The 72,089-nt window shown below is 50.1% G+C and overlaps 1 protein-coding gene across 2 annotated transcripts; it reads left to right on the forward strand.

Annotated features, from left to right (window-relative positions):
• Positions 1 to 17,537: 17,537 nt before the first annotated feature.
• Positions 17,538 to 50,493, forward strand: CCDC14 (coiled-coil domain containing 14). 2 transcript variants are annotated; one of them, XM_068246272.1, is made up of 13 exons: positions 17,538 to 17,647; positions 20,266 to 20,321; positions 21,398 to 21,473; positions 21,657 to 21,729; positions 24,061 to 24,180; positions 31,067 to 31,213; positions 31,813 to 31,895; positions 41,389 to 41,854; positions 43,562 to 43,703; positions 44,067 to 44,140; positions 45,957 to 46,172; positions 46,544 to 46,676; positions 49,536 to 50,493. In XM_068246272.1, the coding sequence occupies exons 1-13, from the start codon at positions 17,624 to 17,626 to the stop codon at positions 50,404 to 50,406; spliced, it is 2,481 nt and encodes an 826-aa protein (XP_068102373.1). In that variant the 5' UTR covers positions 17,538 to 17,623; the 3' UTR covers positions 50,407 to 50,493. The 2 variants fall into 2 exon arrangements, with proteins under 2 accessions (XP_068102373.1, XP_068102374.1); XM_068246273.1 differs by lacking the exon at positions 31,067 to 31,213.
• Positions 50,494 to 72,089: the final 21,596 nt, after the last annotated feature.

The raw sequence follows: 72,089 nt of genomic DNA on the forward strand, positions 1-72,089 counted from the left end.
GTGCAAAACCTGTCGGTTCTGTCAGATTTCTACTGTTTACTGGAAGTGACAGCAACATAGGAGAGAAGTGATTTATGGCTCATTTTACTCTGGAAGAAATCTACTTCTTATTTGTATGTGTTTACACATATTTTAAATTTTAAAATTTTCACGATAGTGGTCCTTTAACCCCCGTCCTTCATGCTGCTCTTCTCTCCCCCACACTGCCCTTCATCTGTGCCTCTCCTTTCCCCTTCAGCCCACCCCTCACCCTCTTCTATTAACCCTCTACCCCTTCCATACCATTCAATCTGCCCTCACTTTGCCTTTCACATGTGCCTCTTCCTCGACCTTCACCCCCCACCCCCCTTACTCTGACCTTCACCCCCTACCTCTCATCATCATCACACCTGACCTTCAGCCTGGCATCACCCCCTGCCCCGCCCCTCATCATGCCTTCCAGCCCCCCTCACCCCTGCCCAGCCCCCTCACTCCCCGCCCTTCATCATGCCTTTCAGCCTGCCCTCACCCCCTGCCCCACCCCCTCACTCCCGCCCCTCATCATGCCTTCCAGCCTCCCCTCACCCCTGCCCCGCCCCCTCACTCCCCGCCCCTCACTCCCTTTCAGCCTGGCCTCACCCCTGCCCCACCCCCTCACTCCCCGCCCCGCATCATGCCTTCCAGCCTCCCCCTGCCCCACCCCCTCACTCCCCGCCCCTCATCATGCCTTCCAGCCTCCCCTCACCCCCTGCCCCGCCCCCTCACTCCCCGCCCCTCACTCCCTTTCATCCTGGCCTCACCCCCTGCCCAGCCCCCTCACTCCCCGCTCCTCATCATGCCTTTCAGCCTTCCCTCACCCCCTCACTCCCCGCCCCTCATTATGCCTTTCAGCCTGCCCTCACCCCCTGCCCCGCCCCCTCACTCTCGCCCCTCATCATGCCTTCCAGCCTCCCCTCACCCCCTGCCCCGCCCCCTTACTCCCTGCCCCTCATCATGCCTTTCAGCCTGCCCTCACCCCCTGCCCCTCCCCCTCACTCCCGCCCCTCATCATGCCTTCCAGCCTCCCCTCACCCCCTGCCCCTCCCCCTCACTCCCCGCCCCTCATCATGCCTTTCAGCCTGCCCTCAACTCCTCAATGAAACCCAATCAGAATTCATCCAGAGCTCATCCCTGACTGTCAGGACCATGGTCATGACATCACAGTGTGGGAGGGGTTTCTCCCCAATATCAGCCATACAGTGCCCCCTGATTATCTATTAGAGAAAAGGTAAATATTTCTCATGGGAAAGGAGGTCTCAGCTACCGATTATAATGGCGTTCAACCTTTGGTTAAAGTTCCTCTTTTATGATAGTTGTCCTTTAAAGGGAAGGTCCAAGCAAAAAAAAAAATGAGTTTCACTTACCTGGGGCTTCTACCAGCCCCATGCAGCCATCCTGTGCCCTCGTAGTCACTCACTGCTGCTCCAGTCCCCCGCCACCAGCTAGTTCTGCTTCTACCAGCCCCATGCAGCCATCCTGTGCCCTCGTAGTCACTCACTGCTGCTCCAGTCCCCCGCTGGCAGCTAGTTCTGCTTCTACCAGCCCCCTGCAGCCATCCTGTGCCCTCGTAGTCACTCACTGCTGCTCCAGTCCCCCGCTGGCAGCTAGTTCTGCTTCTACCAGCCCCATGCAGCCATCCTGTGCCCTCGTAGTCGCTCACTGCTGCTCCAGTCCCCCGCCACCAGCTAGTTCTGCTTCTACCAGCCCCCTGCAGCCATCCTGTGCCCTCGTAGTCACTCACTGCTGCTCCAGTCCCCCGCTGGCAGCTAGTTCTGCTTCTACCAGCCCCATGCAGCCATCCTGTGCCCTCGTAGTCACTCACTGCTGCTCCGGTCCCCCCGCCAGCAGCTAGTTCTGCTTCTACCAGCCCCATGCAGCCATCCTGTGCCCTCGTAGTCACTGCTGCTCCAGTCCCCCGCCACCAGCTAGTTCTGCTTCTACCAGCCCCATGCAGCCATCCTGTGCCCTCGTAGTCACTCACTGCTGCTCCAGTCCCCCTCTGCCAGCTAGTTCTGCTTCTACCAGCCCCATGCAACCATCCTGTGCCCTCGTAGTTACTCACTGCTGCTCCAGTCCCCCGCCACCAGCTAGTTCTGCTTCTACCAGCCCCATGCAGCCATCCTGTGCCCTCGCAGTCACTCACTGCTGCTCCAGTCCCCCGCTGGCAGCTTTCTGACCTCGGAGGTCAGGGCCACATTGCATACATTTTTACGCATTCCAGCTAGTGCAGGAACAAAAATTTACGCGTTGCACCACTAACACGTAAAAATGTATGTGCTAATGTTCCTGCACTAGCGGGAATGTGTAAAAATGTACGCAATTCGGCCCTGACCTCCGAGGTCAGAAAGCTGCCAGCGGGGGACTGGAGCAGCAGTGAGTGACTACGAGGGCACAGGATGGCTGCATGGGGCTTGTAGAAGCAGAACTAGCTGGCGGCGGGGGACTGGAGCAGCAGTGAGTGACTACGAGGGCACAGGATGGCTGCATGGGGCTTGTAGAAGCAGAACTAGCTGGCGGCGGGGGACTGGAGCAGCAGTGAGTGACTACGAGGGCACAGGATGGCTGCATGGGGCTGGTAGAAGCAGAACTAGCTGGTGGCGGGGGACTGGAGCAGCAGTGAGTGACTACGAGGGCACAGGATGGCTGCAGGGGGCTGGTAGAAGCAGAACTAGCTGGTGGCGGGGGACTGGAGCAGCAGTGAGTGACTACGAGGGCACAGGATGGCTGCCTGGGGCTGGTAGAAGCAGGACTAGCTGCTGGCGGGGGGACCGGAGCAGCAGTGAGTGACTACGAGGGCACAGGATGGCTGCAGGGGGCTGGTAGAAGCAGAACTAGCTGGTGGCGGGGGACTGGAGCAGCAGTGAGTGACTACGAGGGCACAGGATGGCTGCATGGGGCTGGTAGAAGCAGAACTAGCTGCTGGCGGGGGGACCGGAGCAGCAGTGAGTGACTACGAGGGCACAGGATGGCTGCATGGGGCTGGTAGAAGCAGGACTAGCTGGTGGCGGGGGACTGGAGCAGCAGTGAGTGACTACGAGGGCACAGGATGGCTGCAGGGGGCTGGTAGAAGCAGAACTAGCTGGTGGCGGGGGACAGGAGCAGCAGTGAGTGACTACGAGGGCACAGGATGGCTGCATGGGGCTGGTAGAAGCAGAACTAGCTGGCAGTGGGGGACTGGAGCAGCAGTGAGTGGCTGCAAGGGCACAGGACGGCTGCATGGGGCTGGTAGAAGCAGAACTAGCTGGCAGTGGGGGACTGGAGCAGCAGTGAGTGACTGCGAGGGCACAGGATGGCTGCAGGGGGCTGGTAGAAGCAGAACTAGCTGGTGGCGGGGGACTGGAGCAGCAGTGAGTGACTGCGAGGGCACAGGATGGCTGCAGGGGGCTGGTAGAAGCCCCAGGTAAGTGAAACTCATTTTTTTTTTTTGCTTGGACCTTCCCTTTAACCAATGAACAGTTCCCCAGTGATTTCTGATCAGGGAGGAACTGATTGCCTGCTGGATCGGAACCCGTGTCCAGCCAGCTTCGGGGCACATAGTACAGTCGTGACGCTGAGATGAAGCTGAGGACCGGGACGAGGCGGATGACCTCATAAGTGGCAGCGTTACTCACAATAGCTGCACTTTACTCTGGGAATAAATGACTCCATTTCTCCTGCACTCTATAGAGAGAGCGGCACTCGCCTGCAGCGAGCTGCTCACGTCTTCTGCCGCATGGGGGCCATTACACCGCGAACGCCTGACTATAAAAGGATAATTACTTACAGTATGATTAACTTCTGTGAAAAGAGACTCAGTCACCCTTCAAACGAGAAGCGATTGTGTCACCTTCCCGGAGAGAGAAGCGATTGCGCTCTTCCAGATCGTATTGTGACTGCGGCGCTGCGCTGAGCGATAAACATCTCGCAGCGCTGTGAGAAAGAGAGGGTGGAAAACAGGCGAGGAAACGGCGTCATAGTCGCCATATAAAGCTACATATTCACCTCAATGAGCCAGGAAGATGGATCCAGCGACATCCCCCAACAGCCAGCTCTCCCCGATCCGTCACCCTGCGGCGACGCTACGAGAGATTACACCACGGGTGCGAACAGGAGGTCAAGCGATCGCATTACTCTGCGTGGAGTTGTCAGGGATCTTAAAGATCTGTCTTCTTGATTTTTCCGACCACCGGCAATTTTTTGAGCAATCGTTTCCGCGATCTTGTTACGTGGGTACAGACGTGTGATCACAAGAACGTCGTTTAGCATTTCCCGTGCCCGTTGGGTGATGCTAAACGACATTCGTGTGGTCACATGTCTGTACCCAGGTCACAAGATCGCAAAAACGATTGCTTGTAGAAGATTCCCCCCTAAACGTTTGTTTATAATGCGGAGTAATACTTTACGCGAGCAAACTGCGCTGCGCGTCAGATCGCGTGATAACTGCTGTGATAGCAGTATACGTAGATAGTAGTATACGATAAAATATATAAAGGCAGTGTGTTTTAGGATACCTAGTAGGAGTGCAATTTGGTCTTAGGACAAAGGGAAGTGGCCTAAGGTAGCGCATATGCTTGTCGGAACAAATGTGTTTTTAGAGAGCGTTTAAAGGTAACCAAGGTTGGCGAGTGACGGTTGTGTTGTGGGAGGGCATTCCAGAGGAGGGGTGAAGCGCGTGCAAAATCTTGTAAACGTGAATGTGAGGAGGTGATTCTAGAGGAGGACAACAGAAGATCATGTGCAGATCTGAGATTGCGATTGGATTTGTATCTGGAGATTAGTGATGATATGTACCGGGGAGAGAGATTGTGGAGAGCTTTGTAGGTTAGGGTTAGGAGTTTGAACTGAATCCTCTGGTTAATTGGCAGCCAGTGAAGAGCCTGACAGAGAGGAGCAGCAGAGGAAGATCGAGAAGAAAGATGAATGAGATGAGCAGCTGAGTTCAGTACCGACAGGAGCGGGGCCAGTTTGTTAGAAGGTAGTCCACAAAGTAGTACGTTGCAGTAGTCCAGACAAGATATTATAAGAGCATGTATTAACATTTTGGTTGTGTCCTGAGTGAGTAAAGGTCGGATGCGTTGCGATATGTTTTTGAGTTGGAGATGGCAGGAGCTGGTTATGGAGTGAACATGAGGAATAAAAGAGAGAGGAGAGTCAAATATTACCCCCTAGCACTGTTCTTTGGGAACTGAAGTTATGGGAGTGGTACTCACCTACTGTGAACAGTATTATCACAAAGTTACTATTTCTGCGGGAAAAAAAAACATTTATACATTAAAGGTGCACAATTTTCCACAGCTATCAGAATTTACACGTCAGAATCCCATGAAATACGCGCGACACCCCAGATTCCACCAGCGCAGGCTCTGCAGTGATAACTGGTTCCCCGGGTCTCTGCGAATGCCGCGGCCGGAGATTGATGAGACGACAGCTGGCTGCAGAAGATGCTGAGAGGCCGAGCGGATAGTTCCATATTCTGCATCTGCTGCTGGTGATTCATCATGTCTGTATCAGTGATATATAGTTAGGCCTAGTTTACACTCAGGCCTCGCTCACATCATTTAGGGCAGATGGCCCTGCGATCGGAACGCAACACATACGATCTGCGCTGCTGATCCCGGTGAATGGTCAGTGGAGGTCGGCCTGACGTCATCGCCGGGGACCGGGACGGAGATGCGGCGAACGGCTGACTGCAGAGCTGCGGTGAGGGACATGCTGGGAGCTTGGGGCTGGAGGAAGCCCCCGGTAAGTAGTGCTTATTTTGTTAATTTTAGCCATTTAGTATCGAGCCAGCGTTTCGATGCCGGCGCATCACCGCTCGATTCCCGCTCATCCCCGTGGGCGCTTCTTATCAGCACTTCGTTTTTTTCTATTGTCCGCCCGCTGGGATCGAGCGCGGTATCAATCCACCGCGGTGATCGGACAGGTTGGATCTTATCAATCGAGCCATCAGCGGCTCGATTGATAAGCACTATCTAACCATGTATGCCTAGCAAGGGCCCTGAGCTGTAGGTTTTTCATACAAACATATAAAGATAAAACATCTCCTCCATACAGGCAACAGCAATATCAGCAGACCTCAAAGCATCTGCTTTGCCTCCTAACGATCATGGTTCAGCAGCGCCATCTTGTGGCGATATTCAAGAACTGTGATAACATTTTCTGAAGATTTACTGTACAGTATTTGTACTAACACATCACCACCACTATGATTACAATAATTATTATGATTGTCTTTTTATTTATATAGCATCAACTATTTTTAATTTGTCCTGGGGGTACCAGCCTCAGCCTGGTTGTTAGCGCTTTGTGGGGTTATGCTGGTAGGTAATGGTGGACAAACAGTGAGCCCTTGTGCAGAATAAACAATCAGAATAATCTGAATAATAATAATCTGAACATTTGTATAGCGCTTTTCTCCTGTCGGACTCAAAGCGCTCAAGAGCTGCAGCCACTGCGACTCGCTCAGGAGGCCACCCTGCAGTGTTAGGGAGTCTTGCCTAGAACTCCTTACTGAATAAGTAATGACCCCAGCCAGGATTCAAACCCTGGTCTCCCATGTCAAAGGCAGAGCCCTTAACCAGTACACTATCCAGCCACTACAGAGGGGGCCCCACGCAAGTGGGTGTGGTCATAACAGATCAAGGGTGGATCCAAAAATTGTCACGAACATAAAAGTACATAGCTAAATGAGAGACATCCACATGGGGGAAATGACATGGAGGGAGGGACATCTACATAAAGGAGAGTGACACAGGAAGAGAGAGGCAGCTTCTGAACGGGCTGGATTGATGAGTATGTGAACCTAGAGGATAATCTGTCCCTGACTGTGGTGCCCTAAGCCATGGCCTAGGTGGCCTTGGCCTAAATCCGGCCCTGGCTGGATTGATGCGTATGTGAACCTAGAGTATAATCTGGCCCTGACTGTGGTGCAGCTCAGATAAGGATAAGGACTTAGGCTCTGTTCATATCTAAAATCGAAATCGCTGACGGCAGCAATTTTCGGGGTTTTTTTTAGCGCTTTTTTCCCCTCCCGGTTCTCCACTGTGTGCTGCGATTTTGGGCAAAGCGCTTTTGCCGAGTGATTCCGTTTTGTCACTTCCTGACGTCAGTCAGGAAGTGACCTCTTTGACCCGGAAAACAATAAATACAATGTTAAATATCTGTCACAATTAGCGCTAAGCAATCCAACTCCTAAGCTGCACGTTATATGAGGGAATCCCTCCACCCTCAAACAAAAGAATTATAAATCATAAAACAATAATAACATGCGCTAACCAAGAACAAAAAGCGTTTCACTATTTATTCAAAATTGTTAAAATCTAATAACACAATGCACCAGAGTGCCAATTATTGTGCAAATGGATCACCCTTTCATACACCCACACACACAAGAGAAGGGCCCTTCTATCTATTCCCCTAATAAAATCAAATCCGCTTCTGACAAAATGTTCCTTCCTAAAGGGTTAATGCTCCGTGTAGTTCCTCCATTACGGCATATGGGATTAAAACTTCTTAAAGTTCCTTTTGAAAAAAGCGCTGTGGTACACACTTCCAAGTTCAGGTGTGAATTTCAACCCATTTAGTTTATATTAGACAATTAATGTCCGCATAAACTCACATGACCAGTATTGTGGATGGCCTGCAATAGCTTCTCACAGAGATATGATCTTGTGTATAGACAGGGCCGGGCCGAGGCATAGGCTGGAGAGGCTCCAGCCTCAGGGCACAGTGTAGGAGGGGGCGCACAATTCACTCAGCTGTCATTCCTAATTGTGTTTGAAGCAGAAAGAAATAAGAAAAGGGGATACATGGCAGTGACTGCAAGCCAGATAACTAGATATTAAGGTGTTGGGGAGGTTGTGGGCCCTGTGGCACCTCTTAGTCTAATAGCAATCAGTGTGTGACGGCTGGGGTGGGAGGGAAGGGGAGGGGCCTCTTAGTGTAATAGCAATCAGTGTGTGATGGCTGGGGTGGGAGGGATGGGGAGGGGCCTCTTAGTATAATAGCAATCAGTGTGTGACAGCTGGGGTGGGAGGGATAAGGGAGGGGCCTCTTAGTCTAATAGCAATCAGTGTGTGACAGCTGGGGTGGGAGGGATGGGGAGGGGCCTCTTAGTCTAATAGCAAACAGTGTGTGATGGCTGGGGTGGCAGGGATGGAGGGGCGCACTTTGGTGTCTCAGCCTCGGGTGCTGGAGGACCTTGTCCCGCCTCTGTGTATAGATGTCTCCGCTGGGACTTTCCTTACTCATACAAGCACCTTCTGCTCGCTGCCTTCCTCAGCGTCTCTCGGCGTCCTCTTGCGGCATACGTGGGTTCCGTCTGTCAGGCTCAGAACCCCGCTCACCGCTCGCCGCAAAGGTCCAGAGAGGCTTATGAGGTGACGTCACCCAACTTGATACGCAAGCCGGATCAGCTGAGCGGAAGTGCGGTGAGCGGGGTTCTGAGCCTGACAGACGGAACCCACGTATGCCGCAAGTGATTTTGTGGGCTTTTAGCGCTCTTCCTATACCCTCCACTGTAGCAAAATCGCCCCAAAAATGGTACAGACACCGCTTTGTGGAGCGCACAGCGGACGAAACGCGCTGATATCAACCTTCTCATAGAGATTCATTGCACAAGCGCTTTGTGAGTGATTTTGAAAATCGCCTGCGATTGAAAAAAGGCTGAAAACTCCCTAGATGTGAATGAGCCCTCAATGGGGGCCCAAGGCAAGGTGGTAACTTCATTCTTCCATGATACTCTCTATGGTAAGCTGAGGTGAGAGTGGAGTCAAAAAAGATGGCAGCTTGGCCTCTTGACACCCATTACGTCCCAGGCACCTGCCTAAGTTGCCTTGTGGATGATCCTGCTCTGGTGCAGCTGCATGGGCCCCAGAGGACGTGGGACCCCTGTGCGACTGCACAGCCTGCATGGGCCTATGTCCATAGCTCCCAACTGTCCCTCTTTTGGAGCCCTGTCCCTCTTTCCTCCTCATTTGTCCCTCTTTCAGGTGTTCTGATGTACAGATCTATCTAAATATATCTATTTTCTCACAAAAAAAATATGTTTAACTGAAACTTTCTTCCTATACTATTTTTTATTAATGTTATTATTATTATTAATATTATTATATTTCTTAATTTCAAATGTTAATATGAAGGTATAGAAAGGACCAGTGTGGTTTGAATTATAAAACAACATATTTTTCTTATGAAATCTTTATAGTATGCGTGACTAGGGTTGTGTGGGGGCGTGGTTAGAGGTGAATTAGGGGTGTGGTGTAAGTGTCCCTATTTGTGATCTCAAAAAGTTGGGAGGAGTGCTATGTCCGCCTCTGAGTGGAGCAATGAGAGGCCTGATGTCAGGATAGCCGGGTGATTGCAGTAAGTGGGGGGTGCAGAGTTGGGGTCACACTCAGTTTATGGTAAGTTGGCAGCCTGGCATTTATGATATAATGGGCAGTGGGCAGAACAGATAGGAGGGATCCTGCCAAGCAGTGGCGTAGCTAAGGAGCTGTGGGCCCCGATGCAAGTCTTACAATGGGTCCCCCCAAGCACTCTATACATAACAATTGATACGGCGCACCAAAACCTGCCAATGGCAACTACAGTGTCAGAGGTGCAAGAAGGGGATGGGGAACAGCTTGTTAATGATTACAACTATTCAAAGCTATCTATAGAAGTGATTATTATGAGCACAGGACCAATAGAGAGCTAATACTGTAGTTGAGGGAGGGCCCTTCGGGGCCCCTCTGGCCCAAGGGCCCCGATGCGGTCGCTACCGCTGCACCCCCTATTGCTACGCCCCTGCTGCCAAGATGCTCTGTGATCTGATTTACACCTCTCCATCTCTGCAGTCCCACTAGGCACAGACAGGACATTGTAGGACAGCGGGCAGACATAACAGACTGGACAGAAACAGACATCTATGGGAAGCAGAGAGGCTCATGTCGCAGTCTGTGGGTTGCGGTGTATAGGCCACTTTGTAACGTGGCTTACCGCACTGCAATGCACCACCTGTGCGACGTTCTCAGTGCGGCAGGAGCGTTGTGGTGTAACGGAGTGCGGTATGGTAACGCAGTGCATTACTGGAAAACACGCACGACAGCAGTAGAAGTGAAGCATACTTTTCATTGACTGTATGCTTCACTGTATCCAAGTTGCCGCTGTGCCGACCTGTGGCGTTCCTGCTGTTACATGGTCATGACAGGATGTGGGCGAGGCTTACTGTAATGTAACAGTGTAACTGGAAGGTGGTGGGCCCGAGTGCGCTCACAAAAATAATTAGGCAAACTGACCCTACCTATACTGGGGGAATCTGGCTAATTATACTGGGGGAATCTGGCTAATTATACTGGGGGAATCTGGCTACCTATACTGGGGGAATCTGGCTACCTATACTGGGGGAATCTGGCTAATTATACTGGGGGAATCTGGCTACCTATACTGGGGGAATCTGGCTAATTATACTGGGGGAATCTGGCTACCTCTACTGGGGGAATCTGGCTACCTATACTGGGGGAATCTGGCTACCTATACTGGGGGAATCTGGCTAATTATACTGGGGGAATCTGGCTACCTATACTGGGGGAATCTGGCTACTTATACTGGAGGGAATCTGGCTACCTATACTGGGTAAATCTGGCTACCTATACTGGGGGAATCTGGCTACCTATACTGAGGGAATCTGGCTACCTATATTGGGGGAATCTGGCTACCTATACTGGGGGAATCTAGCTACCTATACTGGGGGAATTTGGCTACCTATACTCGGGGAATCTGGCTACCTATACTGGGAGAATCTGGCTACCTATACTGGGGGAATCTGGCTACCTATACTGGGGGAATCTAGCTACCTATACTGGGGGAATCTGGCAACCTATACTGGGGGAATCTGGCTACCTATACTGGGGGAATCTGGCTACCTATACTGGGGGAATCTGGCTACCTATACTGGGGGAATCTGGCTGCCTATACTGGGGGAATCTGGCTGCCTATACTGGGGGAATCTAACTACCGATACTGGGGGAATCTGGCTACTTATACTGGGGTAATCTGGCTACCTGTACTGGGGGAATCTAGCTACCTGTACTGGGGGAATCTGGCTACCTGTACTGGGGGAATCTAGCTACCTATACTGGGGGAATCTGGCTACCTATACTGGGGAATTTGGCTACCTATACTGGGGGAATTTGGCTACCTATACTGGGAGAATTTGGCTACCTATAGTGGGGGAATCTGGCTACCTATACTGGGGAATTTGGCTACCTATACTGGGGGAATCTGGCTACCTATACTGGGGGAATCTAGCTACCTATACTGGGGGAATCTGGCTACCTATACTGGGGGAATCTAGCTACCTATACTGGGGGAATCTGGCTACCTATACTGGGGAATTTGGCTCCCTATACTGGGGGAATTTGGCTACCTATACTGGGGGAATCTGGCTACCTATACTGGGGAATGTGGCTACCTATACTAGGGGAATTTGGCTACCTATACTGGGGGAATCGGGCTACCTATACTGGGGAATTTGGCTACCTATACTGGGGGAATCTGGCTACCTATACTGGGGAATTTGGCTACCTATACTGGGGGAATCTGGCTACCTATACTGGGGAATTTGGCTACCTATACTGGGGAATTTGGCTACCTATAGTGGGGGAATCTGGCTACCTATACTGGGGGAATCTGGCTACCTATACTGGGGGAATCTAGCTACCTATACTGGGGGAATCTGGCAACCTATACTGGGGGAATCTGGCTACCTATACTGGGGGAATCTGGCTACCTATACTGGGGGAATCTGGCTGCCTATACTGGGGGAATCTGGCTGCCTATACTGGGGGAATCTAACTACCGATACTGGGGGAATCTGGCTACTTATACTGGGGGAATCTGGCTACCTGTACTGGGGGAATCTAGCTACCTGTACTGGGGGAATCTGGCTACCTGTACTGGGGGAATCTAGCTACCTATACTGGGGGAATCTGGCTACCTATACTGGGGAATTTGGCTACCTATACTGGGGGAATTTGGCTACCTATACTGGGAGAATTTGGCTACCTATACTGGGGGAATCTGGCTACCTATACTGGGGAATTTGGCTACCTATACTGGGGGAATCTGGCTACCTATACTGGGGGAATCTAGCTACCTATACTGGGGGAATCTGGCTACCTATACTGGGGGAATCTAGCTACCTATACTGGGGGAATCTGGCTACCTATACTGGGGAATTTGGCTACCTATACTGGGAGAATTTGGCTACCTATACTGGGGGAATCTGGCTACCTATACTGGGGAATGTGGCTACCTATACTAGGGGAATTTGGCTACCTATACTGGGGGAATCTGGCTACCTATACTGGGGAATTTGGCTACCTATACTGGGGGAATCTGGCTACCTATACTGGGGAATTTGGCTACCTATACTGGGGAATTTGGCTACCTATACTGGTGAATTTGGCTACCTATAGTTGGGGAATCTGGCTACCTATACTGGGGGAATCTGGCTACCTATACTGGGGAATTTGGCTACCTATACTGGGGGAATCTGGCTACCTATACTGGGGGAATCTGGCTACCTATACTAGGGGAATTTGGCTACCTATACTGGGGAATTTGGCTACCTATACTGGGGAATTTGGCTACCTATAGTGGGGGAATCTGGCTACCTATACTGGGGGAATCTGGCTACCTATACTGGGGAATTTGGCTACCTATACTGGGGAAGTCTGGGACTTCCTCCAGGCTTATCCTTCCGTCTCTGTCCATCCTCCTCCTTATTTGTCTGCAATTGGCCCTGGAAAATCCTCCCGTTAGCTCAGTCCGGCTGTGAGCTCTCCCCGTTGCTGCGCCTGTGCAGTAGTACTGTGCAGAACGGTGCCGGGAGCGTGCAGCCAGTCGCGCATGTGCAGTTGGCCCCGGACTGGAGGACTTTCCAGGACGAATTGCGGACGAACGAAGGGCGAGGCGGATGAGGTTGGAGGAAGCCCCAAATTGTATATTTTTATCCCATCTCAGGTTTAAAGAGACACCGTAACCAAAAACTGAGGATAACTGATAGTAACAGAGGCGCCAATTTAGAATAAAATAATTTAAAATCTGTTTAAAAGGAGGGGGGTTGGTGGTTACCACCCTCAGAAATATAATGACCAGCCAATAAGTGGTTGTACATAAATAATAAAATTTATTATAAGTTCTCCAGGCATGCTTCATCCCTGAGCTTCATCCCAATCAGTAGCTAATACCCCCTTTCCCATGATAAATATTTTCCTTATCTCAAACGGATCATCAGGGGGCGCTGTATGGCTAATATTGGGGTGAAACCCCTCCCACAGTGTGATGTCAGGACCATGGTGCTGACATCACACTGTGGGAGCCTTATTGCATTGTGGGAAATAACAGCTGTTTCCAACTATCAAAAAAAGAGCATCTCTTTCCACTGGCATCACCTGCCAGCAGTAAAAATGTCACCATGTAATGTCAGAATGTAAATCAGGGAGAGGAAAGATATTACAATGGGAAACACTGACTAAATCATTTATACATAATTATTGTAAAAATGAAGCACTTTTTTTATTACATTATTTTCACTGGAGTTCCTCTTTAAGCCCCAGGTAAGTATGGTACCTGACTGCGACTGTTTTTATCTCATTCTCAGGTACACTTTAAAGAAAACCTGTAACAACTAGAGTTGGGCCGAACCTCTGATTTTAGGTTCGCGAACCGGGTTTGCGAACTTCCGCGGAAGGTTCGGTTCGCGTTAAAGTTCGCGAACCGCAATAGACTTCAATGGGGATGCGAACTTTGAAAAAAAAAAATATGCTGGCCACAAAAGTGATGGAAAAGATGTTTCAAGGGGTCTAACACCTGGAGGGGGGCATGGCGGAGTGGGATACATGCCAAAAGTCCCCGGGAAAAATCTGGATTTGACACAAAGCAGCGTTTTAAGGGCAGAAATCACATTTAATGCTAAATGACAGGCCTAAAGTGCTTTAAAACATCTTGCATGTGTATACATCAATCAGGTAGTGTAATTAAGGTACTGCTTCACACTGACACACCAAACTCACCGTGTAACGCACCGCAAACAGCTGTTTGTGTAGTGACGGCCGTGCTGGACTGGTGCGCACCATGGCGAGAGTGCAGGTTTTGGTGGCTTTACAGCCCATATGGTCACCTGGCTGATGTAGCTGAATGACTACAGTGGCGGGTTCACTGAACAGAACAGGTATACAGTGGCGGGTTCACTGAACAGAACAGGTATACAGTGGCAGGTTCACTGAACAGAACAGGTATACAGTGGCGGGTTCACTGAACACAACAGGTATGCAGTGGCGGGTTAACTGAACAGGTATACAATGGCGGGTTCACTGAACAGAACAGGTATGCAGTGGCGGGTTCACTGAACAGAACAAGGTATGCAGTGGTGGGTTCACAGAACAGGTATGCAGTGGCAGGTTCACTGAACAGGAATACAGTGGCGGGTTCACTGAACAGAACAGGTATGCAGTGGCGGGTTCACTGAACAGAACAGGTATACAGTGGCGGGTTCACAGAACAGGTATACAGTGGCGGGTTCACAGGACAGGTATGCAGTGGCAGGTTCACTGAACAGGAATACAGTGGCGGGTTCACTGAACAGAACAGGTATGCAGTGGCGGGTTCACTGAACAGTACAGGTATGCAGTGGCAGGTTCACTGAACAGGTATGCAGTGGCAGGTTCACTGAACAGGTATGCAGTGGTGGGTTCACTGAACAGGTATGCAGTGGTGAGTTCACTGAACAGGTATGCAGTGGTGGGTTCACAGAACAGGTATGCAGTGGCGGGTTCACAGAACAGGTATGCAGTGGTGGGTTCACTGAACAGGTATGCAGTGGTGGGTTCACAGAACAGGTATGCAGTGGTGGGTTCACAGAACAGGTATGCAGTGGTGGGTTCACAGAACAGGTATGCAGTGGCAGGTTCACTGAACAGGTATGCAGTGGTGGGTTCACTGAACAGGTATGCAGTGGTGGGTTCACAGTACAGGTATGCAGTGGTGGGTTCACAGTACAGGTATGCAGTGGTGGGTTCACAGAACAGGTATGCAGTGGCAGGTTCACTGAACAGGTATGCAGGTATCCAGTGGGCTCACTGAACAGAACAGGTATGGTGGGCTCACTGAACAGAACAGGTATGCAGCCAGGAACAAGCTAAGCCTAACTAATCTTTCCCTATGAGAGACAGTCTGCAGCAGCTCGCCCTACTCTCACTAACGCAGGCACATGAGTGAGCGTAATGGCCGCCGCTGCCTGCCTTTTATTAGGGGGGGAGTGGCTCCAGGGGCTAGTGTAGCCTAATTGGCTACACTGGGCCTGCTGACTGTGATGTAGAGGGTCAAAGTTGACCCTCATGGTGCATTATGGGGCGACTGAACTTCCGCAAAAGTTCGCCTGCGGGACGCGAACGCGAAGCACTGAAATTCGCATGGAACCGTTCGCAGGCGAACCGTTCGGCCCAACTCTAGTAACAACAAAAAAGTTCCCCTGGGGGTTACTTACCTCTGGAGGTGGAAGCCTCAGGGTCCCAATGAGGCTTCCCCCTCCCCTGTAGCTGCAGGCGGTCCAGCGCTGGCTCCCCCAAAGTCTCCGGCAATCCAGGCTCGACAAGCCTGACAAGGCTTGCTATATTGACCTTTCCTGGCTCCAGCGGGGGCGCAGTATCGGCTCTCTGCTCGGAGATAGGCGGAAATAGCCGATCTCCATCGGGTCCGCTCTACTACGCAGGCACAGGAGACTTGCAGGAGACTTGCGCCTGCGCAGTAGAGCGGCCCGACAGCGATCGGCTATTTCCGCCTATCTCCGAGCAGAGAGCCGATACTGCGCCTGCGCTGGAGGTAAATATTTACATCCCTGCCGTTCCGGGAGGATTTTCGCCGCCGCCGTGGGACACAGGAGGACGGGAAGCCTCAAGGATCCTGAGGCTTCTCCCACCCGAGGTGAGTACCCCCCAGGGGAGGTATTTCTGGTTACAGGTTTTCTTTATGCTTTGTTCAGATCTAAAAAAATTTGAGCGTTTTTTCCCCCCTCCCGGCCCTTCACTGCGTGCTACGATTTTGTGCAAAGCTCTTTTGTAAGCGCTTTTCCGTTTTGTCACTTACTGACGTCAGTCAGGAAGTGAACACTTTGACCTGGAAAATAATAAATACAATGTATTTATTCTTAAAAACGCAAACGCAATCGCAGCATAAAACGATTTTCTGAGCGTTTAGCTCTCTTCCTATACCTTCCATTAGGGCTCACTCACACTGCAGGCGTTTTCGGCTTTATTTCGCCCGTGTGCGCTTTTTAAAAACACTCCCCGAGCTCGTGGACAATGAATGTCTATGAGAAGGCTCATATCAGCGTGGGTCGTGCGCTGTGCAGCTAGCAAAGAGGTGCGTGGACCATTTTTGGGGTGATTGCGCCTCAATGGAAGGTATAGAAAAAACGCAAAACGCTCACAAAATTCCTTTGTGCAGTGATTGTGTTGACGTTTTTAAGAATGCATAAATTGTATTTATTGTTTTCCAGGTCAAAGAGTTCAGGGAGTGAATTACAAAACCGCTTGGGGAAAAGCGCTAAAAAAAGTGCTTAGCACAAAAACGAATCGCCCACCCAAGCGCCAGGAATTCGGAAAAAAAAGACACTTCAAAAACCGCCCAACACTAACGGTCACGAGAACGGAACGCAATGTGAACAAGGCCTTAGTGCAAAATTGAACCATAAATGGTGCAGGCACCGCATTGCTGAACGCACAACGCATGAACCGCGCTGATATGAACCCTCTCATTGGGCCCATTCACACTAGAAGCGCTTTTCTGAGTGCTTTGCGACTGATTAGCTGTTTATAAAATCGCTCCCATTCACTTTCAATAAAATCATGGTAAAGGTTGCGGAAAAATCACTGCGATTTTCGTGTACGCTTTTAAGGAAAGTGAATGGGAGCGATTAAGAAAAAGTCATATCAATCGCAAAACGCTCAGAAAAGCGCTTGTAGTGTGAATGGGCGCTATAGAGAATCATTGCACAAGCGCTTTGTGGGCGATTTTGTAAATCGCCTGCGCTTGAAAAAAGGCTGAAAACGCCCCCAGTGTGAATGAGCCCTAAAAATTCCCCAATCCAATTCCGCAGCCGACAGGAAACAGTCCCGATCTGATCGGCTCAGCGCAAATTCCGGTCCACAGTCACCGCAGAACGGCCGCAGCCGGCCAGGGGGCGGGGTCACCGAGCCAAGTGCTAGGCAGGGGGCGGGGTCACCAAGCCAAGTGCCATGCAGAGGGCGGGGTCATCGAGCGAAGCGAGAGGCTGGAGGCGGGGTCACCGAGCGCAGCGACAAGCAGAGGGCGGGGTCACTACAGCACAGTTCCAGGCAGGGGCGGGTCACCAGGCGAAGTATGAGGCAGGGGGCGGGGCATGCAGCTGAGCTGCAGGAAAGGGGCGGGATCAGACAGGTCTGACACATTTCTGGCGCTGTGGGTGTGGCGAGAGTTCAGGAGCAGCCAGTAAGGAGGAGGGGCGGAGTCAGTCAACGTTTGCAGTTTCCGGCGGTTGGTGGTTGCCATGGAGACAATTCCGGGCGGCAGATAGAAGTGTTTGACTGACCGGGTGTGAGCGGTGATGGCCGGAGCGCGGGGCGCCCAGGTGACCGGGGAGGGAAGGGGCTCTGGGGCTGATGTCTGGGCACTGGGGCTGATGTCTGGGCACTGGGGCTGATGTCTGGGCACTGGGGCTGATGTCTGGGCACTGGGGCTGATGTCTGGGCACTGGGGCAGCTGTCTGGGCACTGGGGCAGCTGTCTGGGCACTGGGGCTGATGTCTGGGCACTGGGGCAGCTGTCTGGGCACTGGGGCAGCTGTCTGGGCACTGGGGCAGCTGTCTGGGCACTGGGGCTGATGTCTGGGCACTGGGGCTGATGTCTGGGCACTGGGGCAGCTGTCTGGGCACTGGGGCTGATGTCTGGGCACTGGGGCAGCTGTCTGGGCACTGGGGCTGATGTCTGGGCACTGGGGCTGATGTCTGGGCACTGGGGCTGATGTCTGGGAACTGGGGCAGCTGTCTGGGCACTGGGGCTGATGTCTGGGCACTGGGGCAGCTGTCTGGGCTCTGGGGCAGCTGTCTGGGCACTGGGGCTGATGTCTGGGCACTGGGGCAGCTGTCTGGGCACTGGGGCTGATGTCTGGGCACTGGGGCTGATGTCTGGGCACTGGGGCTGATGTCTGGGCACTGGGGCTGATGTCTGGGCACTGGGGCAGCTGTCTGGGCACTGGGGCTGATGTCTGGGCACTGGGGCAGCTGTCTGGGCACTGGGGCAGCTGTCTGGGCACTGGGGCTGATGTCTGGGCTCTGGGGCAGCTGTCTGGGCACTGGGGCTGATGTCTGGGCACTGGGGCAGCTGTCTGGGCACTGGGGCAGCTGTCTGGGCACTGGGGCTGATGTCTGGGCACTGGGGCAGCTGTCTGGGCACTGGGGCTGATGTCTGGGCACTGGGGCAGCTGTCTGGGCACTGGGGCTGATGTCTGGGCACTGGGGCTGATGTCTGGGCACTGGGGCTGATGTCTGGGAACTGGGGCAGCTGTCTGGGCACTGGGGCAGCTGTCTGGGCACTGGGGCAGCTGTCTGGGCTCTGGGGCAGCTGTCTGGGCACTGGGGCTGATGTCTGGGCACTGGGGCAGCTGTCTGGGCACTGGGGCAGCTGTCTGGGCACTGGGGCAGCTGTCTGGGCACTGGGGCAGCTGTCTGGGCACTGGGGCAGCTGTCTGGGCACTGGGGCAGCTGTCTGGGCACTGGGGCTGATGTCTGGGCACTGGGGCTGATGTCTGGGCACTGGGGCAGCTGTCTGGGCACTGGGGCAGCTGTCTGGGCACTGGGGCAGCTGTCTGGGCACTGGGGCAGCTGTCTGGGCACTGGGGCTGATGTCTGGGCACTGGGGCAGCTGTCTGGGCACTGGGGCAACTGTCTGGGCACTGGGGCTGATGTCTGGGCACTGGGGCAGCTGTCTGGGCACTGGGGCAGCTGTCTGGGCACTGGGGCAGCAGTCTGGGCACTGGGGCTGATGTCTGGGCTCTGGGGCAGCTGTCTGGGCACTGGGGCAGCTGTCTGGGCACTGGGGCAGCTGTCTGGGCACTGGGGCAGCTGTCTGGGCACTGGGGCAGCTGTCTGGGCACTGGGGCAGCTGTCTGGGCACTGGGGCTGATGTCTGGGCACTGGGGCTGATGTCTGGGCACTGGGGCTGATGTCTGGGCACTGGGGCAGCTGTCTGGGCACTGGGGCAGCTGTCTGGGCTCTGGGGCAGCTGTCTGGGCACTGGGGCAACTGTCTGGGCACTGGGGCAACTGTCTGGGCACTGGGGCAGCTGTCTGGGCACTGGGGCAGCTGTCTGGGCTCTGGGGCAGCTGTCTGGGCTCTGGGGCAGCTGTCTGGGCTCTGGGGCAGCTGTCTGGGCTCTGGGGCTGATGTCTGGGCACTGGGGCGGCTGTCTGGGCACTGGGGCGGCTGTCTGGGCACTGGGGCGGCTGTCTGGGCACTGGGGCGGCTGTCTGGGCACTGGGGCGGCTGTCTGGGCTCTGGGGCGGCTGTCTGGGCTCTGGGGCGGCTGTCTGGGCACTGGGGCAGCTGTCTGGGCTCTGGGGCAGCTGTCTGGGCTCTGGGGCAGCTGTCTGGGCTCTGGGGCTGATGTCTGGGCACTGGGGCGGCTGTCTGGGCACTGGGGCGGCTGTCTGGGCACTGGGGCGGCTGTCTGGGCTCTGGGGCGGCTGTCTGGGCTCTGGGGCGGCTGTCTGGGCTCTGGGGCGGCTGTCTGGGCACTGGGGCGGCTGTCTGGGCACTGGGGCTGCTGTCTGGGCTCTTGGGCGGCTGTCTGGGCTCTTGGGCGGCTGTCTGGGCTCTGGGGCGGCTGTCTGGGCTCTGGGGCGGCTGTCTGGGCTCTGGGGCGGCTGTCTGGGCTCTGGGGCGGCTGTCTGGGCTCTGGGGCGGCTGTCTGGGCTCTGGGGCGGCTGTCTTGGCTCTGGGGCAGTTGTTGGGGCAGGCACTGGAAGTGGTGATTAAGACAGAGGACATAGGATGTAATGGACGTGTTTAAATCCAGACTGAAAACCCACCTGTTCAGTTTGGCATTTGCAGAAATATAACTTTTGTTGTGTGAATACTTCATCCTACTAATTACTGAATCTGAGAGAGCCTAAGCGCTTTGAGTCCTATGGGAGAAAAGCGCTATAGAAATGTTATTGTATTGTATTAATTATCTGTATGATTTCTCCTAGGTTTTTTCTTCCGGCAGAATCCCACCTAATGTCAGACCGCGGAGCTGTAAGAAGAGGTATATATCTGTTACACCCACACGGCACACTCTCCCATCACCCCTTCTCTAGCACCCTCCATCACCCCTTCTCTAGCACCCTCCCTCCTCCCCTACATTTTCCCATCACCCCCTCTCCAGCACACTCCCTCCCTCCTGTGTGATGGGAAAGTTGGTTGATTTTTTTTTTTCCCCCCTACCATGCACATGGATCAGCCTCGGAGGAAGCACCGCAGTGCGAAACGGTCCTTAGGCTATCGTTTTTGCCCTGCACCCACCACCGCCACCCTCTGATATGATAGGACATCCATCTCATGTCGAAATTTTGACTGTAATCGTAGCACAAGTTGTTTGCTCATGACTTATGCACCAGCCTTTTGAACAAAGAATTCACATCACACTTGAATTTCAAATAAATACGAATCAACTGCAGTGCCTGATGGAACTTGTTTCTTTTTTCTAATGATACATGGTGGTGGGTGGTGAAGGCTCATCTTTCCATTGGTACAACTCCTGGCCTCCTCTGGGTGTCACCAGCTCATGTCGTTACATACGATAAAGTCACGTAGTACAGGACACAGGAGGAGACCGGGAGCTGCGCCAGCGGATAGGTGAGCCATCAATACTCACCATGGGCACAGAGGATGAGGCTTACACCTGGGTGGGCGGCAGCACTAGGTTGACTTCTGGTCTGTCTGAAGTGTGTGGGCAGACAACAGATCACAATCAGATCTGATCAGAGAGGGGTCTATCTGATGGTCGATCTAGTGGCAGATGGACAAGTGTATGGGCACCTGAACTCCTCAGTTATTCCCCCAGGCTGCCCTCTTCCCAGGCAGACTGTTCTCTATGCAGAGCACCCCCTGCTACCCCCCCCCCCCCTCCTCCGTCATCCTGCTTCTCTCTCCTCGGGCTGCCCCTCTTCCCAGGCAGACTGTTCTCTATGCAGTGCACCCCCTGCTACCCCCCCCCCCCCCCCCCTGCCTCCTCCGCTGATAGTCATCCTGCTTCTCTCTCCTCAGTGCTGCTCTGTATGCAGAGCACCCCCTGCTACCCCCACTCCTCCGAAGATAGTCATCCTGCTTCTCTCTCCTCAGGGCTGCTGTGAGGAAGCTCTCCGCCCCATCTGTGGATTCCGGATACTCTCTCTGCTCCACTGACTCTGAGGACCAGGTAATGAGTGTGATGTCGGACGTTCTGCAGACACCGGAGCATTGTATGCCTGTTGTTAGTGCACAGTTATTGCTGTTGTACTGCTGGAATGGTGATTTATGCTGCTGAGATGTGAATTCTTGTATTGTCAGGTATTCGCTGTGCGTTTCTGCTTCACCTGGGTCATTATTGCTTCTCTTTCAGGTTTTGGTCATCAATAAAGGTCTGGATCGCTGCGCAGCCCTGTTACAGGATATCCTGCAGTGTGATGGGAGAGGTACGCAGGAATTCTTATTGCTAATAATTTATATAGTGCCAGCTGCAGGATCTCCGCATTCTACATTCCACTCTGAGACCTGAACTCTGCACAGGACAGAAGGAAAACATAGAAATGCCCCCTGTATGTATTTACAGAGTTTAGCCTGTCTAATTCCCCCTCATCTGTGACTAATCACAAGCTGTAATTTGATCCCATAACAGTGCCAGCTGACTGCCGTGGCAGAGAGCTCATATGTAAACACAGGATGTTAACCCTATATCTGCTTCTGTGAAAGCAGGACATAGACACACTGGAGATGTATTGCAGGATTTGTATCAGCTGTAACAAAGCAATGTTTTCCTTTAAAGTGGACCTGAACTCAGAACGTCCTCTGTGCTCTAAAAGATAAGCAACAGCATAATAAACATTAAACAGAAAACAATTATTTGTTACAGCTGATACAAATCTTGCAGTAAATCTCCAGGGTCTACTTCCTGCTTTCATGGAAGCAGACATATTCTTAACACCCTGTGTTTACAAATTAGCTGTTCTGCAGAGGCAGTCAGCTGACACAGGGGAGAGATCAAACTACAGTTGTGCTTAGTCACAGATGAGGGGGGATCAGACAGGCTAAACTCTCTAAATACATACAGGGTGCATTTCTCTGTGTTTTCCTTCTGTCCTGTGCAAGAGTTCAGCTCCACTTTAAAGGTTATTATGCGGTTTCTTATCTTTCTAGAGCTGAGAGGAAGTTCTGAGTTCAGGTCCGCTTGAAAATGAGTTCTCTCACTCATAAATCGAATTTAAACCGAAATCGTGGTCACCAAGATCAAAATTTTAGAATCGTCAAAGCAACAATTTCTGTGATTGTTATTTTCACATGGAGGAAGTTTGAAGAAGTGGCTTCAAAAGTACCCAAGTCTGGGCAAGTGCGGCCCACATCGGCAGTGTTGGACATACCTTCCGACTTGAATCCAACGTGGTCTGTCCTCTCTTGCCATCTGCGGGCTCTTGTGCACGGCATACTTCCTGGTTCCTGTATGTCACATGTAATGCAGGAAGTATGCCGTGCATGCAGGAGGCAAGGTGGATAGACGGGCATCACTGGACTCGTGCTGGAAGGTGTGTCCAGCACTGCCGCAGCTTGGAGGATAGAGTGGGCACACAGACGCAGGGCGGGCGCACAGAGGAGACACAGAGAGAGACACGGGGCGGGTACAGAGTGACAAAAGGGACACAAAGGAGACAAGAGAGAGAGACCCAGGGGGGACACAGACAAAGGGTGCACAAAGAGAGACAGGGACAGAGGCGCACACAGAGGAGGGGAACAATGCTTGGTTTGAAAGAAATCGTAAATTGAATCGAAATTGTGACTTTGGACAAAAATCGCTCAATTCAATTTTTTCCTAAAATTGTTCAGGCCTACTTTACAGCTGTATTTGTTCTAACTCGGCCCCCAGCCCCGCGTTTTCTGGCAGATAGCCCCGTCCCCTTGCAGACAAGCGCTGTGACATGGGTCTGCAAGGTGGCGTGGCTACAAGACAGACGCCGCTGCATACAGGTCTGGGAAAGTGGGCTAGAGCAAATATTACTGACTAGTCATTTGGCCGCCCATTAAATAACGGGTGCTAGGGCTATGACGTCAGGATGCACGGCCACGCGCACCAACAGCTGCCCGCTCCCTCTGTCCTCTTCCTCCTCCTGTCGGCTGCACGTGCAGTAGCCCAGAACCACGGACACACAGCCATAAGGAGGATGACGCAGGGAAAGTTAGGGATTATTGTATAGGATATAAAATCGTTTTTATGAGTACACCATACATGCAATCTTGAATAAAGACTTAAAGTCTCTTGAAGTTAGACGTAGTTTTGGGTAGTGAAGTTTCCAAATTAACAGTACAGTATTTTCCTCAGATCCGATCGTTGATCAGGTTTTTACAATGGAATTGTACAGTAAACCACGCAGTATGTGGAGGATATCTATGTGAAACAATTCTATGGTTGATTGGAATACAGGATTTTGTCGATCGGATTGTTGGATTTTACTATTGTATCTGAAGAGCTAAAATGCCCTGATCTTCCTGTTTATGGGAACAATCGATAATTACCCTCCGAACACTTTCGTTCCTGGAAATCTGATGGAATCTGAGGAGTATATGGTGTACATAGCGGAGGGTTAGTGTGAGTGAGAGGTTAGTCGAGTGGCTGTAACATTACTATGATTCCACTATCGCTATTACCGGTGCCTCTTTTGTGCATACACCTGTCGCACTGCATGTTTATTCCTGACATTGAAGTAACAAGTTCATGTTGTGTATTCATCCTGTTATCTGTGATGTCTTCAATGCAGACAACGCTGTAAAAACGCACAAAGCCCCCTTCCCGCGAGCTCCCGTCCGAACAGCGGAAAAGGGAAAGAAAGGCGGGACAAGAAAGCCGCCCGCAACGTCACATCCGGCCAAGGAGAAAGGTGGGTGCTGCCGTACAATGGGGGAGATGTGCACAGAGTAGAGATCAATATTATTGCTGCTTCTTCTGTATTCTGGGCATAGTTTATCAGAAAGTGTCCCTGTGAGAAAAAGTGATTCATGTTGGATACTTGCCTTGAAGGACCTCGGTCGCTAAAATGTTAACATTTACAATACATTTAAACACATACAAATAAGAAGTACGTTTCTTCCAGAGTAAAATGAGCCATAAATTACTTTTCTCCTATGTTGCTGTCACTTACAGTAGGTAGTAGAAATCTGACATTACCGACAGTTTTTGGACTAGTCCATCTTCTCATGGGGGGTTTTCGGGTTTTTCTTTATTTTTTAAAAGCACTTCGTGAATGGCAGTTGCTCCGTCCATCTGCCAAAGTGTATGGTGAGCAGGGAGGCTGGCCAGCATCTTTGTATAAATCTTTTTCAGGGAGTGTCTTTTTTTTTTTTTACAATTTTCATTTAGAATTATACAAGACAGTACAAATAGTAACAACATAAACAATATACCATCAATTCCCCCCTCCCCCCCCCTCCCCCTTATTTGGTTCCGGTTGAGGATATGTATATTGTCCACAGTGCATAGACATAGGTGCAAAATTAGCCGATACAGTTAGAGTTGTCATTTTTACATTACATTCTTACAATAAGTATTACTTATCAATCTTAAATTTAGACAGCCATTTGGCCCATATCTTGTAAAATGTATTTTGTGAGCCTCTGTTAACATATACCCCTTTTATAAATAGGTAAATCACAATTGATGGATTGGGTTAATGCTTCTACAGTAGGGGATCAGTGGATTTCCAATTAAGGGCAATTTGCCTTCTGGCATATAAGAGCATTCTAGCCAGTAACCGTGTTTTTTTTTTCAGAGAGAGTTTTAATACCAAAAATGTTAAGTAGCATGCTTTTAGGTGTACAAGGAATGGAAGGGCTCACTATTTCAAACAGTAAGGCATGAACATTTTCCCAGTAATGTTTGATCTTAGGGCATGACCAAAAAATGTGTAGAAATTGAGCATTGGAGTCTTTGCATCTCCAGCAACTGTGTTGATTATCAGAGCTAATTTTGGATAGTTTATATGGGGTGAGATATACTTGGAGTCCCACGGGAGAAAAGCGCTTTACAAATGTTATTTGTTGTTGTTGTTGTTGTTGTTGTTGGTATAAGTACTTAAAGAGGAGCTGTTAGGTATAAGGTCTCAGAGAAAATAAACACATATATCAGTAGCTAAAGATTGGCTGTACTTACATTACATATGCATTTCACTGTCCACGTTTGGATTTCACAGAATTTGTATATAGTATATGCAGAGATAGATGCTCCTGACAGCTCATGGCAGGCTCCATGTTTTTCTGTCAAATGTGTCGTCATGTCCTGCCTGCTTCCTGATCACAGAAAAGCTCCTACTTGAACAACACAGTGTGCAGTGAATATTAATGAGCCATGTGGCTAGGAACAATAGCTGACTCCTGCAGTGTACTCTGCCCGGAGATTTATCAGTGCTAAGCGCTGGACTGATTAGAAGCTCCTTTACCGTCTCATTAGCAGCCGAGGGGAGGGCCCCAGAATGCTTTGCAGTTTAGTATGCGGCTTGCTTCCTTATGGGTCTATAACAGACTTGCTGATAAGCACACATCAAAGGTAACTGAGATTTTTATCTTCACTAATGGCTTTTGGGCTTCCTTCTAAACTGTTTAACACAGGAGAATAGAGGTTTAAATTAGCTTCTGCAGCCTGACAGTTACTCTTTAAGTGCTGATAGCTGATGTCGGGCTGCTATTGGGGTGGAGAGAAACATAGATATTGAGTCATTCCATTCAATGTCAGTGAGGTCTGGTAGCTCTCTCTTCCACAGCATGTAGGGTTTGACTTTGCAAGGGTTATTGGTATTAATAAGTGTTATAAATAAGAGAGATGAGACCTGTCTGATTAGTGTGTGTGATAAAATATCTTTGATAGGGTGGGGGTGCATAATCAGTTTTGGCGAGGTGAATTGAGTGGAATGCATGCCGGATTTGGAGGTATCGGAAATGCATTGAATTGGGAAGGGAAAATTGTTTGAGAACATTGAATTGTTTAATCTCATTACCTTCCACTATATCCCTAAGCTTAGTTATACCTTTATTAGCCCAGATTGTCGGATCAGGAACAGTCAGAAACTCAGTGAGTTTGGCGTTGTTCCATAATGGAGTGACTGGTGACCATTGGCCTTTGTTGGAGGTGAATTGTCCAGCCTCTTCCCATATTTGAGCCGTGGTGACCATGGGTAAGGTGAGATTTGTGCAGGCTTTGGGTCCCCTAAAGGGTAAGCTAGCTAGGGCTAGTGGTGAACCCACAATCGTTGCCTCTAATGCGGAGGCCGGATTGTAGGAGGATTATTCAAACCACCAATAAATGGTGGGGGAGTACAGCAGCCCAATCTATATAAAATAGAATTAAATTAAAATAAAGTTGTGCCTTCCTTTTAGTGAGTATTATTTCATACTATAATTTAGTCTCAGCGACAAGAAATTCTCTCTGTATAAACGCAGAAGAAAGAATAAGCAGATGTGATGGCAGAGGATTGACAAATAAAGGAATGAAACCTGATGCGTTGACGCCATCTAGTGGGTATGAGAGAGGATGACAGTATTTATGCTGTTTTATATAGAGAGAATTATTACAACAGTAATACATTTTTTTTTTTCCCCAGATAGGGATGTAGGGCAGTAAAAAAGAAAATATTTTTTTTTCTCTTTCCCTTCTTTTCTCCTTTCCTTTGAGTGATAAAGGTTGAGTCGTGAAATGGAGATCTAATTTGCTACCAGTCATAGGGTGTTAGCATAAGTGGCTGAGTATGCGGCAAGGTTGCTTTACAGTAGCTGCTTCTCAAGAAAGACGGCTACAGTAGGAATGTGCATAGTATAATTACCCCGCAATTCATCCCGCCCTGTCATGGTATATTGAATAATTACATAGTTTGATGTGCTATACCATGAGAACATTTTTAATATCATTTCGATAACATGGATGTAATCAACTGGATTAGGATATGGACGGGTAGATGGCGGGTCGGATCGAGGGAGCCGAACCAGTGACGGGGGCTGCGCGTGAACCGGGGTATGAACTGGCATACAATACCAGCTTAGTGACTGGGAACCGCGCACAGCCCGGGGTGTAAGTCGGAGTCCCTCGATCCCACCCCCCAATACATCCATGCACCCTCAGTTTACCTCACCTAAGTAGCATCTAACGCATCTCTTGTCATAGTAGCATGAAGTCAGACAGTGCCATAGCTTGCATCATTTACATTGTAACGGCTGCATTTCAGCATTGGGAGTCGCGTCTTTGGAGTTTAGCTGGGAATAACCTGGCATACTGGATGCCACGTTCTCTGAGTTTCTTTGGCTTTAATAAAAGATTTCCTCGTCTTTTGGGTAGCGGCGGTGAAGTCCGGGAATAAAATAATGCGGGTGTTCTCCAGCTTAAGATCTCCCACTTGTCGGGCTGCAGACAGAATCGCATCCCTGTCCTTGTAGTGTAGAACTTTTAGATAAGAGCATGCGGTGGCTTCCCAGGGGGACCTATTTTACTAGGCTTCCGATGCGCTCTTTGAATTGTGAAGAATGGAGAGAAGGTGTCTGCAGGGAGCAGTTGTTTTTACAGGGTCTCCACATAGGTAGGTACGTCTCTCCCTTCAGTCACCTCTGGTAGCCCCAGGAGCCTGATGTTATTTCTGCGATTTTCTGTTTTTTCCGCGTCCTCAGCTCTGTGTTCTAGTGATTTAAGCCGGGTTTGCATATCAGGGATGTTCTCTCAGCCGATCCTCTGCATCAGAAGTGCGCCGTTCTACCTCTGTGATACGATCTCTGATTTTAGACATGTCCTGTCTCAGTAGCCCCATTCCCGCTTCCACATGTTCCATTTTCAGGGTTAGTGTGGCTTGGCAGTTCTTTATGGCTTCCATCAAGGCCTCAACATACGGCGGGGGGGTTTCCAGTTCCCCCGTGTCGTCAGGAGGGGATATCACTCGGTCCTGTTTATTTTTACCTTTGGAAGTATTAGGGGTCTCTGGAGGACCTTCTGGTCCACGAGTTTTCTCCCCTCGATCTTTTTCTTTGTTGCCTTTTAGATCGCTGAGCCATCGGTATACTGTATGGGTGGAAGCGCGGGAAGGAAAGGAGATTCCTGGATGGCCCAGGGCTCTGGTCCCAGTCAGAAGCGCCGGAGTCAATTACTCCACAGCTGTCGCTTGGGGGGGATCGGTCCAGTCAGCCAGCGCTGCTCTAAGGTTATTGGAAGCAGGTACAGCAAGATTAAAGAGGAACTCCAGTGAAAATAATGTAATTAAAAAAGTGCTTCATTTTTACAATAATTATGTATAAATGATTTAGTCAGTGTTTGCTCATTGTAAAATCTTTCCTCTCCCCGATTTACATTCTGACATGTATTACATGGTGACATTGTTACTGTGGGCAGGTTATGTAGCTGCTCCTAGCTATTCTGGCCTTGCAGACAGCTGTAAACAGCCATTTCCTGTCTGTGAACATTGTTACATTGTGGCAGTTTGCCCAGAGTACCGCGGTACTCAGAGCTTCTTGTGGGAGGGGTTTCAGCACAAAATCAGTCATACAGCGCCCCCTGATGGTCTGTTTGTGAAATGCAATAGATTTGTCATGTAAAAGGGGTATCAGCTACTGATTGGGATTAAGTTAAATTCTTGGTCGGAGTTTCTCTTTAAGATGCAGATTTGTGGATACTATCCAGCAACTTTATAGTAATAAAGTATAGGGGCAGCGGAGCTCTTACACCACGTGTCCTCTCAGCTCTGCATCCAGGCCACACCCCCCTCAGGGGGACGGGAGGACGACGAGGCCAGGGCATGTGCGGTGCGCGGACTGTGCACGCGCGGTTACATGTGACGGTGGTCACGGGAGGGAGGGGGGTGTGAGTGAGGCGTAGAGCCTGTTATGTTAACGTGCTTAGGTCTGCTAGTTATGTATAAATGATTTAGTCAGTGTTTGCCCATTGTAAAACCTTTCCTCTCCCCGATTTACATTCTGACATTTATCACGTGGTGACATTTTTACTGCTGGCAGGTGATGTCACTGGAAGGAGATGCTGCTTGCTTTTTTGGCAGTTGGACACAGCTGTTATTTCCCACAATGTGATGTCAGAACCATGGTCCTGACATCGCACTGTGGGAGGGATTTCACCACAATATCAGCCATGCAGGGCCCCTGATCCGTTTGTGAAAAGGAAAAGATTTGGTGGCTGGATAGTGTGCTGGTTAAGGGCTCTGACGTGTAACCGCGCTGTCCTCCATACACGAGGGGCTTTGTGTTGCGCAGGCCATACTTGTGCTTGCGCACTTGTGGACGAGAGCAGGGCGTGAGGAGGAGGGTCCTGGCGAGTATTACTGAGGTGGATGAGAATCTGAGAAGTTCTGGATCATGCAGAATAAGTATCTCATTTTAATGTTTTTGTCTCTTCTCCACAGGCTCTCCTAAGGACGGGCACACGCTTGCTTAAATAGTGTCGTTCTTTTCTTCTAACCTGTATGCATTGCAGGAAAGACATTGCCTGCATTTGGCTTTTCACGTGGAGCGAGCAATTAATATATTGTAGCACTATGCAAGCGCAATCACACCTAAATCACATATTTTTCTGAAAGTGAAGATGCTAACACAGTGAAATACAATTTTGGCAAAACATTTTGTGTTGCCTCCCCTTAGCTGTAGTGTGTGCCCAGCCCAAAGGTAATTTACAGACAAACTTGTTTTTGTGAAGCTGCATACACACATGCAATTACCGTCAGCTGATAACGTACTTCGGGCAATGACCGATATTGCTCGGGCATCATGGGTTGTTAAGAATTTTGTCCAGGCGGATCTCTAACGACCCCCGATGCCTGAGCATTACCGATCACAATGCTATCTCCAACCCCCCCCCCCCCACCGATTGAAGCCGCTCCATTGTTCAGCAGTTGTCACCCCTCCGCCCCCTACGTAGCAACAGAACACATCGCTAGCCTCAAGGCTAGAGAGGTGTCTGTACAGCATTATTCCTCAAATCGTTGCCAGAGGGATTGTATCCCAATCCCCGATAGGTGACAGTTCTCTCGTGTGTGTGCGTACTGAGCTTTAGAACTGGACAGAATGAGAAAGCCGGTGTATCCTGTGTCACTATTGGGGAAATCTTCCATGAAATGTTTCCGAATCTCTGGCGTCTATGGCTATCAAACAAATTACCTCATGTGAGATAATTTACCTCATGAGGTAATGACATTTAGCAATTCTGCTAGGTTTTAGTCATATTTTACCTCCTGAGGTAAATATGAGGTAATTTACCGAAAATGGCTATTCTCCTGGAAATTAGGGGGCATGTTAGCACATAATTTACCGATCAGTTTAAGACCTGCCTGTACCTGGCGGTAAAGTTTGTTGTTGTTTTTTTTTGTTGTTTTTTTATAAGGGATGCATATAAAATATACTTTTCTTAAGATTGCCACATAATCAAATACACCCCCCCCCCCCTCATAAAAAAAACACATCTTCCAAAGACTATCCTAACTGATGGAAGACTATTAAAGATGATTACTATATTTTATTTACTGCATGCTTACCGCTGAAATACCTCATGTGTTACCTCACTTTATGCATTTACCTCATCTCTTACCTCATGTTCGGAAATGGAGAAAAATCTTTCAGAATTGCTAAAATAAGACTTAAACACCTCATGAGGTATTTTACCTACAAATAAATATTTACCTCACATAGCTACCAGAATTGAGGCCAATATGGTTTCATGACGAGTTGGGGAAGAGCAGACAGCCTGCCGGCTTGTTACACGCTCAGTAATGAAACGTTCGTCTTTTTCTCTTGCAGGGTTTGTGAGGAAGCCGGTGATCTCCAGAGGCAGCAGCGCGGCGGTACAGAAAGCCCACGTGGCTGTCCCCTCCGATGTGCAGACTCAGGTGCAGCTTGTGAGCAGAGTTCCTCCACAGGTGCCCTGCCAGGCCACCCCTGCCTCGGGTATGTAGCACTGCTCCTCTGTTCTGTTGTAGTGATCCCACCCACTGCAGGCGGCCGGCTGGGACTCAGTATAGCAATGAGGCATTCGGTATATCCATACAGTCCCACTCGAGTTAGGCTCACATTGGCATAAAAAGCGTTCTGTTTAGTGGAGCGCTGTCCACTCTCACTAGGCTGGTCGCTGCGTATGTTTCACAGATTCTTACTCTCCTGCCGCCATCACATTTGGGTCCTCTGTCGTACAGATTTGTGTGAACACATCCAATAGAAACCCATACAAAACTGATTCCAACTGTGTTTCCCAACTTCCTGTAGACTTCTTTGCCGAGGGACTGAGCAGGTTTCCTCCTGGCGGTGCGGAAGCCTTGCCATTGGGCACATTGTATTGGGGTGTGGCTAATGACCGCGAGGAGGCTTGTGCTGCGTATAGTCGTATGTCTCAGCGCCTGACGCTGGGCAATGCGATCTCTAGAGATAGGCTGATACAGTTTATAGTATTTTCCCTACAAAAAGTCTCTCTTATGTGCTTCCTATCAGCTCACTGTAAATGTGTGTACTATACTAACCTGAGTCTTATTTTTTGCTGTATTTCTCTACAGGCTCAGAATCTGCCGTGCTGTTCAACTGCCGCTTACCTACATCAACCCCGACTCTGTCCCCTCATCACCCGGCAACAACCCAGGTGACAATTCCTTATACACACACCACTGTCCCCTCATCACCCGGCAACAACCCAGGTGACCATTCCTTATACACACCACTGTCCCCTCATCACCCGGCAACAACCCAGGTGACCATTCCTTATCCACACCACTGTCCCCTCATCACCCGGCAACAACCCAGGTGACCATTCCTTATCCACACCACTGTCCCCTCATCACCCGGCAACAACCCAGGTGACCATTCCTTATACACACCACTGTCCCCTCATCACCCCGCAACAACCCAGGTGACCATTTCTTATCCACACCACTGTCCCCTCATCACCCGGCAACAACCCAGGTGACAATTCCTTATACACACACCACTGTCCTCTCATCACCCGGCAACAACCCAGGTGACCATTCCTTATCCACACCACTTTCCCATCATCACCCGGCAACAATCCAGGTGACCATTCCTTATCCACACCACTGTCCTCTCATCACCCGGCAACAACTCAGATGACAATTCCTTATCCACACCACTGTCCTCTCATCACCCGGCAACAACCCAGGTGACCATTTCTTATCCACACCACTGTCCCCCTCATCACCCGGCAACAACCCAGGTGACAATTCCTTATCCACACCACTGTCCCCTCATCACCCGGCAACAACCCAGGTGACCATTCCTTATACACACCACTGTCCCCTCATCACCCGGCAACAACCCAGGTGACCATTCCTTATCCACACCACTGTCCCCTCATCACCCGGCAACAACCCAGGTGACCATTCCTTATACATACCACTGTCCCCTCATCACCCGGCAACAACCCAGGTGACCATTCCTTATCCACACCACTGTCCCCTCATCACCCGGCAACAACCCAGGTGACCATTCCTTATACACACCACTGTCCCCTCATCACCCGGCAACAACCCAGGTGACCATTCCTTATCCACACCACTGTCCCCTCATCACCCGGCAACAACCCAGGTGACCATTCCTTATACACACCACTGTCCCCTCATTACCCGGCAACAACCCAGGGGACCATTCCTTATACCCACCACTGTCCCCTCATCACCCGGCAACAACCCAGGGGACCATTCCTTATCCACACCACTGTCCCTTCATCACCCGGCAACAACCCAGGGGACCATTCCTTATCCACACCACTGTCCCCTCATCACCCGGCAACAACCCAGGTGACCATTCCTTATACACACCACTGTCCCCTCATCACCCGGCAACAACCCAGGTGACCATTCCTTATCCACACCACTGTCCCCTCATCACCCGGCAACAACCCAGGTGACCATTCCTTATCCACACCACTGTCCTCTCATCACCCGGCAACAACCCAGGTGACCATTCCTTATACACACCACTGTCCTCTCATCACCCGGCAACAACCCAGGTGACAATTCCTTATCCACACCACTGTCCTCTCATCACCCGGCAACAACCCAGGTGACCATTCCTTATACACACCACTGTCCCCTCATCACCCGGCAACAACCCACGTGACCATTCCTTATACACACCACTGTCCTCTCATCACCCGGCAACAACCCAGGTGACCATTCCTTATCCACACCACTGTCCCCTCATCACCCGGCAACAACCCAGGTGACCATTCCTTATACCCACCACTGTCCCCTCATCACCCGGCAACAACCCAGGTGACAATACCTTATACACACCACTGTCCTCTCATCACCCGGCAACAACCCAGGTGACAATTCCTTATCCACACCACTGTCCTCTCATCACCCGGCAACAACCCAGGTGACCATTCCTTATACACACCACTGTCCCCTCATCACCCGGCAACAACCCACGTGACCATTCCTTATACACACCACTGTCCTCTCATCACCCGGCAACAACCCAGGTGACCATTCCTTATCCACACCACTGTCCCCTCATCACCCGGCAACAACCCAGGTGACCATTCCTTATACCCACCACTGTCCCCTCATCACCCGGCAACAACCCAGGTGACAATACCTTATACACACACCACTGTCCCCTCATCACCCGGCAACAACCCAGGTGACCATTCCTTATACTCATCACCCGGCAACAACCCAGGTGACAATTCCTTATCCACACCACTGTCCCCTCATCACCCGGCAACAACCCAGGTGACCATTCCTTATACACACCACTGTCCCCTCATCACCCGGCAACAACCCAGGTGACAATTCCTTATACACACACCACTGTCCTCTCATCACCCGGCAACAACCCAGGTGACCATTCCTTATACTCATCACCCGGCAACAACCCAGGTAACCATTCCTTATACCCACCACTGTCCCCTCATCACCCGGCAACAACCCAGGTGACCATTCCTTATACACACCACTGTCCCCTCATCACCCCGCAACAACCCAGGTGACCATTCCTTATACACACCACTGTCCCCTCATCACCCGGCAACAACCCAGGTGACCATTCCTTATACACACCACTGTCCCCTCATCACCCGGCAACAACCCAGGTGACCATTCCTTATCCACACCACTGTCCCCTCATCACCCGGCAACAACCCAGGTGACCATTCCTTATCCACACCACTGTCCCCTCATCACCCGGCAACAACCCAGGTGACTCCTTATACACACCACTGTCCTCTCATCACCCGGCAACAACCCAGGGGACCATTCCTTATACACACCACTTTCCCATCATCACCCGGCAACAACCCAGGGGACCATTCCTTATACACACCACTGTCCCCTCATCACCCGGCAACAACCCAGGGGACCATTCCTTATACACACCACTATCCCCTCATCACCCGGCAACAACCCAGGGGACCATTCCTTATACACACCACTGTCCCTCATCACCCGGCAACAACTCAGATGACAATTCCTTATACACACCACTGTCCCCTCATCACCCGGCAACAACCCAGGGGACCATTCCTTATACACACCACTATCCCCTCATCACCCGGCAACAACCCAGGTGACCATTCCTTATACACACCACTGTCCCTCATCACCCGGCAACAACTCAGATGACAATTCCTTATACACACCACTGTCCCCTCATCACCCGGCACCAACCCAGGGGACCATTCCTTATACACACCACTGTCCCTCATCACCCGGCAACAACTCAGATGACAATTCCTTATACACACCACTGTCCCCTCATCACCCGGCAACAACCCAGGGGACCATTCCTTATACACACCACTGTCCCCTCATCACCCGGCAACAACCCAGGGGACCATTCCTTATACACACCACTGTCCCCTCATCACCCGGCAACAACCCAGGGGACCATTCCTTATACACACCACTGTCCCTCATCACCCGGCAACAACCCAGGTGACAATACCTTATACACACCACTGTCCCCTCATCACCCGGCAACAACCCAGGTGATCATTCCTTATACACACCACTGTCCTCTCATCACCCGGCAACAACCCAGGTGACCATTCCTTATCCACACCACTGTCCCCTCATCACCCGGCAACAACCCAGGTGACCATTCCTTATCCACACCACTGTCCCCTCATCACCCGGCAACAACCCAGGTGACAATTCCTTATCCACACCACTGTCCTCTCATCACCCGGCAACAACCCAGGTAACCATTCCTTATACCCACCACTGTCCCCTCATCACCCGGCAACAACCCAGGTGACCATTCCTTATACACACCACTGTCCCCTCATCACCCCGCAACAACCCAGGTGACAATTCCTTATCCACACCACTGTCCTCTCATCACCCGGCAACAACCCAGGTGACCATTCCTTATACACACCACTGTCCCCTCATTACCCGGCAACAACCCAGGTGACCATTCCTTATACACACCACTGTCCCCTCATCACCCGGCAACAACCCAGGTGACCATTCCTTATACCCACCACTGTCCCCTCATCACCCGGCAACAACCCAGGTGACCATTCCTTATCCACACCACTGTCCCCTCATCACCCCGCAACAACCCAGGTGACCATTCCTTATACACACCACTGTCCCTCATCACCCGGCAACAACCCAGGTGACCATTCCTTATCCACACCACTGTCCCCTCATCACCCGGCAACAACCCAGGTGACCATTCCTTATACACACCACTGTCCCTCATCACCCGGCAACAACCCAGGTGACCATTCCTTATACTCATCACCCGGCAACAACCCAGGTGACCATTCCTTATACACACCACTGTCCCCTCATCACCCGGCAACAACCCAGGTGACAATACCTTATACACACCACTGTCCCCTCATCACCCGGCAACAACCCAGGTGACCATTCCTTATACTCATCACCCGGCAACAACCCAGGTGACTATTCCTTATACACACCACTGTCCTCTCATCACCCGGCAACAACCCAGGTGACCATTTCTTATCCACACCACTGTCCCCCTCATCACCCGGCAACAACCCAGGTGACAATTCCTTATCCACACCACTGTCCCCTCATCACCCGGCAACAACCCAGGTGACCATTCCTTATACACACCACTGTCCCCTCATCACCCGGCAACAACCCAGGTGACCATTCCTTATCCACACCACTGTCCCCTCATCACCCGGCAACAACCCAGGTGACCATTCCTTATACACACCACTGTCCCCTCATCACCCGGCAACAACCCAGGTGACCATTCCTTATACACACCACTGTCCCCTCATCACCCGGCAACAACCCAGGTGACCATTCCTTATCCACACCACTGTCCCCTCATCACCCGGCAACAACCCAGGTGACCATTCCTTATACACACCACTGTCCCCTCATTACCCGGCAACAACCCAGGTGACCATTCCTTATACTCATCACCCGGCAACAACCCAGGTGACAATTCCTTATCCACACCACTGTCCTCTCATCACCCGGCAACAACCCAGGTGACCATTCCTTATACTCATCACCCGGCAACAACCCAGGTGACCATTCCTTATCCACACCACTGTCCCCTCATCACCCGGCAACAACCCAGGTGACCATTCCTTATACACACCACTGTCCCCTCATTACCCGGCAACAACCCAGGTGACCATTCCTTATACTCATCACCCGGCAACAACCCAGGTGACAATTCCTTATCCACACCACTGTCCTCTCATCACCCGGCAACAACCCAGGTGACCATTCCTTATACTCATCACCCGGCAACAACCCAGGTGACAATTCCTTATCCACACCACTGTCCCCTCATCACCCGGCAACAACCCAGGTGACCATTCCTTATACACACCACTGTCCCCTCATCACCCGGCAACAACCCAGGTGACAATTCCTTATACACACACCACTGTCCTCTCATCACCCGGCAACAACCCAGGTGACCATTCCTTATACTCATCACCCGGCAACAACCCAGGTGACCATTCCTTATACACACCACTGTCCCCTCATCACCCAGCAACAACCCAGGTGACAATACCTTATACACACCACTGTCCCCTCATCACCCGGCAACAACCCAGGTGACCATTCCTTATACTCATCACCCGGCAACAACCCAGGTGACAATTCCTTATCCACACCACTGTCCCCTCATCACCCGGCAACAACCCAGGTGACCATTCCTTATACACACCACTGTCCCCTCATCACCCGGCAACAACCCAGGTGACCATTCCTTATCCACACCACTGTCCCCTCATCACCCGGCAACAACCCAGGTGACCGTTCCTTATCCACACCACTGTCCCCTCATCACCCGGCAACAACCCAGGTGACTCCTTATACACACCACTGTCCCCTCATCACCCGGCAACAACCCAGGTGACCATTCCTTATCCACACCACTGTCCCCTCATCACCCGGCAACAACCCAGGGGACCATTCCTTATACCCACCACTGTCCCCTCATCACCCGGCAACAACCCAGGTGACCATTCCTTATACCCACCACTGTCCCCTCATCACCCGGCAACAACCCAGGTGACCATTCCTTATACACACCACTGTCCCTCATCACCCGGCAACAACTCAGATGACAATTCCTTATACACACCACTGTCCCCTCATCACCCGGCAACAACCCAGGGGACCATTCCTTATACACACCACTGTCCCTCATCACCCGGCAACAACTCAGATGACAATTCCTTATACACACCACTGTCCCCTCATCACCCGGCAACAACCCAGGTGACCATTCCTTATACACACCACTGTCCCCTCATCACCCGGCAACAACCCAGGGGACCATTCCTTATACACACCACTGTCCCTCATCACCCGGCAACAACCCAGGGGACCATTCCTTATACACACCACTGTCCCTTCATCACCCGGCAACAACCCAGGGGACCATTCCTTATACACACCACTGTCCCTCATCACCCGGCAACAACCCAGGTGACCATTCCTTATCCACACCACTGTCCCCTCATCACCCGGCAACAACCCAGGTGACCATTCCTTATACACACCACTGTCCCCTCATCACCCGGCAACAACTCAGATGACAATTCCTTATACACACCACTGTCCCCTCATCACCCGGCAACAACCCAGGTGACCATTCCTCATACACACCACTGTCCCCTCATCACCCGGCAACAACCCAGGTGACCATTCCTTATACACACCACTGTCCCCTCATCACCCGGCAACAACCCAGGTGACCATTCCTTATACACACCACTGTCCCCTCATCACCCGGCAACAACCCAGGTGACAATTCCTTATACTCATCACTGTCCTCTCATCACCCGGCAACAACCCAGGTGACCATTCCTTATACACACCACTGTCCCCTCATCACCCGGCAACAACCCAGGTGACAATTCCTCATACACACCAGTGTCCCCTCATCACCCGGCAACAACCCAGGTGACAATTCCTCATACACACCAGTGTCCCCTCATCACCCGGCAACAACCCAGGGGACCATTCCTTATACACACCACTGTCCTCTCATCACCCGGCAACAACCCAGGTGACAATTCCTTATACACACCACTGTCCCCTCATCACCCGGCAACAACCCAGGTGACCATTCCTTATACACACCACTGTCCTCTCATCACCCGGCAACAACCCAGGTGACCATTCCTTATACACACCACTGTCCCCTCATCACCCGGCAACAACCCAGGTGACCATTCCTTATACACACCACTGTCCCCTCATCACCCGGCAACAACCCAGGTGACCATTCCTTATACACACCACTGTCCCCTCATCACCCGGCAACAGCCCAGGTGACCATTCCTTATCCACACCACTGTCCCCTCATCACCCGGCAACAACCCAGGTGACAATTCCTTATACTCATCACTGTCCTCTCATCACCCGGCAACAACCCAGGTGACCATTCCTTATACCCACCACTGTCCCCTCATCACCCGGCAACAACCCAGGTGACAATTCCTTATACACACACCACTGTCCTCTCATCACCCGGCAACAACCCAGGTGACAATTCCTTATACACACACCACTGTCCTCTCATCACCCGGCAACAACCCAGGTGACCATTCCTTATACACACCACTGTCCCCTCATCACCCAGCAACAACCCAGGTGACCATTCCTTATACACACCACTGTCCCCTCATCACCCGGCAACAACCCAGGTGACAATTCCTTATACACACACCACTGTCCTCTCATCACCCGGCAACAACCCAGGTGACCATTCCTTATACACACCACTGTCCCCTCATCACCCGGCAACAACCCAGGTGACCATTCCTTATACCCACCACTGTCCCCTCATCACCCGGCAACAACCCAGGTGACAATTCCTTATACACACACCACTGTCCTCTCATCACCCGGCAACAACCCAGGTGACCATTCCTTATACACACCACTGTCCCCCTCATCACCCGGCAACAACCCAGGTGACAATTCCTTATACACACCACTGTCCCCTCATCACCCGGCAACAACCCAGGGGACCATTCCTTATACACACCACTGTCCCCTCATCACCCGGCAACAACCCAGGGGACCATTCCTTATACCCACCACTGTCCCCTCATCACCCGGCAACAACCCAGGTGACAATACCTTATACACACCACTGTCCCCTCATCACCCGGCAACAACCCAGGTGACAATTCCTCATACACACCAGTGTCCCCTCATCACCCGGCAACAACCCAGGTGACAATTCCTCATACACACCAGTGTCCCCTCATCACCCGGCAACAACCCAGGTGACAAATCCTGTGTCACTCCATACAACTGCAGAACCCAACAGACAAGAGAATATAAATTATCTATAGAGAAACCGACTACCCCAGCAGCTTAGGGTGACCCAAAAGCACTAAGAAAGTATAAGGGACTAAAAAAGATCAAAGAGCCCTGCTACTAAAAAGCAATGCTTAGTGTAGCTTAGGTTCTTAAAACAGAAGGTATTTGAGATAATTCAGCTTAAAGAGACTCTGAATTGATTGATGATGATTTTTTTTTTATCGGTGTTTTTAAATGTAATCCTGTTTAGCATTATAGCCTCAGTTGAATCACCGCAATCCCGCTGCAAAACAAGTGTTTCTTCATAGAGAAAAAAACCCTGCAAAGCTCCCGGGCTCGCAGGGCTTTACTTCCTTGAAGAGGCAGAGCTTTGAGCTGTAGCTCTGCCTCCTCCACAGTCAATCTCTGCCAATTGCCGCCTCTCCCCGCACCTCTCAGGCTTCTTTCACTGAGAGGGGTGGAGATTGGACTGTAGCTCTGCCTCCTCCGCAGTCAATCTCTGCCGATCGCTGCCTCTCCCCACCCCTCTGTCTTCTTTCACTGAGTGGGGCGGAGAGGAGGCGGAGATTGGACTGTAGCTCTGCCTCCTCCGCAGGCAATCTCTGCCGATCGCCGCCTCTCCCCGCCCCTCTCAGTCTTCTTTCACTGAGAGGGGCGGGGAGGAAGCGAGATTGATTGCGGAGAGGCAGAGTTACAGCTCAAAGCTCTGCCTCTCCAGGGCAGCATGATCTGCAAAGTCGTGAAGCTTTGCAGGTCGTTTTCTATATGAAAAAACACTCGTATTGCGGCGATTCAATTGAGGGTATAATGCTAAACACGATTAAAAAAAATAAAAAAATAAAAAATTAGACTTCAGAGTTTCTTTAAGTGTGTAACTGTTCTGCAGCGTTGCATTGTGGGTAACCTCAGTTACACACTTAAATCTGAATGATCTGAAATCCCTTCTGTTTTAAGAAGGCAAACCACAATAATCTTGAAGAATGAGTTTTCTTTTTTTTTGAACATGCAGTAGGAATACTATTTGAAAACTGATCAATTCACCATAATGCCCCTTAATGCTTGCAATGCAGCAACATAAGACGCGCACACAGGCAGGATGTAAGCAGGCTTAGTTCTCTATGTTCCCGTGTCTGTTCTGGGATGCTTTAATGATGTCATTGCCCATTCACACCCTTAGAAGTCAGCCCTAAAATGTTTGGCACCCAGACAAGTGCAGCATAAGTCACTCATGAATTCAGGCAGGTTTACATTAAACGTTTTATGTATTGGCTGGTTTATACTGTGTATTTTTACAATCCTGATCATCTCTCTTCTATTTTACAGGATGTTGGTTGTGAGGTGCACTACCAATCTCTGCCACCAGGGGGAGCAGCTCACTTCCCATCAGCTGCAGCCTCCATGGCACAGTCTGTCCCGGCTGCATACTCCAGTGCCCAGGCTCCAGTGCAGCCTCTGCCCTCAGCACCCAGCTCTGGCCAGGTGGATGTTCCGGCACAGATCGGTGGCTATAAGTTCCGGGACTCGGATCTGCTGCAGTGTCTGGCGGCTCATCTGGCTCAGCTGCAGCGCTCTGATAATACAGGGAAGGAACCGGCCTACCCATCCGAGCCAGAGAGACGCACTACAGAGACTGAGGAGACCTCCAGCGAGGAGGAGGCGGGCACTGCCAGAGACATCAGCTGTCAGACCAGCTTCACCAGCCAGAAGAGGAGCCCAGAGAGGACTGAGAGGAAGATCAGAACCGTGAAATATCTCTTGGGAGAGATACAGGCGCTGGTGGCGGACACGGGTATGTACACAGCTCAGTGCTGCGGGCACCGATCTCACCCGGGTACCAGGCATGGGGGGCACCGGCCAGCGAGGCTCCACTAATAATCCTACACCAAATATCTTATACAAGGTGAAAGAGAAGCGCTCTATGGTGCTTTCACGTTTTATTACTGATAAAAATGGATAAAAATTGCACTTACAAGATGCAAATGCTTACAAAGCATGTCTCCCATATTTGGTAGTCAGAAATCCCTTCTCCTCTCTCTGATTCCCGTAGCTGTGGCCAATAGCAAGGGCGTCCAGGTGTACTAGAGCCTAGGTTCTCAACATGTGGTACGCGTACCCCAGGGGGTACTTCTGATGGTTGCAGGGGGTACTCGGGCTTGATATGCTTAACCAAGAATAACATATTTAGCGTTTTAGAAAATGATAAATATTATCTAAACACAAATTTAGTATTTTAGCTAATTATAAGCAATAGTAAATACTTGGAAATTGTTTAGAATCAATTGTCATGTACTATGATTAAATATACTGTATATTTGTCAAGGGGTACTTGTGATAATGTTTCCTATGCTAGGGGGTACTTGGTGAGTACAGGGTTCTAAAAGGGGTACATACCAATAAAATGTTGAGAAACCTTGTACTAGAGAACATCGGGGTAGGGTGGAAAGGACCTCATTCACAGTGCCTGCAGCATCATGACGCGTTTCGGCGTACTTGCGCCTTCATCAGATGATGCTGCAGGCTCTAACACTGGATCTAAATAAAAGGATTTAGTGCTGGATAGGGGGCGTGGTTGCCTGGGGGGCTGTGCCTGGTTAAATCCCACCTTTGTAAATCACTTATTCAGATAATGTTGCCCACAATCTGATATATTGCACCCACCTCATGTTGTAAGGTGTAGATCCTATGTCCCATGATCTGAGCCGTCTGTAAGTTGCTCGAGTCTGCAGTGCCTCATACAACTTCAGAACTTGTATGAGGCACCGCCCCCCCCAGGCAACCACGCCCCCTATCCAGCACCAAATCCTTTCATTTAGATCCAGTGTTAGAGCCGGCAGCATCATCTGATGAAGGCGTAAGTACGCCGAAAGGCGTCATGATGCTGCAGGCACTGTGAATGAGGTCCTTTCCACCCTACCCCGATGCTCTCTAGTACACCGGGACGCCCTTGCTATTGGCCACAGCTACGGGAATCAGAGAGAGAAGGGATTTCTGACTACCCTATATGGGAGACATGCTTTGTAAGCATTTGCATATTTTGCAATTTTTATCAATAATAAAACGGTAATGCACTATAGAGCGCTTATTTTACCTTGCTTTTCAGTACACTTGTCCCACGAGTTGTGGAGCTTACTAAATTAGTGACATTCATTAGAGTAATATCTCCTGGATCCTTTACTTTGTTGGAACGCTGTTATTTTTTGGAAACTGTACCAAATATGTTATACTTTTCTTGGCACTCAGTGGCCATTCTGTTATCTCCCGCCCCATCCCTGCACATTGAAGAAATATCGATTTGTAAAAAGCTGATTGGCTGACCAGGATCATGTGACTTGGAAATGAATACCACTCCCCTTTGGGAGGAGTGGGAGGGGCTTGTGTTCTTTACATTGAAGTCATGGTTACCATTAAAGAGTACCTCCAGTGTACATTGCTGGGTAATATGTTGGCGCTATATAAATCCAATGAATAATAATAATGGTGTGATTTGTGTTTGCAGGTGACGGGGAGGCCCTGCGGCTGCTGTCAGAGCTGGAGCACTCCGTGTCTCTCCTGCCAGCGGTCGTGGGAAGCACCAATGTCCAGGCAGAGATCGCTCTGGCCCTGCAGCCCCTGCGGAGTGAGAACGCCCAGCTGCGGAGGTGGGTATTGTGTATCACAGCTGTACGGTCTCTCGTCCTCATCCAGTATGTGTGCTCCTCTGTGGGATCTGCTGCTGTGCTCCAGTGTTACTGTAGACAAGATAGAACGTTACTTTTCAGTGGAGTAACAGAATCAAAGTACCATTGTTATCACAGAAACGGAGCAATCGGATGTAGCGAGATCACCACACATCGGGGTGCCTCTGTCCCAATGCAAAGTGTCTTCCCCCTCACAAGGCCCCAATATTGTCCCCCAATACAAACTGTCCCTAATACAAAGAACTCCCCCCAACCCCCTCCCCCCCCCCCCCCCGACTCTGACATGTTTGGTCGCTTGTATAACCTTATCTTTGCATATTGCAGGCGGTTGCGAATTCTGAACCAGCAGCTGCGAGATCGGGAGAGAGCGGCCAGGTGTGACGATGATGACTATGAATGTGAGTCCCTCCTAAAACCAGCAGCACTGAGTGTTTATCATTGGCTGAATGCTATCACACTAGCCAATCCGATTCTTCTACATTCCTTCCATAACTCCGCCCTACCTGTCTGCTGAGGTGCAGGCTGCAGTGTACATGTCACACACAGGGGAAAGGCCCCGCCCACACCATCCTGCATGCACAGCTGAGGCAGAGTCCTCCCATAACTCCGCCATGCTCGTCAGCTGATGTGCAGTGTACACGTCCCACACCGGAAAGACCCCGCCCACTAGCCGCAACTTGCCTCTAGGAATTATGGGAGCTCAATAGTTTACAATCAGTAACTGTACTAGAGTTCTACTCAGGGAGGTAAGTTACAAGAGGACCAGTCTAACTACACTTTCTACATTTCATCTTCTGTCCTCCTTCACCCAACTGGCCTTCCTAGCTTAAAGTGTACCAGAGCTCACTAAAACAAAAAGATTTATACATACCTGGGGCTTCCTCCAGGCCCATCTGCTTGGATCGCTCCCACGCCGGCGTCCTCCGATGTCTGCAGCTCCGGTACCGGGTCCCTGCTCCTCCGCCAGTCGGCTCCAGTCTACGCAGGAGAAGTGCGCCGTTTGGGTAGCCAACAGCTGCTGGAGAGATACGTAGAGGACGTACTGCCCTTACATCAGACTGGCTCTGACTGACGGAAGTGACGGGACCCGGTACCGGAGCTGCAGACAGCGGAGGATGGCGGCGTGGGATCGATCCAAGCAGATAGGCCTGGAGGAAGCCCAGGTATGTATAAATCTTTTTGTTTTAGTGAGCTCCGAGTCCCTTTTAAAGGACACCTGAAGTGAGCGTGATATGGGGGCTGCCGTATTTATTTCCTGTTTAACTATACCAGTTGCATGGCAGCCCTGCTGATCTCTCTGGCTGCAGTTGTGTCTGAATCACACCAGGAACAAGCATGCAGCTAATCTTATCTGCTGCATGCCTGTTCAGGGGCTATGACCAAAAGTATTAGAGGCAGAGCATAACCAGGCAACTGGTATTGCTTATAAGGAAATAAATATGGCAGCCTCCATATCCCTCTCATTACAGCTGTCCTTTAAAACAAACCCCAGGTAACCGGTGGCTGTAAAGGGGCCCATACATTACTAGATCTCTGGTAGATTCAGTAGTAAAGATAGTCTGCCGGAGATTGATGCTGCAATGTGGCTGCCCGATTGTAATTTTAATCGATATCCAGCCAAAAATAAAATGATCGATCCAATCATGCTGGAAAGATCTCGTTTGAAAGGGGGCAGTCAGGTGCGCGGCGGTAGCGGTATTTATTTCCCGACACCTGTCAGATCCCAGCCATTCCCTCCCGCAGGAGTAATGCACTGCACTGGATGCTGGAGGCGGGGCCTGTAGATGTCCCGCCTCCAGTGTCTGCTGCTGATTGTTACAGGTGATATTGTCGGCCGTTAATGACGGTACCCCGCTCTGTCTCTACAGTGACGTCCCTGCACTGGAGGTAGGGCCTATAGATGTCACGCCTCCAGTGTCTGCAGCTGATTGCCACAGGTGATATTGTCAGGCGTCAGGGACGGTACCCTGCTCTCTGCAGTGACGTCCCTGCACTGGAGGCGGGGCCTGTAGATGTCCCGCCTCCAGTGTCTGCAGCTGATTATCACAGGTGATCTGGTCGGCCGTTAGTGACGGTACCCCGCTCTGTCCCTGTAGTGACGTCCCTGCACCGGAGGCGGGGCCTGTAGACGTCCCTCCTTCAGTGTCTGCAGCTGATTGTTACAGGTGATATGGTCGGCCGTTAGTGACAGTACCCCGCTCTTTCTCTCTGTAGTGACGTCCGTGCAGTCTATGAATGAGGCGTTGCAGCAGCAGCTGTTGGAGAGCCGCCGCAGTCTGGAGTCTCTGCAGAACAAGACCGATGAGCTGCTGAAGGTGGCCGACAACCAGAAGGAGGAGAACCAGAAACTGTCACAAGCCCTCCAGGAGAAGGAAGAGGAAATACTCCGGATCCGGCAGGAGAACATCGCCTCCTCCAGACTGAGGACTGGTCAGTGTTACCACGGGGGCTTCCTCAGATGTCTGCACAAAGCAGAAACATGGGTGAGGGGAGGGACTTATGATGGGGAGGGGAGCAGCTGTAGGTGGGTGTTTGGGGCAAAAAAGTGTCTGGATTTGCGGTGGGGTAGGAGAGCAGTTGGCTGTGGGCGGGGATTTGGGGAGGGCAGAGGCTGTGTACACGGATTTGGGGAGTGGCTGTGGGTGGGGGTTTGGTGGAGTGGCTGTGGATTAGGGGGAGGGGAGTAGCAGTGGATGGTGTTGAGGTGGCGGAGGGGAGTAGGTGGTGGTTTGGGAGGGGAGTGGCTGTGGGCGGGTATTTGGGGAGGGGAGTGGCTGTGTATGACTGTATTTGTGTTACAGACACAGATGACGCACTGGGGAAGGTGAAGAGCGTCCAGTTTAAGTTGGAGACCTCAGAGAAGGAGAATCAGATTCTGCGGATAACCCTTCGGCAGAGGGATGCGGAGGTCAGCAGACTGCGAGAGCTCACACGGTAATCTCTGCCATCACCATTGGAGAAAGCTTGTCCTCTTCCCTTCCACATTCCTGCTTCTCACTGATTGGTCTGAGCACACTTCAGTGCGACAGGCTGAGGCTGCAACATGATCCTGTGCTCACACGTGTTTCCAAGCAAGCCAGAGAGGACACAGCAGATTGGAGGAGAAAAGACAAAAAACTAAAGGGTGAAATGACATCAGGATTTAGCTTCACACTATGGGAAAAAGACTTGGGCCCTGTTAGGAACAGAATTCTCATAATTTGCTAGATAGAATTCCCTGAAATCAAAACTTGGACAGTGCAATACATCTGTTATGTAAGTAGAGCAAGTATTTATCTACTTACAGTGGTTTGCAAAAGTATTCGGCCCCCTTGAAGTTTTCCACATTTTGTCATATTACTGCCACAAACATGCATCAATTTTATTGGAATTCCAGGTGAATGACTAATACAAAGTGGTGTACACGTGAGAAGTGGAACAAAAATCATACATGATTCCAAACATTTTTTACATATAAATAACTGCAAAGTGGTGTGTGCATAATTATTCAGCCCCCTGAGTCAATACTTTGTAGAACCACCTTTTGCTGCAATTACAGCTGCCAGTCTTTTAGGGCCTAGTTTCTCAACATGCGGTACGCGTACCCCAGGGGGTACTTCTGATGGTTCCAGGGGGTACTCAGGCTTGATATACTTAACCATCAGTAACAAATTTAGAGTTTTAGAAAACTATAAATCCTATATAAACATAGTATTAGTATTTTTTTTCTAATTAAAAGCAACAGTAAATGCTTGGAAATTGTTTAGAACCAATTATCATGTACTACGATTAAATATGTATTTGTTAAGGGGTACTTGTGATAATATTTACTATGCCAGGGGGTACTTGGTGAGTACAGGGTTTTATAAGGGGTACATACCAATAAAATGTTGAGAAACACTGTTTTAGGGTATGTTTCTACCAGCTTTGCACATCTAGAGACTGAAATCCTTGCCCATTCTTCTTTGCAAAACAGCTCCAGCTCAGTCAGATTAGATGGACAGCGTTTGTGAACAGCAGTTTTCAGATCTTGCCAAGATTCTCGATTGGATTTAGATCTGGACTTTGACTGGGCCATTATAACACATGGATATGTTTTGTTTTAAACCATTCCATTGTTGCCCTGGCTTTATGTTTAGGGTCGTTGTCCTGCTGGAAGGTGAACCTCCACCCCAGTCTCAAGTCTTTTGCAGTCTGCAAGAGGTTTTCTTCCAAGACTGCCCTGTATTTGGCTCTATCCATCTTCCCATCAACTCTGACCAGCTTCCCTGTCCCTGCTGAAGAGAAGCACCCCCAGAGCATGATGCTGCCACCACCATATTTGACAGTGGGGATGGTGTGTTCATTTTCCGTCACACATAGCGTTTTGCATTTTGGCCAACACGTTCCATTTTGGTCTCATCTGACCAGAGCACCTTCTTCCACATGTTTGCTGTGTCCCCCACATGGCTTGTGGCAAACTGCAAATGGGACTTCTTATGCTTTTCTGTTAACAATGGCTTTCTTCTTGCCACTCTTCCATAAAGGCCAACTTTGTACAGTACATGACTAATAGTTGTCCTATGGACAGAGTCTCCCACCTGAGCTGTAGATCTCTGAAGCTCGTCCAGTCACCATGGGCCTCTTGACTGCATTTCTGATCAGCGCTCTCCTTGTTCGGCCTGTGAGTTTAGGTGGACGGCCTTGTCTTGGTAGGTTTACAGTTGTGCCATACTCCTTCCATGTCTGAATGATCGCTTGAACAGTGCTCCGTGGGATGTTCAAGGCTTTGTAAACCTTTTTGTAGCCTAAGCTTGCTTTACATTTCTCAATAACTTGATCCCTGACCTGTCTTGTTTGTTCTTTGGACTTCATGGTGTTGTTGCTCCCAATATTCTCTTAGACAACCTCTGAGGCCCTCACAGAGCAGCTGTATTTGTACTGACATTATATTACACACAGGTGCACTCTATTTAGTCATTAGCACTCATCAGGCAATGTCTATAGGCAACTGACTGCACTCAGATCAAAGGGGGCCGAATAATTATGCACACACCACTTTGCAGTTATTGATTTGTAAAAAATGTTTGGAATCATGTATGATTTTCGTTCCACTTCTCACGTGTACACCACTTTGTGTTGGTCTTTCATGTGGAATTCCAATAAAATGGATTCATGTTTGTGGCAGTAATATGACAAAATGTGGAAAACTTCAAGCGGGCCGAATACTTTTGCAAACCACTGTATATGTGTTTTTATTTTCCTGGCATAGTATGGCTAATCCTCCTGCTTTAATGTTTACAAATGTATTGCAATAACTGATAAAAACTTGAGAGAAACTTTTAAAGAGAACCTGAGACGAAGAGGGTAAAAGATTTGATACTTACCTGGGGCTTCTTCCAGCCCCATGGCTTTCGTTGCCTCCTTTGCTGTCCTCCCAGGTGGCTTGGTTTGTCTGCTGTCAGGCATACATATGAACTGGCTGCTGGGAGACTTGGGCGCAGGATACAGCCGGTATATGGCTTATCTTGCTGCTGTACAAGTTCCCGGCAGTGTTAATTACTATTCCCTGTCCAGGTCCACGTGGATAGTGGGGAATTATGTAATTCAGCTTCCAGCTATTGCTTGCGGCCGAATTACAGTGTTTTAAAAGTAACTTCAGCTTCAACGGAGAGGTAGCCCACGGAGCTCATGGGACTGGAGGAAGCCCCAGGTGAGTATAAATATACCCTTGCTCTTTATCTCATATACCTTTTTATAAACCATTAAGCATAGTTTTGTATGTGTAATGATCGGATAGCTATGAGCTACTGATGATTTCCTTGTGATTTTCAGGACTCTGCAGTCCAGCATGGCCAAGCTGTTGTGTGATTTGGGTAAGGACGGCACCACACCTCGTCCCGGAGCTCCGCTAACTCAGGCCACTCTGGATAGCTATGAGAAGCAGCTGAGCAGCGACCAGTGTCCAGCCAGCACCTCCATCATAAGCTATCTGAAGAGGCTGGAGATGGACCAGGTCATTCCAAGCCCAGGAGAGGAAGCAGATCCCAGGGCCACTCTCAGTAATGGGCTGCCTTCTGACCCCAGCAATGAGGTCACACCTAGTAAAGGTCCCATGACTTACCAAAGGCCAGAGAGCACCATCACCTCTATCCCGCCTTACAGTCCCCAGAAGGTCCGCACTGAAGTCAACAGCGAATCCTGCTATGGAATGGAAGATGAGTATAAACCGGATGAGACCACCTATTTACCCCTGGCAAGCAGCCCTCGCAAGGCCAACCTGATGCCCCCTCTGAGGGTGATGTGCTCCCCTCCGAAGGTCTGCAGTGCAGAGAGAGATGTAGGAGGGAGTGTTTCATGTGCCAAGACAAATGCCTTCAACTCCTCTAGAATTCAGAGGAGCCTATTCAACGGCCCTGACTTGGATCTGCCCAGCAAGATCAAAGAGCCACAAATGCCTCCAGCAAAGGACCCCTCCCGGAACCCTCTGCCCCTCTTCCAACACATCAAAAACCTGCAGGTTGGAGACAACCACCTGACTGACCAGTCTCTGTGTGACGTCACATCAGGCCGCTCAGACTGGTCCATCGCCTCCTTCTCCACGTTCACCTCCCACGACGAGCAGGACTTCAGGAATGGCCTCGCCACACTCGATGCCAATATCGCCAAATTACAGAGGACATTACAGAGCAGCAGCAGAAAGTGAGACCGTTTTCCATGTCTGTAAATTATGCGTGTCTTAAATTATTTTTGTAATTTAAATATTTGAAATAAAATTGGTTTGGAAGTAGGAGCCTGGAGGCGGGGCTTTGTTTGGGAGCCTGGAGGCGGGGCTTTGTTTGGGAGCTTGGAGGTGATGCTTTGTAGATCTGATTGGAGAGTTCACTTGGAGAAAAGTTCAGAAAGTGCCACAAGAAGGTGTAAACATATTACGCTGCAGTAAATACAGTGCAATGGCGTTAATTTGATGATAAAAAAAAAAAACAAGTCAGGAAAATACTACATTCTGTATTTTAGACACAGCTTAGATGAACTTCCAGGAGACATTACACATGCCATGCTTAGGTGATTTCCCCACTAGCTCCTCCGCATTTTAAAAGGAATCTAAATGGTTAAATGGCTGAAGGGAGGCAGGGGAAGCCTTTTTTGTTTAGTTTTCTCTGCTCCCTGCGTGGGGGGAAGAAAAGCTGGAACCTCCCGAGAAGCCTGCACAACCTATCGGCATCTGATCAGCGGGACTTGCAGGAGACGGGCTGCTTGTATTGGCTCTGCTGTCACTCAAAGGTAATCGTCTCTGCTTCTGTGAGTCCTGCACCGTTTCTGACTGAGGACATCTGCCGGTAATGATCGAACATGTTACTGTGTTTTACCGCATGCTGTAACCTTCATGAATTGACATTTACTGACGCGACGAGGTGTTTACTGTTGGTAATTTACCTCACTGCTCGGTAATTTCAGATTTTCACACGGTAACAGCCTTGATGAATTGACATTTTCCTAGGTGCTTGGTAACGTGAGGGGTTTACTGCATTACCGCATGCTTGATGAATTGACGCCATTGTCTGTATGTGACGAGTGTTACATGGCAATACCAGGATGTGAAACTAAAACTTCACCTGTAGTGATCACTATCACAGCTCATTTTTGGATAAGCGTTTGATGGATGTTTCCCCACCTCAACCAATAAAATGCAGCAGCTGTACCAGGACCATCTATCCATGCCAAATTTTCAGGAGCCCAAATGCCAGGTGCTGAGTTTTATGCTAAAACCAGGAAAATTACCGTAAAAGTGGGTGTCCAGAATAATTTACTGCATTCTACTATACGTCACTACAGGGTCTCTTTACACCCTGACCGCACCATAAGCTTAATTTTCTAGTTCAAACTGGTGGTGAAGGAGGAATACCAGTGCATATAAATCCACCACAGGAAACAGAGGCAACCTTTCCCTGCTCATCACCTGATCCCACCTACCACCTCCCTGTGCTGCTGAGAGGTTAAAGAGAACCCGATAAGGGGGGGGGGGGCTGGGTGGATCAGGTGCAGTGGGTTCTGTCAGCATCTCTGCCGCTCCGTTCACCTGCAATCTTCACTTTCGTGACTTCTGAGGTCATGATGTCTGAAGATGCTGCTTTCACAGAGCTGCGTGCAGGTAGGCGGGGTAGCAGCAGGGGGCGCGGCTGAAGAGACAGAGCTGCCCATTGGAAAGCCTGCAGGAACACCCCTAGTGGGTGTTTTGAGCAGGGAATCCCTCTCCTCCCATTACCCTCCAGAATAGCGACAATAGTCACTAATATGGGGAAGATAACGAGGGGGGGGGGGGGGGTGGAGACAGAGGCATGTCCTGCAGCAGGGAGCATACCTCTGTCTCCCATCTGATTTTCCGGCGATCGCGTTTAGCGCTATAGAAGCGCTAAACGCGATCGTGAAAAATCGGCAAGTGTGAATGGCGTTTTTTTTTTTTTCCGCATTACTCGTCAAAAAACGCCAGGGCAAAAGCGCTAGAGTTTTGCAAGTGTGCATGGGGCCTAAGGGCCGGTTCACAAGGATGCTTGGTGGTGATTACCGCTAAGCGTCTGGGATTCGTCAGCTAGATGTTCCCATTCAAGTGATTTGGAGCGTTTAGCGTCGCGCGGTTACCGCCGATTACTGTCGATTGCACATATGCAGCGTTCCGATCCCGATTTACTGCGTTTCAGGCGACCCTGGGGTTGATTTACCACTGCCAAGCGTCCGTGTGAACCAGACCTAAGGCAGGGGTCACACTTTGCAGAAAACTGAAAGACAAGTGTGACCCCAGCCTTACAGCAGTTATTGTAATATATAGAGAAAACTGACAAATTGCGCAAGATGTTAGGTTTTCTTTTTTTCTGCGTGTGAAATCTGCATTCAAGTGTGACCTAGCCCATTGATTAACATGAGTTCTCAGTTAAAATCAGTTTTTCTGTGCAGAAAACACACACGAAAGCTGACAAGTGTGACCCCTGCCTCAAGCAGTGTAGCAGCAATGAATTACATTTGGCCTGTTTCCATAAGATGTCAGGAGCCCAAATGTCCGGAGCCGAGTGTTACAGGAGCCCAAATGTCAGGAGCCGAGTGTTACAGGAGCCCAAATGTCAGGTGCCGAGTCATACAGGAGCCCAAATGTTCGGAGCCGAGTTTTACAGGAGCCCAAATGTTAGACCCTCCCCCTGTGTGTAAAGAAACATTTAAAGGGAACCTGAGGTAAGAGGGATATGGAGGCTGCTATATTTATTTCCTTTTAAGCAATACCAGTTGCCTGGCTGTCCTGCTGATTCTCTGCTTCTAATACTTTTAGCCATAGCCCCTGAACAAGCATGCAGCAGATCAGGTATTCTGACTTGGCTGATTCAGGTTTTACTGGATTAGCCATATGCTTGTTCCGGGGCGACTCTGACTACTTCTGCCAGAGAGCTCAGCGGTACTGCTAAGCAATTGGAATTGTTTACAGTGAATGGGAACCGCATTTAAAAAAATGAGACAGATGCTTACCCAAGGATAGGGAAGGCTCTGGGTCCTATAGAGCCATCCCGCTCCTCTCCTGGTCCCCTCGTTCCAGTGCTGGCTCGCCCAGTAGCTTTACCCGGCCGTAGGAGGCTTCAGAAGTCTTCAGGGAGCCTGAGTGCTCCTGAAGAAGGGCGGCCCTGTACTGCACCTGCGCAAGCACGCTCTCTTGCACGCTCACGCCTGTGCAGTATGGAGCCGCACATCTTCGGGGGGACACGGCTCCCGAAGACTTCCACATACCCTTTCGGTGGAGGATTGAAACGGGGAGGAGCAGCACAGGATAGAGAGCCCCGAGAGAGGAGACAGAAGGCTCTCTACAACCCAGAGCCTTCCCTCTCCTCAGGTAAGTATTTGCTTCATTTTTTTTTAAATGCGGTTCCCATTCACTTTAAAAGGAGATTAATATGGCAGCCTCCATATCCTGCTCACCACGGGTTCCCTTTAACCCTTCCTGCTCTCTCCCCAGTCTGTTACCTCTCATCATTCTGCGCTGCCTGCGACTAAGCAATGTTTCTGCGCTGATATGAAGCTTCTCACAGAGATTTATTGCACAAGCGTCTTGGGGGCGATTTTAAAAATTGCCTGCGCTTGAAAAGACCGAAAACGCCCCCAGTGTGTGCGAGCCTTGAGGGCCTGACTCATCAGTTATTCTGGGCATTTTCTGTATGTATGTATTTGTTTTTTTACTTTTTATCCCAGGTTCCCTTTAAGGTGGCCATTAAAGAGTCCAATTTCTAGCAAAAAAAAAAAAAAATTCAGATTGTTTAAATAATTCAATTGGAATAGTTTTTGAAATTAACAATATAAAGAGAATAGTTTTGATTGTAAAATTAAGTTTGTGTGCAGTTTTTTTTTTTTTTATGTCAATATTAATTGGAAAATATTTTAAAGAGAATCTGTATTGATAAAATCGCACAAAAGTAAACAAACCAGTGCGTTAGGGGACATCTACTATTACCCTCTGTCACAATTTCGCCGCTCCTCGCCGCATTAAAAGTGGTTAAAAACCGTTTTAAAAAGTTTGTTTATAAACAAACAAAATGGCCACCAAAACAGGAAGTAGGTTGATGTACAGTATGTCCACACATAGAAAGTACATTCATACACAAGCAGGCTGTATACACCCTTCCTTTTGAATCTCAAGAGATCATTTGTGTGTTTCTTTCCCCCTGCAGCTATCTTCCACTGAAGTGTCAGGCTGTTTCTTCCTGCAGAGTGCAGACAGCTCTTCCTGTATGTAATTCCTCAGTATGTGAAAGCCCAGCCAGCTCAGAGGAGGATTTATCCAGCTTGTAAAAGATAAGAGAGAAGCTGCCCTACTCTGAATAATGCACAGGCAGTGTGCAGAGAGGGGGCTGGAGGGGGGAGATGCATCACAGATCCACAACACTGAAGAACTTGGCAGCCTTCCAGACACAGGCTGACAAGTCTGACAAGAGAGAGATAAGTTGATTTATTACAGAGATGGTGATAGTAAAACATGCTGCAGTAAGCCAGAACACATTAGAATAGCTTTTGGAACTTGTAGGATTATAAAAAACAGGATGCAATTTTTGTTACGGAGTCTCTTTAAGGAAATTTATAACTGCGTCAATTTTTTTGGGGTCAACCAGTATCCAGTGCAAGTCAAATTTTCCTCTTCTGCCACCGCTAAAAACATTTCTCCTCCGCTATATTCTCTTTGCAGGAAAAAAACGCTCACTTCCGATCCACAAAAAAATTTATATCCTGTCAGATTGGTTATGAGCGTAATTCCTAATTTTTAACCAATTGATAGCTTGGGATTACGTCCGTTTACATAAAAAAAAATTTACAATTTTTTTTTTTAAAGAGAATCTGTATTGTTAAAATCGCACAAAAGTAAACATACCAGTGCGTTAGGGGACATCTATTACCATCTGTCACAATTTCGCCGCTTCTCGCCGCATTAAAAGTGGTTAAAAACAGTTTTAAAAAGTTTGTTTATAAACAAACGAAATGGCCACCAAAACAGGAAGTAGGTTGATGTACAGTATGTCCACACATAGAAAATACATCCATACACAAGCAGGCTGTATACAGCCATCCTTTTGAATCTCAAGAGCTCATTTGTGTGTTTCTTTCCCCCTGCAGCTATCTTCCACTGAAGTGTCAGGCTGCTTGTTTCTTCCTGCAAACAGCTTTGCCCTTGTCTGTAACTCCTCAGTATGTGAAAGCCCAGCCAGCTCAGAGGACGATTTATCCAGCTTGTAAAAGATAAGAGAGAAGCTGCTCTAATCTAAATAATACACAGGCAGTGTGCAGAGAGGGGCCTGGAGGGGGGAGTTCATAGCAGAAACACAACACTGAAGAACTTGGCAGCCTTCCAGACACAGGCCGACAAGTCTGACAAGAGAGAGATAAGTTGATTTATTACAGAGACAGTGATAGTAGAAAGTGCTGCAGTAAGCCAGAACACATTAGAATAGCTTTTGGAACTTGTAGGATGATAAAAAACAGGATGCAATTTTTGTTACGGAGTCTCTTTAACCAGTAATGGCGCCAATCAATGCATTACAGTATTTCACTTCTGAATCAGAATTATCTGATCGCTAAAACAATTTTCTGCTAGAAATTGTACTGTTAGTGGCCACCTTTTTGGGGCTAGCACATTGAGTGAGGTGCAATGGGTTCTGTCAGGATAGCATGCGGTATATTTGCAAGGTAGCATTTTATGTGGTAGTGAAGCATACATTCAGTGGGACTGTATACTTCCCTTCACTCAACGCAGTGTTATGCATGTGTATTGTGTGATACGACTTTTTGGCATTGTTGCATTTATAACACAACATTGATAGTGCACAAGGAGTATAACCTCTCAGCAGCACAGGGAGGTGGTGGGTGGGATCAGGTGATGAGCGGGGGAGGGTGCCTCGGTTTCTTGTAAATAAATAAACCCGGGTGCTTGTGGTGGATTTACATACACTGGTATTCCTCATCTCTTTCACCAAGTGTATAAACTGGAAAATAAAGCTTGTGGGCAGGGTCAGGATATTCAAGAGGCCCTGTAATGACATATAGTAGAATGCAGTAAATTATTAAAGGAGTCATCAGGCAAAAAAAAAAAAAAAAAAAAGCTTTACTCACCTGAGGCTTTCATCAGCCCCCTGCAGCCTGACTGTCCCACGCTGTCACCTCCGCTCCCTGCAGCTGTCACACTCTCACCGCATGGTGCAGTTCGTCGCGGACCACGTGGCCATGATTGACAGTGGCGATTCACGCAGGCACAGTAAGGCCGACCTCGGGGTCGGCCTCTGCACCGTGCGGCGACAGCGGTACAGCGGCGGGGAGCGGAGGTGACAGCGTGGGACAGTTGGCTGCAAGGGGCTGGAGAAAGCCCCAGCTGAGTAAAGTGTTTTTTTTATTATTTTTGTCTGACAACTCCTTTAAGGATATCGTTTTTAATGGTAATTTTCCTGGTTTCTGCTTTAGAAACACTTCTTATGGTGTCCATACACGGTACAATGATCTAATCGAATAAAAGTCGAAAATAATTTTTTTTGTGAACAGGGAAAACGAGCATTTGTCTCAGATCAGACATGTTGCAAAAAATATTTATAGTCGATAATGTAGGGATGGGACGAATCCACAATTTCTTCGAATCCGAATCCGGATCCGAATCTAAAAAGGTTCTCGAATATCTCGAACCTTTCGAATCCCGAATCTAACGAATCCTGCACATAAAAATTGTGCGATCCGTGGTATAGTTGCCCGCAGTATAGGTACCCAGGCATAGGTAGCGAGGTAAAGGTGCCTTCAGTATAGCTAGCTAGGTATGGGTGCCTTCAATATTGGTAGCTTTCAGTATAGGTAGCAAGGTATAAGGGCCTTCAGTATAGGTAGCAGGGTTTATGGGCCTTCAGTATAGGTAGCAGGGTATATGGGCCTTCAGTATAGGTAGCAGGGTATATGGGCCTTCAGTATAGGTAGCAGGGTATATGGGCCTTCAGTATAGGTAGCAGGGTATATGGGCCTTCAGTATAGGTAGCAGGGTATATGGGCCTTCAGTATAGGTAGCAGGGTAAATGGGCCTTCAGTATAGGTAGCAGGGTATATGGGCCTTCAGTATAGGTAGCAGGGTATATGGGCCTTCAGTATAGGTAGCAGGGTATATGGGCCTTCAGTATAGGTAGCAGGGTATATGGGCCTTCAGTATAGGTAGCAGAGTATATGGGCCTTCAGTATAGGTAGCAGGGTACATGTGCCTTCAGTATCGGTAGCAAGGTATAGGGGCCTTCAGTATAGATAGCACAGTACATGTGCTTTCAGTATTGGTAGGTAACTAGGTATAGGGGCCTTCAGTATAGGTAGCAGGGTATATGTGCCTTCAGTATAGGTAGCAGGGTATATGTGCCTTCAGTATAGGTAGGTAGCTAGGTATAGGGGCCTTCAGTATAGGTAGTAAGGTACATGTGCCTTCAGTGTAGGTAGGTAAAGGGACCTTCAGTATAGGTAGCAGGGTATAGGGCCTTAAGTATAGGTAGGTAGGTATGTAGGTAGGTAGGTATAGGGGCCTTTAGGTAGGTAGGTAGGTAAAGGACCTTCAGTATAGGTAGCAGGGTATAGGGCCTTAAGTATAGGTAAGTATGTAGGTAGGCAGGTATAGGTGCCTTTAGGTAGGTAGGTACGTATAGGGGGCCTGTAGGTAGGTAGGTAGGTAGGTATTGAGGCCTGTAGGTAGGTATAGTGGCCTGTAGGTAGGTATAGGGGCCTTTAGGTAGGTAGGTAGGTATAGGGGCCTTTAGGTAGGTAGGTAGGTACGTATAGGGGGCCTTTAGGTAGGTATAGGGGGCCTTTAGGTAGGTGGGTATAGCGGCCTGTAGGTAGGTAGGTAGGTATAGCAGCCTGTAGGTAGGTAAGGATAGTGGCTGGTAGGTAGGTAGGTAGGTAGGTATAGTGGCCTGTAGGTAGGTAGGTAGGTATAGCAGCCTGTAGGTAGGTAGGTAGGTATAGCAGCCTGTAGGTAGGTAAGGATAGTGGCCGGTAGGTAGGTAGATAGGTAGGTATAGTGGCCTGTAGGTAGGTATAGTTGCCTGTAGGTAGGTATAGTGTCCGGTAGGTAGGTAGGTATAGGTGCCTTTAGGTAGGTAGGTATGTATAGGGGGCCTGTAGGTAGGTGGGTAGGTAGGTAGGTATTGAGGCCTGTAGGTAGGTATAGTGGCCTGTAGGTAGGTAGGTATAGGGGCCATTAGGTAGGTAGGTAGGTAGGTAGGTATAGGGGCCTTTAGGTAGGTAGGTATAGGGGCCTTTAGGTAGGTATAGGGGCCTTTAGGTAGGTATAGGGGCCTTTAGGTAGGCAGGTAGGTGCGTATAGGGGGCCTTTAGGTAGGTATAGGGGCCTGTAGGTAGGTAGGTATAGCGGCCTGTAGGTAGGTAGGGATAGTGGTAGGTAGGTAGGTAGGTAGGTAGGTAGATAGAACCCCCCTCCCCCGCCAACCCCCCCACGGCCCCCTCCGTCCCCCGTGCCTCCTCCGCTCACCCCTGCATAATCTACTCACCTTTCCCGTGGAGCGCAGAGCGGCAGACCTCTTCGTTACTTCCCTGTTCCCTCTAGTGGCCGGACCGGCTCTTACTAATGACGTCATAGTAAGAGCCGGTCACTAGGGGGAACCAGGAAGTCGGCGAGAGGTCTGCCGCTCTGCGCTCCGCTATGGATAGGTGAGTGGATGCGGGCAGGGGGGGCGAGCGGAGGAGGCACGGGGGGGTCGGAGGAGGTCGGAGGAGGACGAGTGCGAGCGGCGGATGCGCGGCGATGCGGCGTCGGGATTCGGCGGATTCGTATAATGGAAAATGGCGTCGGGATTCGAATCCACGAATCTCGAATATTTCCTAATATTCGAGGGATTCGTGGATTCGCCGGATTCGTCGTCCCACCCCTACGATAATGTTTCCCAGATTTTCTGATGAAAAATGTTTGTGTATGGTACCTCAAAAACGGTTATGCAATTTTTTTTTTATCTAACAGAATAAACAAATTAAATTATCTAATTGAAAAAATTGTACCATGTATGGGCACTATTAGGGCCCTTTTCCACTGCAAAACACATGGGAATGCATGCCTAGACCCCTACAAACAAATATACACAAATATAAAGCACAGACACCGTATTGGAGAAAAATTGGCCGCGGCCGGTTTATTGGGGCTTTGCAATGATTGAAATCATTTTCTTTATTACCACGTAAAGTGAAACAGAAGAATTTCTTTTATTGAAATAACAAACAGTAAGGGCCCGTTTCCACTAGCGCGAATTCGCATGCAGACAACGCATGCGGATTCGCATAGGCAATACAAGTGGATGGGACTGTTTCCACTTGTCCGTTTTTATTTGCGTTTTTATGTGCAGGATTTTTCTGCACGGTAGACCCTGCAGAATTCGCCTGCGTGTGGAATGCAGGCGAATCGCAGGCAATGTATTTAATAGGGAAATCGCATGCGTTTTTTGCATGCGTTTTTTGTCGCGATTTCGCATTGAAAGTAATGTAAATTGACACAGGCAGTGACATGGTTAAAATCGCATATACCCTACCTATGCGAAATCGCATGCGAAATCGTGGCAAAAACGCATGCGGAATCGCATCCGCATGCGATTTTGTCAGCGGTGATATGCGGCGATTCCGCACCGCACTAGTGGAAACGGGCCCTAAACCAACATAATACTGCAGCGCAGTTAAACACACTCGGTTTAATTGACTGTCCGCTGCACCATGGGTGACTTTACCCATTTTCATCCGCCTTGTACAGGTGACACGCCCCCAATAAAACCTCAAGCTCACGACAAAGAGTGGGAGGGAGGGAGGGAGGGAGGGAGGGGGCTGAACACTGGTAAGTCTTCAAAGCAGGTGAGCCTGCAACTGTTCCAGTCCAGTATATATAGTAAGCCCAGCACTATGATTGGACAATTCAAAAAAGGCCCGCCGATCCACCTCCAATCACAGAGCACCTTCAGGGAGAGCTGATTAGGCTCCCCTAAGCAACACCTGAAAGAGAGAAACAGCCAGAACCCAACCTACCAAGTGAAATTAATTAATGAGCAGGTCAGACCGGCATACCAATGGGCTCCACATTAATCTGTGTCACTGCCAACGTATGCGGTTTTCCCAATTTTGATGTGCGTTTTTTGTGTTTGCGTTTTCCGTTTTTCTGATTGGCAAGTGTTGTCTTGATTTTTGAAAACAGATACTAGTGGTTAAATAAAAAAAAAACGCAAAACTAATTTCTATGCCTTTTTTATGCATTCCTATACTTTACATCGAAACGCAAAACACATCATAATCGCACAGACATGCATTTGCATTTTTTAAAAGATCAGAACGCAGCAGTGGAAAAGGCTTAGGAAGATACAAAAAGTGAAAACCGAGAGCCCAATATGGTGTAGTATGTCGAGGTGAATAGTAAGAGGAAAAAGTGATATACTCACAAGTCTGGGTTACCTCAAAGGCAACCACTGGATAGGCAGGTGGGGAGAATTATGACCTGACCCCACTCAGGTAGTAAGAAGTCACTCTCTGTAGACAGGAAAAGATGGGAATGCACCCCTCCACCCTGGGTGGACTAGATCAGTAGATAAATGGTAGTAACAGAGGTGCCAAATAGAATAAAATAATTAAAAACTGTTTAAAAGGAGGGGGGGGGGGGGTAGGTGGACACCACCCTCATGTATATAATGACCAGCCAATGAGTCGTTAAAAGTAACAGTAAAATTTATTATAAGCTCTCCAGGTATGCAACGCATTTCACGGGTTAACAGCCCGCTTCCTCAGGCAATTAGAGTTGGAGATCAATCAATGGGCCAAGCGTCTACACACTGCTGTGTCAATCAATGGGCCAAGCGCCTACACACTGCTGTGTCAATCAATGGGCCAAGCGCCTGCACACTGCTGTGTCAATCAATGGGCCAAGCGCCTACACACTGCTGTGTCAGTCAATGGGCCAAGCGCCTACTGTAGGCGCTTGGCCTATTGATTGACACAGCAGTGTGTATCTCCAACTTTGATTGCCTGATGAAGCGGACTGTTGACCCGCGAAACGCGTTGCATACCTGGAGAGCTTATAATACATTTTACTGTTACTTTATAACGACTCATTGGCTGGTCATTATATACATGAGGGTGGTGTCCACCTACCCCCTCCTTTTAAACAGAGTAAAATATTAAAAACTATTTGGCGCCTCTGTTACTACCATTTATCTACTGCAGCAGTGGAAAAGGTCACCCAAGATTCTTATTTTAGACAGGCTGCACTTCGGAATCAGCAAACGCATGGATTTTGCGTTTTTGGCAAAAACGCAGCTAGTGGAAAAGGGCCCTTAGGCTGAATTCAAAGTCGTCGATTTTTCTGTACATTTTCTGGCTAGAAAAAGCTAATAACCGATGTTAATCAATGGGCCAGATCACAGCTGAATGCATTTTAACTTGCAAAAAACACGGGCCCGTTCACACTTAAAACCGCCGGTGTTTTGCGGGAGTGATTTTCCCGCGATTAGCGCGGAAAAATCACTGGACACTGCGGCGGTTTTGGAGCAATCGCGATTAGCGTGCTATGCACACTGATCACGGTCGCTAATCGCGGAACGCTCGTCGCCGGCAAACTGCTGCATGCAGCGCGGTTGCGGTTATCGCTACCCGCAACTGTGGCAGTGAGAACACTGCCACTCGCTACATTGTGTAGCGGTTCTTGCAGAACCACTAGCGGTTTGCCGTGAGCGGGAATCGCGCGATTCCCGCTCAGGTGAGAACGGGCCCTGACTCACATGCAGAAACAAACAACTGACGGCAATGCAGCCCTACCGGACAACTCATGCAGAAAACTGACAGTAAAGTTCTATTTCTACTGACCAGGTGCAAATATGTGTCTGTCAGCATACATATCACACAGCAAAGAATTACTATGGGCCTATTTCCATTAGATGTCTGGAGCCGAGATTTACAGGCGCCCAAATGTCAGGTGCTGAGTTATACAGAAGCCCAAATGTCAGGTGCCGAGTCTTACAGGAGCCCAAATGTCAGGTGCCGAGTCTTACAGGAGCCCAAATGTCAGGTGCCGAGTTATACAGGCGCCCAAATGTCAGGTGCCGAGTTATACAGAAGCCCAAATGTCAGGTGCCGAGTTATACAGGCGCCCAAATGTCAGGTGCCGAGTTATACAGAAGCCCAAATGTCAGGTGCCGAGTTTTAAATGTGCCCAAATGTCAGGTGCCGAGTCTTACAGGAGCCCAAATGTCAGGTGCCGAGTAATACAGGCGCCCAAATCTCAGGAGACAAACGTTACAGGTGCCCAAAAGTCACAAATCTCAGGAGCCGAGTCTTACAGGCGCCCAAATGTCAGGTGCCGAGTCTTACAGGCGCCCAAATGTCAGGTGTCGAGTCTTACAGGAGCCCAAAAATCCACAGCCAAGCTTCTCTTTTTGCTCTGCCCCTCCCCCCTGTGTGTAAGCAGCATTAACCTTTCCTGCTCTCTCCCCACTCCCCAGTCTGTTAACCACTCATCAGTCTTCCTTACCTGCAACAAAACAACACTCCTCACTGCTCCCTTAGGCCCCGTTCACACTTGCGTTTTGCCATGCAAACGGACTGGATCCTGATCGGATCAGGACCTGATCCGGATCGGAACCATACGGTTCCGATCCGGATCCGGTCCGTTTGCACATGCATCAGGCTGCCATCTGGATCCGTGGTCAAAAAATAGCGAAATGTAAAGAAAAAAATGTTGGGGTCAGCAGAAGGTGCACCTGGTGCACCTGTAGAATCAGGTTCCTCCGCTGTAGGCCTCACCTCCACCTCCGACATTCTGCCAAACAGCTCCAGCACGTCTGTCACTGCTGCTCCACTCCAGACATGCTTGGCCCATGTGTCCCCATCCGAAATGTCCGTTTGGATACGCATAGGAAGTGGGGTAGAACGTCAGGTTTTTGTAGGCAGTGTGTTCTGTGCCTTCCGTTTCACATTGGTTTCTGTGTTCCTGATGGTGCTGTCAGGCTCAGGTCCGGCTCCGGTCCGGGTGCGTGGGCCGGAGATCCGGAGCCAAAAAATAGCGCATGTTGGAAAAGTGTCTGGAGTCCGGATCTGGTCCGGCTCCGTACTGTACGGAACGGACACGTGTGAACGTCCGCATAGCCTTTGCATTGCTATGCGGAACGTACGTTCTGTTTGGTGCAGTATACGGTCCGCATCTGGCCCGGCGAATCCAGACAGGGAACGCTAATGTGAACTGGGCCTTATCCAACCACAGGGGAAGGCAGTAAGGCCTTGTTGTCCACATCATAAATCGCAATTGCTGTCTCCAGTGTTATGCAATTATGTGCATGATTTTTTTTTTTAGAGCCTCCCGGCGCTTACCTGCGCATTAGGAATTTTTTGTACAGCTCTTCTCTAAGCACTTTTGCAGAGCGATTCGTATTTTCACTTCCTGACGTCAGTCACATGACATGCAATGAAGAGACATTGGGCGGTGGGGGGAACACCATCAGGGGTTTTCGTCAATTGTCGGGAAATGCGACCAGATCGAGCAACATCTTGCAGCATGCAATGCATCCCGAAATTGGTCGCATTGTCGATTGGGTATGCACTTGGCAGCACCGATTTTCATCCAATGAGAGCTAACAGACTGGGGAGAGAGCAGGAAGGGTTAATACTTCTTACACACAGGGGGAGGGGAAGAGCAGAAACAGAAACTTGGCTGTGGAGATTTGGGCGCCTGTAAGCCTGTAAAACTCGGCACCCGACTTTTCAGCACCTGTAGAACACTATGGCTAACTTTAGTGGTTAGCAGAAGCCACAGCTGTGCAGATCCCCCCCCCCCCCCCTCCCCTGTGGTTGGATGAGGTAGAGGTGAGGAACCTTGTTTTGTTGCAGGAACGGCAGAATGATGAGAGGTAACAGACCCTCAGGTCCTGTTCTCACTAGGACGATAAGCTGGCGATTCCCGCTAATCGCTGAAGTGCTAGTGCTTTTTAAAGTGCTAGTGCAATAGAAACCTAATGGCAGTGATCTCACTGCCACGATTGCCACAGATTGCACACCTTTCGAAATTAGCGGCAATCGCCAGACGCATTACCTGCAGATTCGGGAGCGATTGCAATTAGCATATGTAGAAGCTCTAATCACAATCGCTCCAAGAACACGTATTTGTCCCGTGATTTGTCCGTGTTAAGTCGCAGAAAAGTCACCTGCACAACCGTTTTGCACTTCTAAGTGTGAATGGGCCCTAACAAGTGCTTCCAATGCTATGGTGCAAATGTGTGCCTTTTTTAGCACACAAATTTGCACAGGAATGAATGACTATGGGCCTGTTTCCATTAGATAGCAGCAGCCCAAATTTCTGGAACCAAGTTTTACAGGAGCCCAAATGTTAGGCGCCGAGTTTGTGATGAGAAGAGTATCAATACACCACCGTCCAATAGTTCAAAGATATCTCCTTGAATATTTGAATGAAATGATGTAATTGAAAAAATTGTACCATGTATGGACACCATTAGGCTGGATTCACACTCGTCAGTTTTTCTGTACGTTTTTTTGGCTTGGAAAAAGCTGTTTATCAGTGAGCTAGTTCACACCTGAATGCATTATTTCACATGCAGAAAAACAACTGACAGCAATGCAGCGCTGCCAGACAACTGCCAGAAAACTGCCAGACAAGTGGGAATCTGTTTCCACGAAGGGTGAAAATTTGTGCCTGTTTCTCAGCGTACATATCGCACAGCAATATTACTATGGGCCTGTTTCCATTACATGCCATATGCTGAAATCTAAAGAGCCGAGTTTTACAGGAGCCCAAAAGTCAGGAGCCGAGTTTTACAGGAGCCCAAATGTGATGAGCCGAGTTTTATGGACGAGCAAATGTCAGGTGCCGAGTTTTACAGGCGCCTAATGTGATGAGCCGAGATTTATGGACCAGCAAATGTCAGGTGCCGAATTTCACATGCGCCCAAATGTAAAGAGCGAATTTTAAGGAGGAGCAAATGTCAGGAGACGAGTTTTACAGGCGCCCAAATCTCCACAGCCCAGCTTCTCTTTCTGCTCTGCCCCTCCCCCGTGTGTAAAGAAGCATTAACCCTTCCTGCCCCTCCCCCTGTGTCTAAAGAAGCATTAACCCTTCCTGCTCTCTCCCCAGTCTGTTACCTCACATCATTCTGCGCTGCCTGCAACAAAACAACACTCCTCACTGCTCCCTTATCCAACCGCAGGGGAAGTAAAGCTATGTACACACATCGTCACTTAGTGACAAGACGATATACTCTGTACATCGATGCGTAATATGTCGGCGCTATATAAATACGTAAATAAAATAGTGAAAATGTAATATGCCAATAAATATTTGTGTTCTATGCAGAGCAGGATCATCCACCAGACAACCTAGGCGGGTGCCGGGGGCTTAGTAGTTAGTGTTAAGTGGCGAAGCAATATAAAACCGCGCCAGAGATTTTGGTGCCACCGTAGGCTGTAACAGGAGTTGCGGCTAAAGTGGCGCTCAGTCAGTAATTTTGACACCGTCAAGACAGTGCCAAGATTGTTAACTTGGAGTAATCTGTCAGTCAGCAATAGCTGGCAGGTGAATTACGTATTTCCCCACTGACCACGGCAATCTAGAGAGGGGTTTGGTGTGTCAGTGTGAAGCAGTACACTAATTACACTACCTGATTGATGTATACACATGCAAGATGTTTTAATGCACTTTAGTCCTGCAATTTAGCATTCAATGTGATTTCTGCCCTTAAAACGCTGCTTTGCGTCAAATCCAGATTTTTCCCCGGTACTTTTGGCGTGTATCCCACTCCGCCATGCCCCCCTCTAGGTGTTAGACCCCTTTAAAGGGAAGGTTCAAGCAAAATAAAAAAAATGAGTTTCACTTACCTGGGGCTTCTACCAGCCCCATGCAGCCATCCTGTGCCCTCGTAGTCACTCACTGCTGCTCCAGTCCCCCGCTGCCAGCTAGTTCTGCTTCTACCAGCCCCATGCAGCCATCCTGTGCCCTCGTAGTCACTCACTGCTGCTCCAGTCCCCCGCTGCCAGCTAGTTCTGCTTCTACCAGCCCCATGCAGCCATCCTGTGCCCTCGTAGTCACTCACTGCTGCTCCAGTCCCCCGCCACCAGCTAGTTCTGCTTCTACCAGCCCCATGCAGCCATCCTGTGCCCTCGTAGTCACTCACTGCTGCTCCAGTCCCCCGCTGGCAGCTTGACGACCTCAGAGGTCGGCGGGACGCCTTGCGTACATTTTTACGCATTCCCGCTAGTGCAGGAACATTAACACATACATTTTTATGCATTACTGGTTAAATGCGTAAAAAATTACGCATTGAACCACTAACGCGTAAAGATGTATGTGTTAATGTTCCTGCACTAGCGGGAATGCGTAAAAATGTACGCAATGCATCCCGCCGACCTCTGAGGTCGGAAAGCAGCCAGCGGGGGACAGGAGCAGCAGTGAGTGACTACGAGGGCACAGGATGGCTGCATGGGGCTGGTAGAAGCCCCAGGTAAGTGAAACTCATTTTTTTATTTTGCTTGGACACTGGTGCTCGGATACCCCTTTTTATTATTTGAGTTTGGTCGAATTCGAATAGTAAATTATTCGCATTCGGTCGAATATTCGAGTCGAATATTTTTTACTATTCGATTCGACCTCGGACTTCGAGCTCACTATTCGAGTCGGTATTCGAGCTCATTATTCGAGCTGACGATTCGAATTCTTCTTCTTCTTCTTCATCTTCTTCATCTTCTTCTTCTTCATCTTCTTCTTCTATATCTTTTTCTACATCTTATATCTTCTTTTTCTATATCTTCTTCTTATTATTATTTTTCTATTTCGTCTTCTTCTTTTTCTATATCTTCTTCTCCTTCTTCTTCTCCTTCTTCTTCTTCTTTTTCTATATCTTCTTCTATATCGTCTTCTTCTTCTTCACTTATTTCTCTTTTATTTTTATTTTTTTTAAAGAAATGCAGCTATTTTTGAGCATAATAAATAGCTGGTGGCGCACGCATGTTGGAAGCGCCATTGTATGTGCTCCCTGGCAGTGGAAACACAAAGACAGCAGGAGGTAAATTCAGCAGCAGCAGCAGGAGAAGGAGAATGATTGTGTGGCAGCAGGCAGTCAATGAGGCAGGCAGCGAGACATAATAGGCTGTGGTACCTAGCGGTGGTACCAGGCCGTAAATACACAGCATGAGGTTCCAGACAGCGGTCGAGAAGCCCACATCATGTCCAATACACAACTGGGACAACACAGTTTTCAACCCGGACACCTCTAAAAATAATATCACAAAGTATTAATAAAAAGTATATATATTTTTATCGTTTTTTTAAAGAAATGCAGCTATTTTTGAGCGTAACAAATAGCTGGTGGCGCATGGTGGAAGCGCCATTGTATGTGCTCCCTAGCAGTGGAAACACACAGACAGCAGGAGGTAAATTCAGCAGCAGGAGGAGGAGGATGAGTGTGTGGCAGCAGGCAGTCAATGAGGCAGGCAGCGTGACATAATAGCCCTGGTACCTAGCGGTGATACCAGGGCGTAAATAAACACAACAGGAGGTCCCAGACAGCGGTCGTGCAGCCCACATCGTGTCCAATACACAACTGGGACAACACAGTTTTCAACCCGGGCACCTCAGAAAAAATTAAACCTTTTTTTTTTAATGGTTTTTTGTTTTGTTTTTATAGCAAATTACACAGATATAGCTATTGTTTGATGTAATAGCTGGTGGCAGAGTGGCAGCAGAAGGTAAATCTGTGTACCCTGGCAGTGGGAAACACAGACAGACAGCAGCAGCAGCAGGAGGAATGGAGGAGTAGTGTGAGTGTGGCAGCAGGCAGGCAGCGTGACATAATAGCCCTGGTACCTGGCGGTGATACCAGGGCGTAAATAAACACAGCAGGAGGTCCCAGACAGCGGTCGTGCAGCCCACATCGTGTCCAATACACAACTGGGACAACACAGTTTTCAACCCGGGCACCTCAGAAAAATGAAACCTTTTTTTTTTAAAAGGTAAATACAGGCAGCAGGGGCAGCTATTGTTTGACGTAATAGCTGGTGGCAGAGTGGCAGCAGAAGGTAAATCTGTGTACCCTTGGCAGTGGGAAACACAGACAGACAGCAGAAGGGCAGTACACAGCAGCCCACTGTAGATGTAAAATGTGTGGCTGCAGGCGACGTAATAGTCAAAGTGAACCAGGCTGGCTTAGTGAGCAGGAGCCAGGAGGTGGTAAAGGGTGGTAAGGCACATTAACGATGGTTCTTCCGGCAGCCAGTTCATGTCCCCCTCTCGCCGACAACAGGGGCGCAAGAACTCGCCTTCCACCCACGCCTGGTTCATCTTGAGAAACGTCAGTCTGTCCACAGACTTGTGAGACAGACGTGAGCGTTTCTCGGTGACCACGCCACCAGCTGCACTGAAGCAGCGCTCGGACAGCACGCTGGAAGGGGGACAGGACAGCACTTCCAGGGGGTACTGCGCCAGCTCGCTCCAGATCTCCAGGCGCTTGACCCAATACTCCATGGGATCAACAGGGGCATCGCTGTCAAGCCCGCTGTAGGACCCAATGTAGTCAGCCACCATGCGGGTCAGGCGCTGGCTGTGACCGGAGGAGGATGCTGCTGCATGCACCTCCTCTCTAGTCACTGCTGCCGGAGCCTCTACAGTCCTGTAGAGCTCGTTGCTGAGAGACAGCAGGTCTGTGGGGCGCTTGCTGCTGGATGCAGGCACCTGCTGCTGCCTCTGTGCTGGCTGGACAGTGGGGGTGGAAGGCTTTCTCCAAGCGCTCAACAAGGGCCTGCTGCAAGCTCCTTATTTGTTGCGCTGGCTCTCCTGCAGGCGGCAGGAACTGGCTCAACTTCCCCTTGAGGCGCGGGTCCAACATCATGCTGATCCAGATGTCCTCCCTCTGCTTCATCTGGATCACCCTGGGGTCCTTGCGCAGGCACGTCAGCATGTGCGCTGCCATTGGGAAGAGGCGGGCCACGTGTGCTGGCACATCGACGGCAGTGCTGTCCTCATTCTCCTCCTCTGCCTCCTCAGCCTCATCCTCTCTTCACCCCCGCACCAACTCAGCTGCGCTGTGCTGATCCCCCTCATCAGCAGCAAGGTCAGGGACCTCCACCAAGTCCTCCTCCCCCTCAGAGGTGGACTGTGCAGCTGCATGCCGCTCCTGCTGGTCCAAGGCTGCCGCTCCCTGTTCCAGCAAAGCATCGAGGGCTCTGTTCAGCAGACAAACCAGGAGCACCCACTCGCAGACCATAGCATGGTCCCTGCTCACCATGTTAGTGGCCTGCAGAAAGGGAGCCAGCACTAAGCACACCTGCTGCATATGCCTCCAGTCGTCATCGGGGACGATGGACGGAATGTTGCTGGTCTTGTACCTTTTCTGAGCGGCGGACACAGTGGCCAGGGCAAGGTACTGGTTGACAGCGTGCTTCTGTTCAACCAGACGCTCCAACATCGCCAGGGTGGAGTTCCAGCGAGTTGGAACGTCAATGATCAGCCGATGGCGTGGCAGCTCCAGCTCCTTTTGCACGTCTTCCAGGCTTGCACAGGCTGCAGCCGAGCGCCGGAAGTGACGCACAACATTCCTTGCCGTTTCCAGCAGTTCGCCCATCCCCTGGTAGGTGCGCAAGAACTTCTGCACCACCAGGTTCAGCACATGGGCAAGACAGGGGATGTGGGTCAGGTTTCCCCTGTCAATTGCGGTAACCAGATTGGCCCCATTGTCGGCCACCACCTCTCCGACTCTGAGGCCTCTGGGGGTCAGCCAAATCCTCTCCTGCTCCTGGAGTTTGGCCAACACATGGGTTGCCGTCAGTTTGGTCTTCCCAAGGCTGACCAACTGCAGCAGCGCTTGGCAGTGGCGGGCCTTCACGCTGCTGCTGAGGCGGGGGGTTTGGCCAGGTGTGCCGGAGGATGGCAGAGGATCGGAGGAACCTGCTGCAGTTCCCCTGACCCTGCGGGGTGGCACCACCCACTGTGTTGCTGCTGCTGCTGTGCCCGCTGCTGCTCTCCCATCCTCACCCCCTTCCACCAAGCTGACCCAGTGGACAGTGAAAGACAGGTAGCGGCCTGTCCCGAAGCGGCTGCTCCAGGAGTCCATGGTGACGTGGACCCTTTCACCAACCGCGTGCTCCAGCCCTCGCTCCACATTGGCCATCACAAAGCGGTGCAGTGCAGGAATGGCCTTGCGGGCAAAGTAGTGTCTGCTGGGGAGCTGCCAGTCTGGGGCTGCACAAGCAAGCAGCGCACGCATGTCGCTCCCCTCCTGCACGAGCGTGTACGGCAGGAGTTGGGAGCACATGGCCCGTGCCAGCAAGCCGTTCAGCTGACGCACGCGACGGCTGCTGGGAGGCAGAGCCCTAACCACCCCCTGGAAGGACTCGCTCAAAAGGCTCTGGCGTGGCCTTTTGCTAGCACGGGAATCACCGGACACAGCAGAGAAGGCCACTGAGGACTGGCTGCCAGAACAGGCCTCAGTGTCGGCGGCAGGAGTTGCAGAGGGGGGAGGAGCAGTGCGTTTCCGCACTCCTGCTGGTGCTGCTGGAGGAGCAGGAGGGCAGGTGGCTGCTGTTGCTGTTGCTGCTGCTGCTGCTGAAGGCTGTGCAGTGATGGGTGTGGTGCCACTGCCAGCACCAGATGCCTTCAGCCTCTGGAACTCCTCATGCTGGTGGAAATGTTTAGCAGCAAGGTGGTTGATGAGCGAGCTGGTGCTGAACTTTAAGGGGTCTGCACCTCTGATCAACTTCCGCTGACAGTGGTTGCAAGTGGCGTACTTGCTGAAAACTGTGGGCATTGTGAAAAATCGCCAGATTGGTGACAAGAACAACCCCCTACGGCCTGGAGCCGCTGCTGCCTGTCTCCCTGTGGTGGTTGGTGCGGGGGCTTGGGTGCGGCTGCTGGTGGTGGTACTGGTGGCAGATGCTGCTGCTGCTGCTGCTGCTGAGCCTGAGACACCAGCAGGCTGTGGGACCTGCCTACTGCTGCCAATGCTTGCAATGATGCGCCTCCTTGCAAGGCCCACAAGCGCATCCTCCTCCTCCTCCTCAGAGCTGCTGATGATGACATCCCCAGGTGCTGGTGGTGGCGGCACCCAGTCTTTGTCTGTCACCACGTCATCATCATCATCATCCTCCCCCTGATGACCCCCCAAACTCCTCTCCTGATGCATGGATGGGCTGCTTGACTGTCGCCACAGTCTTGCTGTCCAATCCCTCATCCCCCAAAGTGCCCATCAGCATCTCCTCCTTCAAATCACCAACAACAGCAGACAATACCCTGATGGTGCCTGGGGTAAAAATACTGCTGAGTGACAGGTCGCCAACTTGTGACGGTGAACTGGCCTCCTCCCCAGGCCCTGCTGGGCGGCTGCTGCGAACAGGGGTGGTGGTGGTGGTGAGGGTGGAGGCCTCGGATGCAGAGCTGATGGCCGGCTGCTCATCCTCCGTCATCAGTTGCACCACAGTGGCTGCATCCTTTTCCTCAATGGGACGTTTCCGACCCGGCTGGAGGAAAATAGGAGCAGGTACTACACGCTGCTGCTGCTGTGTCTCTGCAGCGTGAGTTGCTCCTGCTGGGCGGCGCCCAAGGCGTCCACGGCCAGTGGCTATAGGCGGAATGTTAGCCACTGACGCAGCTGCTGCTGCTGCGGAACTGTGCATGGTGGCGCGGCCGCGGCTTGCCACAATGCTGCTCCCTCTCCTCTTGATTCCCTTGCTGCCCTTCCCCTTGCCCAAACCGCGCTGGCTGCCACTTCCAGACATCTTAGATGTTTTGGGCGTAAACAAAAAAGTTTTTTAAAAGGGCGGGTGAAAAAGTGGGGTACTTTAATGGAGTGGGTTGGTGGGTGAGGTGACACTAATCACTAAGTG

This window comes from Hyperolius riggenbachi, chromosome 7 (genome assembly GCF_040937935.1).
Source record: "Hyperolius riggenbachi isolate aHypRig1 chromosome 7, aHypRig1.pri, whole genome shotgun sequence".
Taxonomy (NCBI): Eukaryota; Metazoa; Chordata; class Amphibia; order Anura; family Hyperoliidae; genus Hyperolius; species Hyperolius riggenbachi.

Bases quoted from the DNA above. Each gene is read 5' to 3' on its own strand.
- CCDC14 (XM_068246272.1), top strand. From the start codon at position 17,624: ATGGCCGGAGCGCGGGGCGCCCAG. The intron at 21,474-21,656 runs GTAATGAGTGTG...CTTCTCTTTCAG, and splicing joins CCACTGACTCTGAGGACCAG to GTTTTGGTCATCAATAAAGG. The intron at 21,730-24,060 runs GTACGCAGGAAT...TCTTCAATGCAG, and splicing joins CCTGCAGTGTGATGGGAGAG to ACAACGCTGTAAAAACGCAC.